This window comes from Taudactylus pleione, unplaced genomic scaffold (genome assembly GCF_031769625.1).
Source record: "Taudactylus pleione unplaced genomic scaffold, aTauple2 ptg000665l, whole genome shotgun sequence".
NCBI lineage: Eukaryota > Metazoa > Chordata > Amphibia > Anura > Myobatrachidae > Taudactylus > Taudactylus pleione.
The window spans coordinates 485,640-557,728 of NW_028285067.1; the positions used below are offsets into that span (position 1 = coordinate 485,640).

At 42.5% G+C, this 72,089-nt stretch overlaps 2 protein-coding genes across 2 annotated transcripts; both read left to right on the plus strand.

The window, feature by feature from the left end:
- Window positions 1-14,836: 14,836 nt before the first annotated feature.
- LOC148478288 (uncharacterized) lies at window positions 14,837-27,191 on the plus strand. Its single transcript, XM_088455672.1, has 4 exons — window positions 14,837-15,186; window positions 15,464-15,672; window positions 15,920-16,482; window positions 27,078-27,191. Exons 1-4 carry the CDS (start codon window positions 14,837-14,839, stop codon window positions 27,189-27,191), a joined length of 1,236 nt encoding a protein of 411 aa, XP_088311798.1.
- A 790-nt stretch (window positions 27,192-27,981) lies between these two features.
- LOC148478289 (myosin heavy chain, skeletal muscle, adult-like) lies at window positions 27,982-45,002 on the plus strand. Its single transcript, XM_088455683.1, has 40 exons — window positions 27,982-28,024; window positions 29,187-29,399; window positions 29,487-29,630; window positions 29,947-30,103; window positions 30,199-30,226; window positions 30,340-30,457; window positions 33,308-33,400; window positions 33,493-33,556; window positions 33,645-33,743; window positions 34,849-34,952; window positions 35,076-35,214; window positions 35,312-35,430; window positions 35,524-35,673; window positions 35,757-35,927; window positions 36,017-36,323; window positions 36,421-36,494; window positions 36,664-36,751; window positions 36,855-36,972; window positions 37,679-37,802; window positions 37,890-38,026; window positions 38,114-38,369; window positions 38,469-38,711; window positions 38,797-38,973; window positions 39,061-39,206; window positions 40,431-40,521; window positions 40,611-41,000; window positions 41,081-41,207; window positions 41,532-41,650; window positions 41,748-41,944; window positions 42,035-42,218; window positions 42,307-42,472; window positions 42,638-42,762; window positions 42,878-43,186; window positions 43,442-43,645; window positions 43,731-43,856; window positions 43,943-44,113; window positions 44,198-44,302; window positions 44,424-44,519; window positions 44,644-44,778; window positions 44,869-45,002. The coding sequence occupies exons 2-40, from the start codon at window positions 29,199-29,201 to the stop codon at window positions 44,884-44,886; spliced, it is 5,820 nt and encodes a 1,939-aa protein (XP_088311809.1). The 5' UTR covers window positions 27,982-28,024; window positions 29,187-29,198; the 3' UTR covers window positions 44,887-45,002.
- The last annotated feature ends 27,087 nt before the right edge of the window (window positions 45,003-72,089 follow it).

Genomic DNA, 72,089 nt, shown 5'->3' on the forward strand with positions numbered 1-72,089 from the left:
TGTACTCACAGTTCTGCATATACAGACTCTCAGCATCGGGCAGAGCTTGAGCAGCATATACAGGTCACCAGCCAGTGACTGTTTGTCGGTTGACGTGCAGTATGCAAGCGGCATAGGTGGATCCATGAAGGTAGGGGGAACATGCCCCCCGTCATTTCTGGCACTTTTTGTTGACAAAATGTAGTTGAAAAGAGAACAGCAGTGCATATCTCTTCTCTCCTGGCATCCTGGGAGCACGTATGTGCACCCCATGCAGCGGACCTTGCCGCAGCCACTAGGACTGCCTGACCAACACTTGATACCAACGCTTAAGTGCCCTAGCATCCTTATGAACACACAGTAAGTTAGCAGCCTGATGGTGCTTTCTGCTCCAGGTGCACTACAAGATCCAGCACCCCCTTACTTGGTCCAGGCTGACACTGCACCAGTACTGTATTACTGCTGATACCACTGTTGCATTAAACCCTGCATAACCATTGGTTACCTGCTATTTTACCAATAAACACTGTTACCTGGTTAATGACTCTGTGTGGACTAAGGGGTATATTTACTAAAGTGAGAGTCAGGGTCGGCTCTAGGGCTAGCCGTGCCCTAAGCCGGCTTGGTATAAAGTGCCTTTAGGCGTGGGAATTGCGAAAATGGGAGTGAGGCCTAATTACCATAAGCCATGAACCTAAGTGACGTTATTTGGGGACGTGCCCGCATCACACGACTCCCATGTAACGTCAGGCTGGGGGAGAGCCCAGCACTCCGTCACTAGCTGGGCTTCCACCAGCCCTCTCCTGGCACTGAATGGATACCACGCGCATACGCACAGCATCCATTCAGCTACTCCGGTGGGGATGCCCAACCTTCCGATTTGACCACCTGCGGGACACTTCGGCCCATAGGTAGAACAGTGTGACAGTGCTCTCCCGCTGAAATCGGGATGTTGGGAGGGGGTGCGCCCACTATGGGGTGGCGCCCCTGTTCATCCGCACTGGTCGAACACCCCAAGAGCCGGCCCTGGTGACACATTTTAGAAGTGGAGATGTTGCCCATAGCAACCAATCAAATTCTAGCTATTATCTTCTAGATCTAGAAGGTGGTAGTTAAATGTTAAGTAGAATTTGATTGGTTGCTATGGGCAACATGTCCATTTTTAAAAACTTTCACTTTAGTAAATATACCCCTAACAGTCACTTTAACATCCGCTGTGCACCCTACTGTGAACGCTATCCCAATAGGCTACAAATATTTCAACAGTAATACCATTGTTTTAACCCCTGCCATACCACTGCATTACCTGCATTACCCCTGTACCTGCTGACTGTTACCAATAAACCCTGATTAAGGATTCTGTGTGGCACTTTCACATCTGCTGTGCACCTATTGTGATCACCATCTCAATAGGCTACAAATAATTCAACTGTTCAATTGGGCCCCTCCCCCTCCCTGTGATCCTCTCCTCTGTCTGCGCACCACTGCAGAGGAGCCAGCCGGCCGTTGCTCGGAACAGCCACCGACCAGGAGACAAGACCCAAAGCATGGCAAGCAGATAAGTTTGCTTGAGGGGAGGGTCTGTGGCAAGGTAGGCAGTGAAGGGGGTATATATGGAATATATGAGGAAGGTCAGTGTGTGCTGTGGGGGAAGGGGGTCAATGTGTGAGTTGTGTGTGTGTGGGGAGGGGGTGTCAGTGCCGGGAGGGGTACAGTAGGGGGACAGTGAGTGCTGTAAGGTGGACAGTGTGGTGCGTCACTGTGTGTGCTGTGGGGGCAATGAATTGATCTGGGATCGAGGTCGGTGTGCTGGGAGGGGACCAGTGAGTGATGTGAGAGGGTATTGAGTGGGTCAGTGTGATATGCAGTGAGGGAGCAATGAGACCGCTGTGGAAGAGGGCCAGGGGCAATCAAGGAGATATACAGGGAGGGCTTGTTGACAATCAGAACAATATGTAGGAAGGGGGCAATCAGACAGCTATAGAGGGGACAGTAAAATAGATATGGGCAGTGTGAGATGCGCAAATGTCCTTAATACCGTTATCCCCCCTCCGTTTCCCTATCGTGGTCCCCTCCCTGTCATTTTCTTCTGGATCCGCCCCTGGCAAGCAGTAACAGCAGTTGTAGCAGTATGGAACCCGCGTTAATTACTTGGTCTCTCTGGTGCTAAGTGGGACACATCCAAGACCCACTGTGGCATTCTAACACAGTGGAAAGATGGCACAGCACATGTGCAGGTTAGAGATTAAAGCCTCCCTAAAGGAGCCAATATGGAGTATGCACAGTAGTGCTCTCTGTCTTCAACAAATTCATTTTTTTTTGTTGATAGGGAATATATGATTGGTCAGCTATTAAAGCTATGCGTTCTTCCTGCCACTCACAGCCTCTCCCTAGCCGCCCTCTGCCTTACTCTGTCAGCCTCTGCCTCCCCTTGTCACCCACTGCCTCCTTAGTCTCCCACTGTCACCCTCTGCCTCTTCCTCCCACCCTCTGCCTACCACTGTCATCTACTGCCTCTCCAGTCTCCCTCTGCCTCCCACTACCTTTCCATGTCACCTACTGCTTCTCACAGTCACTCACTTCCTCCCCGTCACCCACTGCCTGCCCTTGTCTCCCACTGCCACCCTCTCCCTCCTTCAGCCACCCTCTGCCTTACCTTATCATCCACTGCCTCCCCAGTCTCCCACTGCCTCTCCCTGCCTCCTACTGCCTTTCCATGTCACCTACTGCTTCTCACAGTCACTCACTGCCTCCCCATCACCCACTGCCTGCCCTTGTCTCCCACTGCCACCCTCTGCCTTACCTTGTCATCCACTGCCTCCCCAGTCTCCCACTGCCTCTCCCTGCCTCCCACTGCCTTTCCATGCCACCTACTGCTTCTCACAGTCACTCACTGCCTCCCCATCACCCACTGCCTGCCCTTGTCTCCCACTGCCACCCTCTGCCTTACCTTGTCATCCACTGCCTCCCCAGTCTCCCACTGCCTCTCCCTGCCTCCCACTGCCTTTCCATGCCACCTACTGCTTCTCACAGTCACTCACTGCCTCCCCATCACCCACTGCCTGCCCTTGTCTCCCACTGCCACCCTCTGCCTTACCTTGTCATCCACTGCCTCCCCAGTCTCCCACTGCCTCTCCCTGCCTCCCACTGCCTTTCCATGCCACCTACTGCTTCTCACAGTCACTCACTGCCTCCCCATCACCCACTGCCTGCCGTTGTCTCCCACTGCCACCCTCTGCCTTACCTTGTCATACACTGCCTCCCCAGTCTCCCACTGCCTGTCCCTGACACTCAGTACCTTTCTTCTTCTCCCGCTCACTCACTACTTTTCCCTGTCACCCACTGCCTTCCCCGTCACCCACTGTCTCCCCAGTTACCCGCTGCCTCTCCCTGCCACCCTCAAAGCCATTACGAGGGGCATAAACTTAACATATGCATGAATGAATTAAAAAATACAGGGACAGAGGCTTGAAAGGAGCTCATCCCTGTGATGTGTAAAAAGTGACACAATCACATTAGGTGTCACTTCACTTCTGTTTTGTGCCTCCGCAGTGCTACTACACATGTGTGGCGGTCATTCTGTGCTAACTTGCTGGGGTACTGTAAAACTTTTTATTGTCAGACAAGGTCCCAGAGCAAAATAGTTTGAGAACCCCTGCTCTAAACTAAAATCCCCAGAAGCATCCATAAACAGCTGCATCTCAGGACTAAGGACTGTAGGAGGTGACCGTATATTCACTGCAGAAATCCTGCAGAAAGAACAGCCATCTTGAAGCTCCTCTTACACCCGAATCCTATGACTGGGGGCTGACACACTGAGAGTGAACTGCTCAAAAATTTGGCAGAAAACCTGGCCCTCAGGGATGAGTCTACATGCAATTTTAAAATGCCCCAAAAGTGTCCGAACTTACCTCAAAATCACTTTTTCTGACACCAGGGTCAGAGAAATCTGTTCTGTCAGATGGGAAACCTTGTTGACTGACAAACAGCAACAGCCAGCCACCATATTAATTTCAATCCTAAAGAATGAAAGACAGGACATGGGCCCTCATTCAGAGCCACTCGCAAACAGCAGTACGCTCGTTGCGTTCCGATGTTGAATAACCGCGCATGCGTCGGTGTAACACTGCGCATGTGCGTACGGCAGATTGCGAGCTTTTTTGGTCTCGTTCGTCAAATAGCGTACAGGAAGTGACCTGTCAAATGTGATTGACAGAACAGGGCATTTTTGGGTGTTGACGGGGGTGGAGATGGAAAAACGCAGGCGTGGCGAGGCGTTTTTGGGGCGTACATACATTAGCAAATGCGAGCGTAAAATGTGTTCGGACCGACTCATACGTCACTGGATGATCCTCTTTCCCTTCAAAATGCTCGCACAGCTTAGGGTCTGGATTACTCGACCACATTGGCGATGGCCTTCTCCTCCGTCCCGGGACTCCTCGATGTTGTTGCGATTAATCGCGGGAGGGCTGAAAAGCAATTAGTGTTGGATTGAAAACCGGCTTGGTATGTGTTTGGAAATCAGTTTTTTGGGATAGCACAAAACCGTACGCAGGTGGAAATCAGAGCTGCTAATGTCAAGATGACACAATCAATTTGCGTACATTTGTGAGGGTTTATTTTGCCCTCAATTTGGTGGTTAGGGCCTATTGTAACAATAATGTCATCATGTTTTAATTTTCGCACCATTTTATTTTTGCCTCTTGAATTTGCCTCGTTATATGATTTTTTAAACGTTCCTTAAAGAGCCCATTTTTTTTTTTTTTTTTCCCAGTTTTTGCCTTTTGGTCCAGGATTCAATTTAACCCATTTGTACAATAATTTCACAATCCAATGTCAGATTTTTTGTTTCAATTTATTGCTCAAACAAAATTAAAAAAATTTAAAAATTTGGGATCATCTTTTTTTGCCAAAGATATGTCCCAAAATCAAACAAATTGGCCCAACATAACTGTTTACATAAACATACAAAAAAAAATTAAAAACATTTCACAAGAAAGGAGAGGGAAGTTTTGACCAGAAAGGAATATGAGCCAAGCACAGAAGGATTGTGGGAAAAGTCACCATTTCTGTCATCGTTTTTTCACCCGTTTGGATGGGGGAGGGAGGGCGCCAGACCGGGTCCGGGATGTCATCGGGCTGGCCTGTCCAGAGGCAGATGTTGTGGCCTCTGGACTAGGCACAGGGCTAGGCACATTTGGAGGATTGGCTGATGTTGTGCCAGAGGTGGAGGATCCTGATGTTCCGGCAGGAAGGGAGGTCGGCTCCACCATGTGCTGGCGAACGAGCTGCTCCAGGGCACTGGCGATGCGGATGTTGGCCCTGGTATTTTCCGCCAGGGCCTGACCAATGGTCACGTTGGCCGCAGCATTTTGCTCCAGGGCCTCAGCCACCCGTGGCAGACTGGCGTCCATCCTCTGCAGAATCTCCGTATGGAAATCCGATTTGAAATTGAGTTCTGTGAGGAGGGACACTGCCTGCGAGGGGGATTGCCCTGGACTGGCTTCTGCAGGGTCCTCAGCCGGATGTACTGGTTCCTCCCCTGCCGAGCCAGCAGAAATTCGGCGGCCAAGGCTCCCCTCTGGAACAGACTCATCCGCCTGTGTCTCTGTTAGGAAAAAAGAGAAAAGCCTCACATTAGAATCTACATATTGGCACAATAACATTTCATAGTTGATAACATCCAAAGATTTACCTGGGACAACATGAGGAGCCGCAAAGTCTGGCATGTCTGTATCCATGTTGGACACGCCAAACACCTCCACAGGCTGCACACACCCCTGTGCCAGCTCTTCTAAATCGGTCAACTCCAATGACACAGGGGTGGGACCCCCACCTGTCCCCCTTGCATGCCTAGCCCTGTCCGCGAGTTTTTGCTTTAGGCGATATTTGAAGTCGCCCCATCTGTGGGAAAAAATGGAAGCCATGATCCTTTTGTTTAAAATGGTGTTTGTTTTTAGGGGGGGCAAGTGTTTACTTACCGCCGTTTGACATCCCAGGCTAGACGGACATAATCACCCACCCTATTGACAGCAACGGCTACCTCTTCCCACATTCTCCCCTTCTGGCTTAGACTCATATTCCTGTCTGCCTGTGGCAGGATGTCCACACACTTCTGTATCAAAACCTCCATCTCCTTTCTTGTGAAATGTGGCTGCCTTTTTTTTTTGGCAGCTTTGGCCGGAATACTGGGCCCAGCAGCCTCTTCCATGTCATCCTCCTCACCTATTTGTGTAAATATTCAGATTTCTCAAAATCACAACTTGCCCAATCTTATGTTTCAAATAAATCATTGATACAAAATGCATGAAAGACTTACCGCCTGACTCTTGGGCATTGTTTCCCTGGTCTGTCGCCATGTCTGAGGTCCAATCCAGAAATACCCCAGAATTTTAATGTGTTTTCGTGACGTATTTATACATGCGTCCTTATTTTGCGGCCGCATCATTGATTGTGCATTCCTATGATCCCTCCTTAATTTGTGCGGGAAACGAAACACTATTTATGGCTTGGTGTGTCTCGAGTCGAGGTGGCGTTTTTGGATTGTTGGAGGATACCTTGGCTGGAGTTTATTGTTTGCGTATAAAGGAGTTGGCGGTTGGAGATTATTTTGTTTGGTAGATTTGCGTTTTTATTTTCCGTTCTCTTTTTTGTTTTTTATTTTTTTTACCTCGTTTCTTGATTTGGTAAGTTTTGTGAAGTCTAACTTTTGATCAATTGTTGTTTCATTGTGTTTCTTCATTTTTGTAAATTTTGGATCAATAATTTCATATATTTTAGCTTTTGATTAATTTCGGACCCAAAGACCTTTTGATTTGGACTCTTATATATTTGCTCTTGGTAAGTCCATTTTTTATCTTGTATTTGTGAACTAATTAGCGCATTTTTCACAGTTTGTATAGTGACTTGTATTTGCGAACTAATTAGCGCATTTTTACTACTTACTATTGTGACTTGTATTTGCGAACTAATTAGCGCATTTTTACTACTTACTATTGTGACTTGTATTTGCGAACTAATTAGCGCATTTTTACTACTTACTATTGTGACTTGTATTTGCGAACTAATTAGCGCATTTTTACTACTTACTATTGTGACTTGTATTTGCGAACTAATTTGCGCATTTTTAAATGCTTATTAATAATTTTTTTTTTTTTGAGGTTGCCCTTTCGCTTTTTGGGCAAACATTTCAACCCATTTTGATGTACTGTGTGCAATGTCGTTTTGCTCTTTTGCCAAATGTGTGTTTCGCATATTTTAAGTTTGGTCTATCACAAAATTTAGAAACAAAAATGCACAGAGTGAAATTTTTCAAATAATTTTTGTGATTAATTTCAGTTTGGACGTATCATGACAATACCCCGGCATGTAAGCAGCAATGGATGGTATCATCAAGCTAAGTTGTTTTGAATTTTCTTTTGGGGTGGGTCCAAAGCCTTACATTACAATCTTGCCATTTCAGGTTGATCTAGGGCGGATTGTTCTGGCCATGCTCCCGGAAGCCGACCAACCTCAATCTCGTCCCAGGCGTAGGCATCGTAGGCGTGCAAGGCCCCAGATATTTCGAACACGTGTCACCCTTTTTGGAATGCCCGATGATGAGGTTTTAAGACGCTACCGTCTTCCTCCCAAAATCATCATAGACACTCTCTCATTAATAGAGAGTGATCTGGAGCGGCATTTCTGTGCCTCAGGATCGTTTCAAACAACGGTGGGAATAGTGGCAGGCATCTCACAATCCTCCTTTTCCCGGATCCTGAGGGCAGTGATGGAGGCACTTTTCAAGCACCTCCATCATTTTATTCAAATGCCTTTGGATATGGGTGCCCTTAGTGTGGCCAAGGCCAATTTTTACCAAATAGCTGGCTTCCCACACATCATAGGGGTTGTGGATGGTACTCACATACCACTTCAGCCTCCAGCACGGCTGGAGGCCATATTTCGAAACAGGAAACACTATCACTCCCTGAATGTAATGGTGGTATGTGATGCCTCCCTCCAGATCCTGTCCCTGAATGCAAAATTACCAGGAAGTGCACATGACTCCTTCGTCATCTGGCAATCAGGGATATGGCACAAATTAAACAACCTACAAGCTGGTGATGCGTGGCTTCTGGGTAAGTGTAGACCTTTAGTACATAACAATGTTAAGCTTGATACACAGTGATCCTGATGTTGTCTATTCTTTTTCACAGGAGACAGTGGATACCCTTGCATGCCCTGGCTGCTCACTCCTTACTTGGCTCCCACACCAGGTCCACAAAGTGAGTTTAATACCGCACTTACAGCCACCAGGCAAGTGGTGGAGCGCTGTATCGGCCTCTTAAAAGGCAGATTCAGATGCCTCCACCGCTCTGGTGGCGAGCTCATGTATTTGCCGGATATGGTTTCAAAAATTGTGGTCCTGTGTGGGATCTTTCACAACATCGCCATAAGGAGTGGTGTTCCAATGCAGCCAGAGGATGCCTTACCTGAGGATGGCCCCCCCGAGGTTGGTTGGAGGTCAGTATGTGGGGGGGCCATACGCGATGATGTGGTGGCCCGATATTTTAGGTAATTATTGATCAAACAACAGTGTGTATACCCAATGTGTTACGGTTTTTTAACGTTCATCTTTTTTTATATTAATTCTTGCACCATCTTCTGTTTGTTTGCATAATCTTTGGCACTCCCACGATGACTACTTCCTGCTACCCTTCAAAAACCTTTCTGTGGAAACTTCGGGAATATATTCTGACACCAATATTGCAACGCCATATTTGTGAAATCATGTGGGCATGGACCTTCGTCAACCAGTTCTTGATTTGTTGTGTGTTTGTTTAGTGTTTTTGGTATGTGGAGTTTTTATGATTATCACTGTGTGTTTTGTTTGTGAGTGACCACTTTGTATTTTGATTTCTGTTGTGAATAAATATTTGGAGAGTTGTTTCCTTTTTGGGCACGTTAGAAGCAAGTGTAAACAAAATCCCAAACGTTAATTTTACCTAAGGGGTAACCCAGTAATGAAGCAAGTGGAGCTAAAATGTAATATGTTTTCGGGGTACTAACCAACACAACAAGGAATCGTGTACAATCAGTTGCCTTCGTAAGATTGTCCTAAGCAGTTTGGCCACCAAATAGGAACCTGAAAAATGGTGTAAACTATCATGTTGACCACCACAAAAAAGGAAAATGACATTGGTACTGGGAGGTGTTTCTTGTGCCTGTTTGCATTCAAAATACAACACACAATCTGTAGTGAGTTTCTGGGGTAAACCTTGCTTGAAGAGTCTACTTATGTCAGTGTAAAGAATCTTGGATTTACTCCAAACGCATGAGACAGAGCTTGATTTTAAACATATTTATTAAGAAACAATTTAAAAAAAAATTAAAACAAAAAATTAATTCCGAAGGAGGACCAACAGATGGTCAAGGGCCTGCATTAGCCCGGTGACCTGCTCCCGCATACGGCCCACACAATTCTCAATCTGTTCCCGACGCCTCTGTTCCTCTGTGGGTGACAAAAGTTTGGGGATTAATAAATCGATAATGAAGCAACATTGTCAAAAAACAAAAAACAAGCAAACACAAACTTACAAGCTTGTGGGCCAAAAATACATTACACGGATAAAACCCAGAAGCCCAAAATGTCGTATGCCAAAAATACAAGGGCCCTAAAAAAAGGCACACAGGTGTGATATGTGTATGGTGACATCAGCAGGAACAGGTAAAGACAACCCCCAAAAATACCCTAAGGCGAAAAAAAAAAAAAAAAAATGGGGACGACACATGATTACATACAAACAGTTTGTGGTGTCCAAAATAAACTTTAAAAACATACCGTTCTCCAAAACGAGAGAGCCAGAAGCCACTCCCTGGACCACCTCGGAGGTGGCTACATTCCCCAACCCGAGGGGCATGGTGTTTTCGCCATCTTGGGAGGGGGTATTTGGAGGAGGGACGGATGGAGGAGAGGGGGAATTGGGCTGGAGGGGAAGTAGGGCAGAAATTTCGGCCACAGGGTCTGGGGAGGAGGGGGGAATAGAGGAATTGGGGGTTGGAGAGAGGGGCCGGGACCGGCGTCTTGTGTGGCGATGCCGCCGTAGTGTTTGCTGTGCCCCTAAAAAATGACCAAAAAATTGTTGTTAGTTTCAACAGGAAACCAAAAAAAAAAATATAGGACAGACATGAAAACATGCACATGCAGATATGACTACAATGACTCAATAGGACAGACATGAAAACATGCACATGCAGATATGACTACAATGACTCAATAGGACAGACATGAAAACATGCACATGCAGATATGACTACAATGACTCAATAGGACAGACTTGAAAACATGCACATGCAGATATGACTACAATGACTCAATAGGACAGACATGAAAACACGCACATGCAGATATGACTACAATGACTCAATAGGACAGACATGAAAACATGCACACGCAGTTAGGGCCCACAAGATAAACTTGAAAACCACAGTCCAGAACACTTACTTTCCGCAATCTGCATGCGAAAGCATGCCAGCAAGCGGAGAGTCCGCCCGGTGCAGGTCCGACCACCTGCGCTCCAGCTGGCCAATATGTCGGCGTGAGCCGAAGGAGCGCAGGCGTCGACGTACCTCCGCATATGCGGAACGCTTGCGCCTGTTGGAGATGGGTGGAGGCTGACTGGTGATCCTCCTGTCCATCACCTCCGTCAGCACCAGCAGTTCGCGCCTGGTGAATGCGGCGGATCTCATGATGGCAATGGTGTTTTTTTTACAAAATATTTTTAATAAAGCACCACAAAAAAATTTGATTGGCTAATGTATTTGGGAAATTAACAGGACAAATTCTATTGGTTAGTGTATGAGTCATGTGTTCGACAGGGCCACAAATCTCTGGAGAGTTATGATTGGCTTGATGCAGTGACATGCGTAAGCAAATTTAAATAAAGAAATGAACCACAGAAAAATTGTGGGGAGACAAACAAATAGAACAATTGTTTAATTGGGGCTAACATGTCTTTGGAACAATAAAAGCGAAGGTTTCAGCCGTACGTATTCTGCGAGCAAATACAAACACGGACAAGATTAAAGTTTATTGCATTGTGTTGAAAAAAAAACAACAATTAAGCTAATTGATACATTGATTGGCATGATACGATTGAGGGAGGTAGGCCGAAAAAACGAGCAGGTAATCGGAATCTGACAGTCCCACTTCCGGTTTGTACTTGTGCGTGCGTTCCCTTCAAGCCATTTCGGGGATGTACGCTCGCTATTTGGCACGCTCGTTAGTCAGAGGAGGGGTCGCCTGAGTTTGGGGCGGATTTTTAGCTGCGTAGGAAAAAACGAGCGAGTGCTTGAATTTAAATATTTTTTTACGTACGGCGAACGTGCGTACGCCCACTTGCGAGTGGGTCTGAATCAGGGCCATGGTCCTTTGTTCTTGATGGTGGCAATGGACATCCCCTATGTATAGAATAGCACCTGAAGGGAAAATAGGATGTCCCCACAGACACCGCTCACTGATGGGTGCTCAAGCAGGAAATTATCCTAATAATGGGTAATACTCCAGTGCAACATGCCTCAACACACCACTGTAAAAAGTTACTGAGCCTCTCAAAGAAGATGCAAGAGATGCTACAGCCAATGGAAAGGCAGCAATCAACATAAAAAACACCATCCAGCCTAAAACCTATATAGGGAAAGGAATCATAGTAAAGTGGGAGCAGATGAAAAGCCTATTCAACATTAACCTTTGCCATGAACAACCACGGGCGTCGACAGAGAATTAATTACTTGGACGTGGGCTTTTTGGAGGAGCATGCTTCTGAGGAAGGACCTTGTGTGTCCGAAACATGTTAAACTGATGATGAGAGACCCTATTATGGACTGACTGCAGGAACTGTGCCCCTGTTTACCCATATGTGATCTCTGGGTTCCGGGGCCATTGTGATTTCACTTCCAACACCATCTGTCTTGGTTGGCATTGTGCACTGTGAAGCAAGCTGTTTCCATGGGGGTACCACTATGTGTGGTTATATGCTTTTATTTTCCATTGAAATGTAAGTGTTGTCACATTTGAATCCAACGGTGTTGTACTACTGCTCTTTCTCTGTTTAAATTTGGAGATCCTACATCTATGAGTAGAGTGTAGAGTTAAGGAACATTAAGCACTTAATCAGCACCATTTGGATTTAATATCGAAATAGAAAATATATAATTGGTTTATTACTCTGGAACTGAACTCACCTACCTTTGTGCGGCATTGAATAATAGAGTAAGATATTGACTTTTTCCTTCATCTGGAGATTGACTTTAAAAGTTTACCTCGTATGCATATATAAGTTTGTTTCTTCATATTCTGGTGCTGAGTGCCTTATATTTAACCAATTAGCGCTATATTGAGGCCACACATATTCCCCTGTCCGATCTAATTGGGAAGTGGTAAAATTCCCCAGGTTCTCAACAAGCTTCTTTTCGGATATCTCTGCGCAATATTGCTGTTCTTTATTTGTTGTGACAGTGAAGATGTCAGTAAGAGTAGAGCTTGTGCAGTGCACCATATTTGCCCTGGGGGAACCCCCACCACTTCTAGTGGTTGGGTCCTGCTGCATGGAAGCCCTAACATTGTGGCACCTAATATGCTATGCAAGTTCCCTAACCAACTTATTTGAATGAACATGAGACCCATAGGAATCACTAGACAATAAACTACCCCCATAGACATGAGGCACATGCTCACCTGACACCAAAGGGTCAGCTAAAACCTCTGGGACCAGCGAACAACTTGAAACCCCAGGAGATCTGGAATGGCTTCCACACCTGCCTCAAGCCCCGCAACACCAGACGGGGAGCAGCTATGAGAATGGTAGAGAATAGGGGAGTCCTGCACTGAAGTACATTCTAAAATTAAAAAGCATAAAAATAAAATAACATTAAAAAAAAGTGTTTCTCAATTGATCCAAAGTTGATGTAGTTGCAGTACAATAACTTTGGATGAGTGAGAAATGCTTTTTTATGATATATATATATATATTTCTTTTTATAATATTTTAATTGAACAAGAGTTATACACAGCATTTCTTGGTATATCAGCAACATGGCATAGGGAAAACAGGTAATCCAATAAAATACAAATATCCCACATAAGAGTTGGTATTATACAATGACATATTATGCAGTATAACATGACAAACATATAATTTCGAACCTGCATACATAATCTGGAGTATGACATAAAGTAGACCTTATTCTACTAATAGGATCCTAAATGATGCATCCTACATTTAAAACGGTGGCGATCCCTTTTCAAGTACCTGACATACTGTGGCTGGCCAGCCACTGCAGCATCAGTAGACTCTGGGCACTAGAGTGTGCCCAGAGTCTACTGTGCATGCGTAGATCGCCGGGGAAATGGAGCGGCCGCCATTTTCCCGGCAAATTCCTCACTGTGCATACGCAAAATGCCGGAAAAATGGCAGTGGCTGCCATTTTCCAGCATTTTGAGCAGCGCTGAGACACCTGACGCGGGACCTCGGAGAGGTACAATTTAGATAATATGGGTGCAGGGTGTGCGGAGCGGGCCTCCCCTGGACCCAGGGGCCTGTGTGCACTGCACACCCTGCACCCATTATAGATACGCTCCTGCTCTACTTTATACCAGGTGGTCAAACTCACCACTCTCTGCATATGTTCCTTAGTCAATGGTGGTAAAATAATAACATAAGGGAGCCATATCTCAATAAAAAATTGTGCTCTGGCTCCTACTTCAAGAGGACATTTAATCCAGTCTATCTAATACAGGTATGTTAGACGTGGTAACATAAGTGCTAAAGGGATAGGGTCTGTTTTGATCCATTGTGATAGGATCGGTTATTTAGCTACTGCTGCTATTCTTGCTAACAATAAACAAACTCCTTTAGGTGTTCTCAAGAGGGCTGAAAAAGGATAATTATTCCATAAGGCCCATGGCATCGATATCTTATGTAATGTGTTAGTAATACCCCTTTCAGACAGAGAAAACAACCCGGTAATTCCCGGCTCTAGCAGGGTCGACATGGGTTTTTTTTCTGTCTCAAAGGGTCAACACGGGACCAAATTCCCGGGACTTCAACCCAGGTATTTACCTGGGTTTTTCCCGGGTAGTACACGGGTTGACGGCTGTCTGAAATGCTCAGACCCGGGTTTTTCAACTCCGGGCATAGTAAGCAGCGCTTATTGGCTGAGATGGTGGGGCACTGGCTGATTGGCTGAGCGGCAGGGTCTCCCTGATTGGCTGAGCGGGAGGGGCAGTGGCACTGGTGTCTGATGTCACAATTGTGCTGCAGAAAAACAGAGGGCCTAATTCAGACCCGCTCGCGAGCGAAGGACGCTCGCAAGCAGGTCGATGGTGCCCTAATGCGCATGCGCACGACGGAGGGAGCTCCGTCGTGCACATGCGCGAGACCCTGGCGAGCGACGGACAATCCGTCGCTCGGGGTCTCGCACCAAAGGGGGCGTGCTGTCAATGGTGAGTGACAGCACGCCCCCTTTGGTGGGCGTGCCGGGGGCGTGTCTGCCAGATGGAGGCGTTCCCATGGGAACGCCTACCATCTGGGTCCGGCCCCACTGACATCAGTAGTGATGTCAGTGGGAGTGATTTTGGTTCTGATAGAGACAAAATCACTCCAGGGCTTGCGGCAGCGAGACCCTACCACAGGGTCTTGTCGCAAGCCCGATGGTCGCGATGGTCATCATGGACGCTCGCTATAGCTGTGGGTGGTAACCCACAGCTATGCGAGCGTCCAAGAGGTCGCTCCATTTTTAGGTAGGAGGGCCCTGATTCAGAGCGAGCGCTCTGGTCAGAGCGTCCGGCTCTGAATCAGGCCCTGAGAGAGAGAGAGGCATGGCGCACTGGAAAGAAGAGGAGATCCGCAAGCTGCTGGCAGTCAGAGGGGAGGAGGAGATCTGCAAACAGATCAGTGGCACAGTGAAGGACGCAATAGTCTACACAAACATTGCTAAGATCCTCATCTCAAGGGGCATTGTGCGGACCCAGCAGCAGGTAGTGAATAAACTGAAAGCTGTACAAAGATACTACAACAAAGTTCATGACCATAACAGGTGGAAAAGTGGTGCTGACAGAATGGATTGGGTTTACTACGATCAGTGTTATGAAGTATTTGGCAATTCTGCACTGGTTAATCCCATTGCCATATCATCGTCCAGCTGTGCATCTTCACGAAGTGTTAAGGGGCCTATCCATTAGCAGACTTGAAAGTCTGAACGTCTAGCTGAGGTGCGGTGCCCGAACTGAACGGCGTTCACTGAAGGTCATTCAGTGAAGGAGTTCGACCTCCTATCCCTGAACATGCCGAACCTTACGTCCGTCGTCAGGTTGACAGGCATGTTCTGTAGACAGTCGGGACGGCAAGGACCCAGGGTGCATGCGCATCGCTGGTCCTTGCCGGCTACCCATTACTTGACTTTGTGAACAATGCAACCAAAGCCTCCCCTTTACCACGGAGAACAGCCAATCCAGCCCACTGACGCCACCAATGCTCTTTGATGAAATCACAGAGATAAGTGACACCGATTCGATGGCTGCCATGGGGGTCCCAGACACCAATCGAGTTGAGGGTGTAGATGAGGTGAGTGGAAGCAGTGCAGGGACACTGGCAGGGACATCGAGTGGGACACCAACTTCTACACAGATTGAGACCCCGACATTGCGTAGGAACAGTAAGTTTTTTTTTATTTACTATACACCCACTTCTTTAGACATAAAATCCAATTACTGCTAATTACAACATTGGCCGGATACACAACTGTCATTATAGTATCACTATGCTGAAATCCAAACTCATAATGTATCTGTTGCAGTGTGAAGCTAAGCTACTGTGCAGAAGGGAGAAGGCCTCACGCACATATATGCTGACATCACTGCTATTTGATTGGTAAATTTATTTATTTTTTCCTCTATTTCTAGTCTTTGATGTACCTGAATGGAAGAAAAAAACATCAAAGATGGAGCTAGCAACATGCACAATGACAAGAGTCCTGGTCAATCAACTCCGAGATTCCGATGCTGAATTCCAGGCACAGGAGGATGCCCAACTCCAGCGCTTCTTTGAGAATGAGAGAGAGTTACAAAATTCCTTTGTCACTCAGCTTGTTGGTATGCACGAACAAATTTCGAGGGAAAACAGAGAGGCACAGATGTCCTTCCTTAAAGGCCTGGTGTCTAGATTACCCAATCCGCAACCTTATCTAATGTATCCTCCTCAGTACTCTGAGGGTCATGTCAGAAATTACAAACAGCATAGCAGAGGCGGACCGTTTTTGCAAACAAACCCCTCCAATCCACCTCATACTACTCCACATGGCACAGTGTATAGTTATCCAGATGGCACAGGGAATAGAACTCCACATGTCACTGTAGAGAGCAGTCCACATGCCAATACCAGTCCAGAGGGCACAGTGCATAGCACTCCACATGCCACTGTGCATAATAGTCCAGATGGCACAGGAAATACTAATCAATATGGCACTGTGCATACTTATGCAGATGGCCCGGGGATTAATACTGCACATGGCACTGTGCATACTTATGCAGATGGCACGGGGATTAATACTGCACATGGCACAGTGCATACTTATTCAGATGGCACTAACCATAACAGTCCACTTAGCACTATTGTCAGCACTGCCTACAGACAGTTGTAGACTTGTTTTCTCTTTTTCATGTTTGCAGTTTCTAAATTATTTTATTTAAATCCTGCTGTTTTACTCATTCATTATGTATCCTGCACTTAACAGGCCTGTCAAGAGCTCAGGGCTATGTGTGGCCTTTATCTGAGCTACATGTATATACTGTATGGGGGTGTACGTAATGTAAAATGTAACATTACGCATTCTATTTTTAAAATTTGTCTACAGAGCCAAAGAAGAAGTTATGTCTTGTTTCCTACTTTTGTACTAACTAATGTGTATCCTGCACTTAACAGGCCTGTCAAGATCTTAGGGCCATGTGTGCCCTCTATATAACCACATCTACATTATGATTTTGCAGTAAAAAACACATGAAAACAAAATAGATCAATTTACCTCTCTAGGAACCAACCAGCCATATTGCTTCTCCTCCGCAATCTGGAACAAGTCGGAATTGGCAAGTGCACGTGAGTCATGAGCACGACCAGGCCAGCCGATAAATACATCTGTGAAACTAAACAGTAGACATAATAGCCGCGTTTAACAGTACACATTATGGACCCAGCATATCTCTCACATTAGAACACAACATACTACTTACCGATACTTATGGTCCACTACAGCCTGCAGGATGATAGTGCCAGCCTCTACGGTTGTGGTAATCCGCTGAGTTCTGGGTATGTGGGTCCCATCTATGGCCCCACTGCAGCGGGGATATCCACATCACAGGAAACCTTTTATAGTTTCATCCAGCCAGTCACCTTGCGGTAAGCAAAATTAAGCGGTGGTAAAGGGTCTACAACAATGTCTGTGTCAGTTCCCGCACTAGCACACACACCGCTGAAATGCCAACACCGAACAAACAGGAGATGGTATGTTATTCCCCCGGCGTTGCGTACTACCACAACACAATCCCCAGTCTCCTGCATGGCTCGATGGTCTTGCAGTAGTTGGGGCGTCCCCTGGTGAGTGCTGGGGTGCGAAGTTCCAGCAGGTTGTTGAAGGTACCAATATACGAAAGTGCATCATCCACTGCTCTGGCGCAAAAGCTTCCACAGTCACCCAGAAAGCTTCTCCATGCTTGCAGTCTCTGGTCCACAATAACCGATTTGCCACGCTGGTAAACCCCAGTATGGACGTAAGGCTGCCCAAAATCAGGACTCTCCTCCTGCGCAAATACCTGTGTCGAATAGAAGCCCTCTCCACCAGAAGCTGGTCCCTTCTCCTCCTGGCATAACACTGTGTCAGGTAGCACACTGTAAGCACCTTTCATTTGCTGTGTAAAACAGAAAAAAAAAAGCAATAACTGTGGAACTCAGGGCTGCTGTGTAGTAACTCGTCAGCCATGGTTAATGCAATGCAGTGAGCAGTCACCACCCACTTTTCATGACCTCATCTCTGTGTGCCATAAAAGCAGTCCTTTTATTATGACACACAGTATATTGCAGGGCTGAACTGCGTTCTGTATGAAAGGGGTCGACCCGGGAATTTCCTGGGTCTAATGTGCTGTGTGAAAGGGGGTTAGGAGCAAATTCCCGGGTCCTTCCCGTGTTATAAGATATGGAAAAAAACACAGGTTTTAGGGATTTTTATGTCTGAAAGTGGTATAATAAAGGATTGTACCTCCATCCAAAATGTTTGAACTACATCGCAAGCCCACAAAATATTTTATTTTTACGCTTTTAACATTTTATATTTATTTTTTTTTAGAATGTTATACTACCTATGATGCTTTATGTGCAAATTTTAATCCTTTGTCTTAAGGCTCAGACTTATTTTAGTTAACAAACATTTATTTATTGTACATATAGTAGTAAATATTACCCAAATGTTGATTGTGAAGAAATAAACACAGCAATCAACATTTGCAATTTTTTAAGCATTGAATTTATATTGTGTTTGCTACATTTTTATCTACTGTGAGTGAAAAAAACACACCTGTTATTTTGTAATAACTAACAACACATTTCTCAATAAACCCATTGGTACAGTATATATACTATATTTGTTTTATCTTTTTATTTTTATGTACGCCCAGCTTCCCTTCGATCGGGATGCCGGGTGCCGGGCTCCTGGCGTAGGTAAAATGACAGGCGTCGAGATTTCGACGCCTGTCATTTAACCCTTGCCAGGATTAGACAGTCGGGTAGCCAGCGGTCGAGATTTCCTCCATCGGCTTCCCGACTGCAGTGTACAGGCGGTCGGCGGGTTGCCTATATATACAGCCAGATGCACCAGGGCCGACCTGATATGTCTGTGAACGCACTTGCGATATATCGCTCCTTGATAGAAAGAGTGATATATCGGCAAGTGTGTACCCAGAATAAGAAAGATATCATTGTTGTATATAGTTTCTTTGCTAAATTTAGAACCCAGATTTGTATTAGGGTTGGCAAGTTCAAGGTTTGTATACACCACTTTCTTAGCCGTACTTTTTTTTTTTTAAGTGAATATCCAGCCCTGGAAAAGTAACCACATTTATTCTAAAAGTTCCTTTGGAACCCATTGGGAAGTTCCATCTTTCTCCATGGCTGCAGAAGCTCACTCATTACTATTCACTATTTTATATCTAGTGATAATTACTCAACTGGCACCACTCAGACCGCTTGTATGCGTAGAGATTTGCCTTGTGAAACTGCTCTGCACATTTCCAGAAAACAGACGACATGCATATTTGTCCCTGCAGGTTTGAATATGACACTTATGCATACTTGCCGACCTTTTGCCCGCCTCCTTTGGGAGGAGGTAGCCAGGTCGGCAATGCAGGGGGTGGAGGTGGTGGAGGTGGGAGGTTCTGGGAGTGACAATGGGTGGGGCTCAGTGGAGGTGATGATCCCATCATTGCAGCCCGCCCCCCGCTATGCAATCACGAGACAACTATCATTGTGGAGCGGGGGCCGGAACCACAATGACATGATTCAACGCAAATTGCGTCATCGGTCACCGGGAGACTTGTCCACCTTTCCAGGTGGCCGGAAGTGCCTCCCGAAAGTCGGGTGGCACTCCCGGCCATTCCGGGAGGGTTGGCAAATATGTCCACTGTAGGAGAAGAAAGAGATGAGGGTCACACTAGTTGTTATAGTCAATCAATAAATCAAATATATTATGTATATAACAAATAAGGGTCTGATTCACTATGGATCGCAATACTGCGTACGCACGCAGTTCAACTGTGATAGCAAGCTGATCCACTGCGATCGCAATGCAAACTCAGCACAACATAAGGACGCCCACTTTACCTTACACACATCCGTAATGTTTACCAGAATAGCGAAACCATCGGTACAATCAAGTACCATCGCAGCCTCACCCACACATGCACAAGCCCTGACCTTACTCAGAGACTGCAAACAACCATGCATGATATGAGATCTCATAATGCGTATGGCATCGCAGTGGCTAATTTATGCATGCCCCTGCAACGGCATGCGAACGCACCGGCACGCCTGCATTTCCACGACAACCTCCTGTCACCACCCACAAGCGGTGCTTCCTGTCACAGTGGCAAACGCAGGATTTCTAGAGGGGGGTTTCCAAATGCTTGATTTTAGAGTCAGTGTAGCCAGTCCATGAAGAGGGCATAACCAGCTTTAATATGTTACATACAATGTATATTGTGTTGCATAATTCCAGCATATACAGGACCAGTAATCACAATAAGCCATTAGATGCGGCAGTAGGTCCATCCTGTCTGAGCAGAATGTTTTTTTCAGATGTGGGCATCATTCCAGAGCATTGGAGCAAGTCCAGGAGTCTGAGGGAGCAGTAGAAGAACTTAGCACTGCCCTGGACATATATGTACATATCGGTCTCCTTATGTACTGGATGGATAGTGTATTATTATACAGTATAAATAATTAACTCTATTGATGGTCTATAGCAGTGCACCTCTAACAGTGCATCTTTTCCACATCTCCTAGTTGGTGCACAGGTATATTTATTACTGGCTGACACATATGGTGCTAATTATTAGGTGGTGCTAATCATTTCATTTGTGATACTGAGAAGAGCATGCAGCACTAGTAACATTCTATTATATTACTATTTCTATTGTGGTCATGGTATGTGCTGGAGAGGGGGGTTTCCAGGCAGACGGAAACCCCCCTGCGTTTGCCTCACTCTGCGAGTGGCCTGCGTAGCCTCTGCGATCGCAGTCCCGATTGCAATAGCTAGTTCGCTCACTGCGATGCATACGCATGCGCAGAACGCAACAATCGGCCGATTGCGTGCATGTTAGCAACTGCGATCCAATCACCTGAATCAGGCCCTAACCCCCCAATAGTAGAAATACTGGTTTGTATTATATTACATTAATGTAACCTGCTGTCTAATAGACTTATTTTATAATTACAATAGTTGTTGCGTTCTCTATATATGGTAAAAACAGTGAAATAGATGTCAAGACTTTGTGCAATACCCCGTTACAACTACTGTTGAAGCCCAATCTTGAGCCTGATTCAGAGCAGTACACAAATCCGAGGTGCCGGCGCATGCGCAGGATCTGTACTGCGCATGTGCAGGTTTCCCTCTGCGAGATCACTCGCTGTTCCCCCAAGCTGTAGCATGATTGACATGCTGCGGCATTTGGTGGGCGAGCGGGGGCGGTTCTTCAAAACGGGGATACAGACTTCCTGGCTCCGGCTGAGCAGTTCCACCGGTCATTCTGAGTAAGCTGAGGCTGGCTCAGATGGCTGATGGTGACCAGATGCTGCGCCTTAGGATGCATCACTCGGATCTGCGATGCAGTCAGGGGGCATCTATTTTTCCCAGGCGCCTCCCTGAACTGTACAACTCTTGTTTATTTACGCAAACATATGAACAGAGACTTGTGAAGCAGCTGCATATTGTTCTGTTATGCCTGGAATGATACAGGGTGAGACATACGAAGCCTTGGAGAGATATAAAGGACCAACCAAGGCAGAATGGAGGACTCAAACTACTGAATGATATCACTCGCGATCTTATATTTCCCACCTTTTCGGACATACAAGCTAATTATATACCATCCCCTCCACAAAATGTTATCAATATTTACAAATTCGACATTTTCACTCCACAGTTAAATCGTGTCTAACCAGTAGACAGCTCACTGTTATTGAATCTTTGATTTTAAGAGGTGCGAACACCAAAGGTCTTATTTCCTCAATATATGTAGAACTTATATATTCTAATTCCGAAGCAAAAGACCCTCACGGGAAAGCGAGGGAGGCTGACCTGGGAGAAAATTTAGATAATGATGATTGGAGTGATATATATGCCAATGTGGCTTCTAGCCCCATATGTGTTCGTATTAAAGAGAACGCTTACAAATTGTTCTATAGATGGTATTATGTTCCATCAAGATTAAATGAAATGCAACCTGACATCTTAGAATGTCAGCTCTCATGAGCATGGACCTCTTCCCTCATATGCTTCTCTTTACATTTTCTTCTACTCTCTACTCCCCATTAGGGCACCTAACACGGGACTGCCAACTCCCGGCAGCTTATTGTGAGTGCTTTAATCACTATTTCCGCAATGTATATAAGTCGTGTCCTTGTCTTTCACTGTAATGTACTGTAAGTTACTAGTTTCTTGTTCACCTATTAGTTCTATGTACTATGTAAGGTGCTGCGGAACACTTGTGGCGCCATATAAATAAAGTATAATAATAATAATAATAATAATAATAATCTCTAATCTATGCTGGAGATTTGATGTTGGAACATTTCTACATATGTGGTGGAGTTGCCCAAAGCTTGTTCCCTTTTGGAATGAAATTAGTATTCTATAATGGACTTGAACGGTCCATTTACTTCTAAATATTTCTTATTACCATTATGTATCTCTGAAGCCACTTACCATCAACACAAATTATTTTGAGATATAATATCAGCAGCAACATGTCTACTAGCGGCTGCATGGAAAAAAATAGAAGTTCTGTCTATGGGGGAAATTATAGCCAAAATATGGCATGTCCATTCCATGGAATACATGACTAGTATTCTTAAGAATTCTTCTATAAGTTTTACTAAGATATGGGAACCCTGGACGTCTCATTTTCACATCCCCCTAACATACATACAGTGGCGGAACTCCCGGAGACAATGGAGTCATTTGCCGCCAGCCCTGAAGGGGGCACCTGGCTCCATTGTCTGCTGGCCGTCGTGGGCACTGCATGGAGAAGGAGTGCCGCTGATCGGCGCTCCACCTCCAGTTGCGAAACTATGGAGGGTGCAGGGGGTGCAGTTGCACCCCCTGCACCCTCCATTTGCCGGGGGCTTGCTGAGTGTGTTACCAGCGGGCGCTAGGCCGGAGGACGGAGCTCACTCCTGAGCTCCCTCCGGCTTCCGGGTCCCGCAGTGCACTATGGGAGTGACATCGTGACGTCACTCCCATAGTTCCGAGGAGCGGGCGCCGGGGATGGACGGACGGCCGGCAGCAGCACTGGAGCGGGGTTTAAGGTAAGTATTGTTTTTTGGGTTTTTTTACTGTGTGTGTGTGGGGGGGGGGGGCATTGCAGTGGGCACTACTGGGGACTAATTACAGGGGGCACTACTGGGGGCATTGCAGGGGGCTTACTACTTGGGGCATTACAGGGGGCTAACTACTGGGGGCATTGCAGGGGGCACTACTGGGGACTAATTACAGGGGGCACTACTGGGGGCATTGCAGGGGGCTTACTACTGGGGGCATTACAGGGGGCTAACTACTGGGGGCATTGCAGGGGACACTACTGGGGGTTTTATATTGGGGCATTACAGGGGGCTAACTGCAGGGGACACTACTGGGGGCATTACAGGGGGCTAACTACTGGGGACATTACAGGGGGCTAACTACTGGGAACTTTACAGGGGGCTTACTACTGGGGGCATTACAGCCGGCTTACTACTGGGGGCATTACAGCCGGCTTACTACTGGGGGCACTACAGGGGGCTTACTACTGGGGGCACTACAGGGGGCTTACTACTGGGGCATCAAATGGGGGCATTACAGGGGCCTTACTACTGGGGCATCATATATGGGCACTATGGGGGCATTACAGGGGCCCTTACTACTGGGGGCATCATATGGGGGCACTACAGGGGCCCTTACTACATCATATGGGGGCACTACAGGGGCCCTTACTACTGGGGGCACTACAGGGGCCTTACTATTGGGGGCACTATTGGGAGCACTACAACTGGGGGCATTGCAGGGAGCATTACTACTGGGGGCACTACAAGGGCATTACAACTGGGGGCACTGCATAGGGGGACCACTACTGGAGGTACTGCATAGTGGGACCACTACTGGAGGCACTGCAAAGGGGGACCATTACTGGGGGGCACTACATAGGCGGGCACTGCCTAGGGGGACCTCTACTGAGGGCACTGCATAGGGGGACCACTACTGTGGGCACTGTATAAAAGGAACTGCATAGGGGGGCGGTGGCAGCTGGGGCTGGCATAGGTGCTGGGGGGGTGGTAAATTTAAATTTGGGGGGTGGGAGGGGGGGGCACCAACATTTATCTTGCCTCCGGGCAGCTGGGATGAAGTTACGCCACTGCATACATATAAATGATTAAAGTATAATTCCCTCATTGTTTTACTTAAATAATAGAGGAAAGGCTCTCCTCAAGATAGGTTTATTATTTAGTAGGTGTATGGGATTGTCCAGCTGAGTCAAGTCCCTTTCTTCTCTCCTCTTCCCTTCCATTATTTGTGGGCAGCCACCCAACATTATTAAAAAAATAAAAATAAAATGTCCCACTTTCTACATTGTTACTTCTACTCTCATCTTTTGCCCTTTTCTAAATTTTCTACTAACGAAAAATTTGGATGAATATTTTCTATAGTACAACTGAGTTGCGACATCGATATTTATTTGTCTTATGTCTGCTGTTTAGTGTTGTTGTGCTATTTATTTTATACAGACCTATGTGCAGGTCTTTTGTTAATTGCTATTTATTCATTCAATAAAATTCTATTTAAAAAAAAAAGGACCAACCAATCAGCTCCTAACTGTCATGTAACAGGCTGCAGGTTTGAAAAATATCAGTTAGGAGCTGATTGGTTGGTACGTTATCACTCTTCACTTTATCCCGCTCCAAGGCTTAGTACATCTCCCCCACAGACTGCAAAATCCTGTTATACTAAGCAGACCGACAAACAGAAAGCTTAGTGTCGATTACAAGTGATTATGTCCTAATAAAGTGCATAAATAATACTCTTGCTGCAATGTGTGCCAATATTCACTCTCACTGCATAACTGAGCTCCATTTGCACAAGAATTTAAACCATCAGCATAAAATACTACCAAATGTACATGGGTAAGGGAGCATAAATGATATTACTGTAATGCAGTGATTTTCAACCTTTTCAACTTGAGGCACACTACACAAGATTTTAAAATTGTCAATGCACACTATCCGGCCCCCCCACATAAAAATATACAAACACATATTGGCCTCCACAGGAATAAAACACGGTACATTGGCCTCTTCAGGAATAAAACACACTACATTGGCCTCCACAGGAATAAAACACACTACATTTGCCTCCTCAGGAATAAAACACACTATTTTGGCCTCCACAGGAATAAAACACACTACATTTGCCTCCTCAGGAATAAAACACACTACATTGGCCTCCATCAGGCTGCGGTAAGCTTCAGCTACCGCAGCCTGGCCAAAGGGACAACAGTCGTGACCAATAGTCACGATTGTTCCGATGGTGATCCCAGGCTGCTTGATTTCAGCCTGGAATCACCATCGGAACAATCGTGACTATTCTGCCTGTCAATCAGGCAGAGGGTTGGGGGTACTCTGTGCGATATCACAGGAATGCGCAGAACAGGTCCTGCGCACGCGCAGAGTACAAAACATTGGACATGTGAGCTAGCCACAAGGTTAGCATACATCTCTGAATCAGGCCCATAATCATACTTGCTGACAAACAGTTCCCTCCTTCCGGGAGGGAGCTGATTGTCGGCTAACAGCGGGGGCGTACCCGGCCATGACATCACATTTGGGGGCGTTATTTTCGGCATTGTGAAGCAGGGGGCAGGGCCACGATGACGCTATTCAGCGCGAATCGCGTCACCGGGCCCCCCCGCTGCGTGTTTTTTTTTATTAACTCTGCTGTGGGGGGTATACAGGGATACCGGCTTCCGGGAGGCTTGCCTGCCTTTCCGGGAGTCCGGGAGCTGCACCCGAAAATCGTGAGTCTCCCTGCCAAATCAGGAGGGTAGGCAAGCCTGCCCATAATTAATAAATACATAGAAAGAGAACCAATGCACTTATCTTGCATATTAGACACTGGACATTTTAAAATGACCAAGAACCAACAGGACGAGCCAGGGAAGGGATTTCAGTGAGAGAAAGGATATTGTGTAAGCTAATTAAATTATTTTAAAAAAATGGATGCAAGTCTATGCTGAGGATTCTATTCTCAGCTTGGTCACCATGTGCGGTTCCGGGACGGCACATCATGACCAGCAGCACTGCATGCTCTTCCTCATAACCCCATAGAGGTGCGCAGGAAAACATGCTATGTGGAGCCTACTGTAATGGGCAAATGCGTGCGTGGCCGAATACTGCGTGATGTTCTGTGGCACATCGCCCCTAACTCACTCAGGGCATGATTCAGAGCCGCTCGTAAGCGGCAGCTCGTTCGCTCCGAGCGATGTTCGCACATCTGCGCATGCGTATGGGTTGTAATGCGCATGCGCCAACCGGTCAGTGCGGTCGGAAATCGTGTGCTCGCAAAATAGCGAATGCCTGCTCTTTTGAGTGACAGGATGAGGCGTTTGTGGGTGGTAACAGGGGAAGGTGCTTGAAAACGGGGAGTGGAGATCCGAACGCAGGCGTGCCAAACGGTCAAAACGGGCGTTTTAAGGGTGTGCATAATTAACAAAGTAGCGTCATTGACCACGTCAGTTGGGTGTCTTTTAGCCTGAATTGCTCGCATGATTGCGGTAGGAAAATGCTACCACAAGAATAGCGAGCAGTTCAAACGCCTTTCGATGTACTCGATTAATCTAATAAATAACGGAGATGACGTATGATGCGAGCGGCCAGGGGGCGTCTTTACAAAATAGCAAGCGTATGTTTCGTTCGCTCGTTCAGACATAGAGGCGTCAACAGACTGCAAAGAGCGAGCGCTCTATTTAAATATCCGGCCCCTTTTTCTGAACGAGCGAGCACAAATAGCGTCCGGCTCTGAATCAGGCCCTCAGTCCCTATGTGACATATGCCTGATGTAACCTCCAAGCATACATCATTGCTGCCAACCTGCACGCATTTACATTAGTTCCAAAATTTGAATGTAAACAAACTTTTACCTTTTTCACTGAACACATTTTATATCATTATATTAGAACAGTGACGTGAGGTTCCTGTAAAAACCCTTGTAATGCAGCAAGGTTGTGCTGTCAAAAGCATCGCTATACGATTCATAGTTTATACATTCAACAGGTTCCAACTGTGCTGCTGGCAGATGGCTATGAGCTTAATGATTTACAAAGGATCAGCGAAAGTAGGAAACTGGCTTTACTACGAGTCACCCACAGGTCACAACCCCCAGGCTAACTCCACTAGGGCTTCAGCTGTTAGTGCATAAACAGATGACAATAGACGTCGTTGGGGATAGGTCAGGGAGGTAGTATGTCAGATCTGGTAATATGACTGCAAGTGACTTGTTACATGATATGTACTCAAGTTAGGACAAAATCAGTTATCTGTTTATATTTAAATCTGCATACACATACAAACTACATATGATCTGTGAACCTACATACATTCCACGTGTAAACTAATCCTAATTCATTTTCCATGTTTTGGAGAGGAATAGTAGCAGGGTATACCAGGCCCCATGTTAAACTATGTGGGTTATTTTTACCTGATATGGATTAACATTACCACCCGATTTGGTCTTGTTGCTCAGTTAAGGAAATTTGAAGACCCACCCTTATGTGAGGAGAGCTGAGTAGGCGCAGGGTCCCTCCTATATAAGCTTGCCAGAACCCTTAACATGGTTACATGGTTACTGGTTTATGGTGAGTACTGAGTGCCATGTACCCGTGTGTGATGTAAAAGATAGAAAGCACGTCATATTGAATTCAAGCTTATATATATATATATATATATATATATATATATATATATATATATATAATAATGTGACCAACATCAAAGCCATTAAATTTATTGGTAATAATGTGAATATTCCTAATTTATTTTAAACATTGCTTTAGTTATTTTAACATTCAAGATTATTTTAAGAATTATTTTGATATTATGCTTTTTTTTATTTTGGAGAATAGTATATTGTAGTTATTACGCTTGAAATGTACCCATCATTTTTTAATTTATTTTACTAGTGGGAAAACCACCACATTTTTCATCACTTTGAGCAATAAAAGGTGAGTATTTATTTTGTACATGCTACCTTATTGTGTGACAGCTTAAGTCAAAGGTAGAGCAGGAGAAGCAATGACCATGTTTTGTGGCTGGTATAGCAAAATCCACGTCAGTAGAGGAAGTGATGTTAAGCATTCAGATAACATGGGCCATATAAGATACACTACTAGACAAATATAATAAGGTGCATAGGAACTTTGGTCAGAATACAATGTTATCTTGCTTTTGGTGCAGTCTCCATATATCCAGATCTGAATCCAGTTTGGCCATACAAGTGGATGGACCATACTGGACAGATTATATTAACATGTCATATATACAATGATTCTTATGGCCTGGTGATCACAGGAACACACCGAAGTGTGCACCACCGAGCCCTTCCAAAAGAAATACAATTAAATTAAATTAGCATAATCCAATATCATTTGATGTACATGCAGACACGTAATCAGTATATTGGAAAAAAAAGTGTAAAACTGTCCCATAAATTATTTTGTTTTCAAAATTTACAGTAAGTTGATAGTTTTGCTTAAGCGTGGCAGCATTTTATTGTATTCATGATACTTCAAGTGCAGTTTAACTGAATGATTAGTAAAACGGATTGATTGGGGTAAATTTACTAAGATGGGTGTTCTATTAAGAAGTGATGTTGCCTATAGCAACCAATCAGATTCCAGGTATTATCTTCTAGAAGGTTCTAGATAAATGAGAAGTAGAATCTGATTGGTTGCTATGGGCAACATCACTTCTTAAATAGAACTCCCATCTTAGTAAATTTACCCCATTGAATCAACAGCAGATAACAAATTAATGCTGACTTGTGTCATTTTGGGGGAGATATATCAAACTATACAAAAAAAAGGACCAGTTTAGGTATTGTCCTTAGCAACCGATCAGATTTTAGTTATTATTTTATAGAAACTACTACATAACTGATTGCTAGAATCTGATTTGATAATAATTAACTAACATAAGTGTATTGACCTGATTTATCAAAATATCATAGTTACAGACAGTCCCACTACCCAAATCATGCACAGGAAAAAATCTTCTTAAAGGAGAATATTCACACCAGCATGTATAAGAGATCATTGTGTGCTGTCTATGTCTTGTATGCGTTTCATATTATAAAAGCATAAAACCATACCAAATAACATATTCCAGAAACCAGCAGCCATGGGGGACGGTGAGATGGCCGTTTTTGGCGAAGCTGCCCAGTTTCTCCGTAAGTCTGATAAAGAGAGACTGGCAGCCCAAAACAAGCCCTTTGATGCCAAGAACACCTGCTTCGTGGATGACCAGAAGGAACTCTACGTGAAAGGTCTTGTCACCGCTCGGGAAGAAGGAAAACTCACCGTCAAGACGGACGATGGGAGGGTAATGATGATATTATATCTAGCAAATCAGATTGTCATTTGAAAATTGTTATTGAGTATAACTAAAACTGCACTGTTTACTTTTCAGACTGTAGACGCAAAAGAAGCTCAAGTCTACCCCCAAAATCCCCCCAAGTATGACAAGATTGAAGACATGGCCATGATGACTCACCTGAATGAGGCCTCTGTGCTGTATAACCTCAAAGAACGTTATGCAGCCTGGATGATCTACGTAAGTACCTACACTCACTCTGAGGGGTTATTTAGGCAGAAATAGTTTAAAGCCAAAGTTATTATTGTAACTCTAGAACTGAAGACCATTGTTTAAATTTGTGTTTTCTCTGCATTAAAACTAATAATTTTGAGGGCAATTAAGATGTGCAGCATGGTACTATGTGCACGGCACACCATACAGTCATTATAGATACGCCACTGGAATGGCAACAGCTCAACCTCTTGTTATTGTTTAATCGGGAGCATAGGGCATCCTTAGCTTATAAGATGTTATAGGACAGCTACTCAATCTAATGTACTTTGCAACCTTGCAGACCTACTCCGGGCTTTTCTGTGTCACTGTCAACCCCTACAAGTGGCTTCCAGTGTACGACCCTAAGGTTGTAGCCGGCTACAGAGGCAAGAAGCGTGTGGAAGCCCCACCACACATCTTCTCCATCTCTGATAACGCTTATCAGTTCATGTTAACAGGTAGGAAAAAATCTTAAACTGATGCTTGTTAGACATTAGGTTCAGGAGCCACATTTTAATTATGTGATTAATGCACATTAATGTTCTTTTGGCAGATCGTGAAAATCAGTCTGTCCTGATTACGTAAGTAAAACATCCTATATGTTGGTTAATCGTTTTTCATTATTATTTATCTATTTATTGTTACATTTATTCCTCTTTATTTATGTCTTGTTTTATCTCTCTTTGACCTCCAGTGGAGAATCTGGTGCTGGGAAAACTGTAAACACCAAGCGTGTCATCCAGTACTTTGCAACAATTGCAACCCTCGGTGATTCTGGTAAGAAGAAGGAACAAATGAGCAACAGCTTGCAGGTAACTTCTTACTTCTAGACTCAATTTGAGCATCAACATCATCATTAATAGCTAATTAAATGAATACATAATACATCACATCTAAATGGCACCAATGCTATTTGAGGAACACAAATGATGTATAATTTTTGTCTGGGTAAGATAAGACAGGTTTGCAAATAGGGCCATGAGATAAATGCCCATTGAACCAGGGGTAAGGGTAACTATCGTGGATATAGGAACTATTACATTAGAACTCATAGTTCTTCTTTAGCAAAGTCCATCCTTTTTAGCCTTCATACTAATGATCTGTAATATTAATCTTCACACTACCATAATAATCTGCTTTTGTCCTACTTACAATTACAAATGACACCTTAATTGTTCCCCATTACATATATCACTGCATTAAAACCTCATAATATACTACAGTTCTATACTCTGTTACAGCAATACAAAAATATTATCAAATCACACTGATCATTTTACATTTATTATTTGTAACTAAACAACATGAGGAAATTTACCTTATATCAGCCTCTGGGATTTCAAACATGTAGTGGGAGCATTGTACAGTTATAAAGAAAATCCCATCCTTTGCATTCTCCTGGATCATATTACATAGCGTTAGCAGCACAATTATGTAACTAGGAATTCCTGAAATTGAAATAATCAATATGATTGGTTAAACATACTGATAGATTAATTGGCTATTGACAAACATGACTGTGTGTGTGTGTGTACGTGCGCCCATGTGTGTGCTCACACGCAGTAGGGAATTTAGGCTGTAAATGCCAACGGGGAAGGGCTGATGTAAGTTATGACATTTTCTCTGTAGGGTATTGCATAATATGTTTGGCGCTGACTGTATAAATTATCCAAAAGCTGGAGGTCAGTAATTAGAGACCACTTGTTCACCGTTCCATTTACTATGGGGTCTATGTACTAATAATCGCAGTACTGGCGCGATTATTATGTATCCAATTCGCAGGAGATATTTTCATTTTAAATGAAAATATCCCTGCTATGTACAAAGGGGAACTCGCAGGGACAGCGGTTGTGGTAATCGTTGTCCCTTCGAGTTATATCCCCGGCATTTAGGAGAAGTCTTTCACAGAAGTGAGACTTCTCTCGGGGAAGCTGACACTGCGCAGAGCGTCAGCTACTGGGACTGTCCGGGGGCTGCGTGGGAGAGATCGAAAGATCTCTCTCCTGCCCCTGGAGCCTCCATAGGCTTACAGTGGTTTACACCATCTGAAGATGGTATTAACAACCGGCGCTAAACTCCAAAAAGCTTTGGTTTTTGGAGTTTAGTACATAGGGATCAGATCGTAGTACCCATTGATAATAATGGGGACTGCGATCTGCAGCGCTAATCAGCACTTTGCCGGAGATTTCTGTGAAACCTCCTGCATTGTGCTCTTAGAACATATGGAACACTACATAAAATTATGCAGAAACTGCAGTTTCTGCATAATTTTCTGTAACAAAAAGATTGATACATAGGCTCCTAAATGTGTTTTAACAATAGAAAATTAAGAAGTCATTGGAAGAACTTCTTGCAGTTACTTTATCTATCTTCCTATACATATTTACACTAAGGGGCCTATGTATCATGGCACCAACGCTATTTGAAGAACACAAATGAGGCATCATTTTTGTCTGGATAGGTTAAGGCATATATGAGAAAAGGGACATTTTAAGTATGGGAACTGAATGTATTGACCAATAGACATTTATTATACTGGACCTTACAATTATTCTGCAAGTATCAGTCTTCCTACTAAAAGAGTACAGTATAAGTCTGCAGACCACTATAGAAATCTGCAGAACACTACCCTTGTCATATGTACTAATGACAACTCACCCTACTTCTACCTTGTTCCTTATATCACTGCATTAAACTTCACATTACACTGTCATACTATATACTCTGTTACATAGGAGTATCTATAAAGGGTGCAGGGTGTGCTGTCCAGGGGGGCCCACACTGCACACCCTGCATCCATACATTATACTTCCATCTCTGGCATTGGCACCATAGATATTACCGGGAAAATGGCCCACCCGCCAATTTCCCAAAGATCTGCGCGTGGTGTGGGCGCCATGTTTCCGGAGGCCTAGGCAATCACAGTAGACTCTGGCGAATTGCTAGAACCTACTCAGTAACAACTGCTCCAGCAAGAGAGGTTGGGGGCCCACACTGAGTCTGCACACAAGCCCCCTCCTCTCTTAAGCCGATCCTGCTCTGTTATAATCAATAAACAAAAGTTAAGACATTATGTCATGTCTAGCATTATGTTAAAATTTAAGTGAATATATTATCACATCCAAATATTACCATACATTATGTTTTGTTACTGAGCAATATGAGGAAATGTATCTTATAACATCCGTGGAGAATTGCATTCTCCTGGGCCATATTACATCTACTTGAGTTAACACAGTTATGTAATTATGAAGATGCACTGAGTGCCAATGTCAAGAGCTAGATTCCTGCATAGAGATTTATGAGAGTCATTGTCCAACAATAAACATTGTTAGGTTTTTATTACAATCCCTTCTCCTACTGTGTGTTTGCAAATGCTGACATCGCTATTCCTTCAAGTATGGCCACGACCGAGTACCAATGATCGGAAGGTCGGGCATGACAAATATTTCAACTTGCCCAACAGATGTGATAATTGGTGCTTGGATATGCTCACCATTAGACAGACAGCCCGATTACCTGACAATGTATGGCAATGTCAGATAACTGGTCTGTCTGTCAGTTTGATGGGGACTTTCATCTGGCCGTGTACAGCCGCCATTACTCATAAAACATGCATTTTATTGTAATTATACTAATCAACCTTACATATTTGTCTTCAGGGAAGTCTGGAGGATCAAATTATCCAGGCTAACCCTCTGCTGGAAGCCTTCGGTAATGCCAAGACCGTGAGAAATGACAACTCCTCCCGTTTTGTACGTATAAATAAAGAGACCTGTTCTTTTCTGTTGTCATTTGTATAATTTTGTAATGTGACCCTGTTTTCTAAATTATTTGTCGTGTTTAGGGTAAATTCATTAGAATCCACTTTGGAACAACTGGAAAACTGGCTTCAGCTGATATTGAAACATGTAAGTATGAACGCATCCCTTTCAGTTCCTACTTTGTGCTTAAGATTATTACACGTACTCATGTATACAATGCATCTTAAATCTGCAGATCTGCTGGAAAAGTCCAGAGTAACCTTCCAGCTTTCAGCTGAGAGAAGCTACCACATCTTCTACCAGATCATGACAAACAAGAAACCAGAGATTGTTGGTAAGTTCACTTTTATTTACCCACAAATATGAGGAACTGTGGAACTGTTTAGACCTGCAAAATGTATGGTTATTAGTCTAACACTTAGGGGCCTATGTATTATGTTAATTATCGAGGTCCCCCAATCCCAATACTAGTGTATGGGCACAGCGGGCCAGATCGTGTCTGAAAGGTAAGCAGGAGATCTCAGGTATATCTCCTATGTTAACTTTATGATGAATAGCCCCGATACTTAATTTATACAAAAGTAGGTGAAAATGTTGATTTTCTCCTGCTTTTCTATAAATTAAGCGACTATGAAAAGAACCCTAAATACTCATACATATCCGTACTATAATAATAATATTAAACAATGCGTGTAATGTGATGTAATGCCTTAATAAACAGATATTGAAAAAAAATAATGATATTAAACAATCTTGACAATGTCAGCCGTTTTCTTGAATGGGTTTGGTATAAATGTTAGACATTCATCATGTCAACATTATCACAATGCTGACATTGAACATGTTGACGTGCTCATAATGTCGACAATTGCCATGTTGACACTCAGCAGGTCGACACCTATGTTATATCAACTTGTTAGCATGTCGATATTATGATTTTCTTCTTATTCTGCCCATAACCCTAACCTTAATGCTAACCCTAATGGAAATGTTGATATTATGACAATGTCAACACTTCCGATGTCGACATTCTGTAAAGGTCGACATCTTGCAGATGAATGACGACATTTTAAATTGTGACTGCATACCTTAAGAACAAAGGGCTCCATGTCCTAAGCCTTGGAGAGAGATAAAGTGGACGGAGATAAAGCACCAACCAATCAGCTCCTAGCTGTCACATTACAGGCTATGTTTGAAAAATTACAGTTAGGAGCTGATTGGTTGGTACTTTATCTCCGTCCACTTTACCTCTCGCCAAGGCTAAGTACATAGACCCCAAAACACCCACTGGCTCTGCCTTTGTAACTCAATAGCACCTGGATAATTAATATAATTTCAATATTGTGATCCAAAGTTCACGATCCAGTTCTTGTACTACTGACACATCTGTATAATAAATGCTAAGCCATGTTGCCTGATTGCATTATGTTTTACTTTAGAGATGCTTCTCATCACCACCAACCCCTACGACTACCCCGCTATCAGCCAGGGTGAGATTGTTGTGAAGAGTATTGATGATGTGGAGGAGTTTATGGCCACAGATGTAAGTAGTTGAGAATTTTCGAACAAAGAGCTGTTACTTTGAGTCAGTGATTGCTGCTGTATTTGTTTTCAAGGTTGGACACTCATAGTATTAAATCAATATTAATGAATTATTACCCAACAGACCGCCATTGACGTCCTGGGATTCAATGCTGATGAGAAGATCGGCATCTACAAAATGACAGGCGCCGTCATGCACCACGGCAACTTGAAGTTCAAGCAGAAGCAGAGGGAGGAGCAGGCTGAGCCAGACAGCACAGATGGTTTGTGCTTATTTTCATTGATCACCAAATACAATGATAAATATTTCTCATCCGTGATTTTGTCAGATTAATTTCATGCTGCACGTTCTATGTCTAGTTGCTGATAAGATCGCCTACTTGATGGGTCTGAACTCCGCTGATTTGCTGAAAGCTTTGTGCTACCCAAGAGTGAAGGTCGGCAATGAGTTTGTCACCAAGGGACAGACTGTGCCACAGGTACATTAAGAACTGAAAACAAAAAAAAAAGGGGTACAATGGACAAGTTTATTTCCACCAGTGTGTTAACAAATGTTGTGGTCTCCTCTTCAGGTCTACAACTCTGTAGGTGCCCTCTGCAAGTCTGTCTTTGAGAAACTCTTCTTGTGGATGGTCACTCGTATCAACCAACAGCTGGACACCAAGCAGGCCAGGCATCTCTACATTGGTGTGCTGGATATTGCTGGATTTGAAATCTTTGATGTAAGCTATTGACCTGTTCTTGCCTTGTGATTCTTTCAAGCAAGTCGCACTGCGGTCCCTCATCTCCTTTCTGTCCCTCACAGTTCAACAGCTTGGAACAGCTCTGCATCAACTTCACCAATGAGAAACTGCAGCAGTTCTTCAACCATCACATGTTCGTCCTGGAACAGGAAGAATACAAGAAGGAAGGTATTGACTGGGAGTTCATTGACTTTGGTATGGATCTGGCTGCCTGCATTGAGCTCATTGAGAAGGTGAGTTCACATAGATTAATCTAGTTAGTCCTTCAAAAAGCAATGACATGGTATTCTGAAATTCACCAACTTTATATGTATGCATGCAGCCCATGGGTATCTTCTCCATCCTTGAAGAGGAGTGCATGTTCCCCAAATCCACTGACACATCCTTCAAGAACAAGCTGTATGAGCAGCATCTTGGCAAGTGCAAGAACTTTGAGAAGCCCAAGCCTGGCAAAGGAAAGGCTGAAGCTCACTTTTCCCTGGTGCATTATGCTGGTACTGTGGATTACAACATCTCTGGCTGGCTTGAAAAGAATAAGGACCCACTGAACGAATCTGTTATCCAGCTGTACCAGAAGTCTTCAGTCAAACTGCTGGCCTTCCTCTACGCGGCCGGCAGTGCTGCTGAAGGTGAGTTGTTGTCTGTTTCTGGTTAAAGGTTTTTTCAAATATAGATAATGAATATTAATGTGATGACTGTTATTTATTTTTTTTTTTTAACAAACAGAGGCTAGCAGTGGTGGCAAAGGAGGAAAGAAGAAGAAGGGATCCTCTTTCCAGACTGTATCTTGTCTGTTCAGGGTCAGTATAATCTGCGTACAGTATAAGACCTATATGGCTGATACAAACTGATTATAGTATAATCCATTGTAGTTTGTGAATATACAGTCATAGTTCAGTGTGTATGTGATAATCATCTGCATCCTGTACAATGTTCAATATATTTTCTTTTCTTTTATGCCTGTTGTAGGAAAACTTGAACAAGCTGATGACCAACTTGAGAAGCACCCACCCTCACTTTGTACGTTGTCTGATCCCCAATGAAACCAAGACTCCAGGTACAGTCTTAATCATTTATTTTTCTCTCATAATGCAACAAACATTCAGACCTGGCAGAAATTGTGGTTCTATTTTCCAAAATAATTAATTCTGTACTGATAGGTATCATGGATAACTACCTGATCATCCACCAGTTGAGATGTAACGGTGTATTGGAAGGCATCAGAATCTGCAGAAAGGGATTCCCAAGCAGAATCCTCTACGCTGACTTTAAGCAACGGTACTTTTTCTTTTTAGAGTATTAAATCATTTCATATAAGTTTCATTTTTAATTCATTATCTTAAGTACTCTGCAGGGCAGTTGGGCGCTGTATTCCTAGGTATTACACTATATCCAACTCATTTTCTTTCTGAGATATGAAGTCATTTGGAGCTCTGTGAACAAAGGAGGAACTGGCAATAAAGACCCTTATTACTTAAGGCAAACCTTATCCAGTCATTCTATAAGCATAATACCAAAAAGGGGAATTGTTGGAGTCAGGGTACATACATCTTTGGAGTCTATTTTGGATTGGATCTACTACACATTTCCACTTTTCGTTATAATATATATTTTGTATTTTGTTATAGTTCTAAAAACAAATTGTAAACATCATCTTGGAATACAGAGCCCAACTGCTCTGCAGAATATTCGTTGTTGCCTACAAACTATAAAGTGAGCTGATTGCTTTTTCTTTACAAGGTGGTAGGAAGCAGAACCTATTTTTTTGCGCAGTGATTGTCCTTCTGAATATATTCTGCATTATCTTTAGTAATGAAAAATTAATGGAGCATCATGCCTCAAAATAAAACCCCAGAAAATATTAAATCACTAAAACATATTTAACTAAATTATTGAAATGTTAAGCAGCCATCTCATTTGCCAATTTTCTTATCAATTTCTAAAACTAGTCATTATTTTTCTCCAACTTTGTTTGGTTACACAGTTACAAGGTGCTGAATGCCAGTGCAATTCCAGATGGGCAGTTCATAGACAGCAAGAAGGCAGCTGAGAAACTCTTGGGCTCAATAGATGTAGATCACACACAATACAAATTTGGACACACCAAGGTACACAATGAATAGCTATAAGACATCTTGTGAATCCAGCCTTTGTCTTCTTTAAACTCTAAATAATAATTTTTTTTCTTACATAAGGTGTTCTTTAAAGCTGGTCTCCTGGGTACCCTGGAAGAGTTGAGAGATGAAAAGTTGGCACAACTGATCACTCGCACTCAGGCTCTTTGCAGAGCCTTCTTAATGAGAGTTGAGTTTAAGAAAATGATGGAGAGAAGGTAATAATAATTTTGTGTTGCAAAAGTATACTAGCAAGTTACCAGTTTTTCAAACAAGACCTTACATTATGTCCATTTCTCAAACAGGGAGGCACTATTTGTCATCCAGTACAATGTACGATCCTTCATGAATGTCAAACACTGGCCATGGATGAAGTTGTATTTCAAGATTAAGCCACTTCTGATGAGCGCTGAAAATGAGAAGGAGATGGCAAACATCAAAGAGGAGTTTGAGAAGACCAAAGAAGCTTTGATCAAGGCAGAAGCCAAAAAGAAGGAATTAGAGGAGAAATTAATTTCCCTGGTGCAAGAGAAAAATGAATTGCTACTACAATCCCAGTCGGTAGGAATGCATTACATACAAGATTAAATGAAAAAGATCTTTATATTGTAACTAAAAAAAAAAAAACATAGTAGGCTGAGTGCATCTTATATTCCGTAGGAATCTGAAACTCTGGCCGATGCTGAGGAAAGATGTGAAGGTCTTATCAAGAACAAGATCCAACTGGAATCAAAGATCAAGGAGATCACTGAGAGGCTTGAAGATGAGGAAGAAAGCAATGCTGAGTTGACAGCCAAGAAGAGAAAATTGGAGGATGAATGCTCTGAGCTGAAGAAAGATATTGATGACTTGGAACTTACTCTTGCTAAAGTAGAAAAGGAAAAACATGCCACAGAAAACAAGGTAGAGTCAACAATGAAGGCATCCAGGACTTCCAACATACAACATAAAAACTGTTTTAAGCTAATCTTTCTCATTTTATTTCTAGGTGAAAAACCTAACTGAAGAATTAGCAACTCTGGATGAAAATGTATCCAAAGTCACAAAGGAGAAGAAGGCTCTCCAGGAATCTCACCAACAGACACTTGATGACCTTCAAGCTGAAGAAGACAAAGTCAATTCCTTGACCAAAGCCAAGACAAAGCTGGAACAGCAAGTCGATGATGTATGTAATTGTAAAACATATTAATCATTGTAAATATTGGAGTATCTCCTTGTATACTAATGAAATTAAAAACATGCATGCGTGTAGCTGGAAGGTTCCCTGGAACAAGAGAAGAAACTTCGTCTTGACCTTGAGAGAGCCAAAAGGAAGCTTGAAGGTGACCTCAAACTGACCCAGGAGACAGTCATGGATCTTGAAAATGAGAAACAGCAGACTGATGAAAAACTTAAAAAGTGTGTATTCCGTATTTTCTTTTCTTTTGACAGAACTTTCAAAACAGCACTTGGGCACATTTTGTAATGATTATGAGTGGGGTAAGAAGGATTCCAATGATGAAAATATAAACATAGTAATGTGTACAATATGTGCGTATGTATCAATTATTGGCAAGGTGTTTAGAAGTCAGAACAGGTTGAATAAAAAGGAATTATTTATATACCAAATGGACATATAACAAACAGCAACTACAAATCAAGAACACTTCGTTACTCAGCTACTGTATGCTTTGGAACAATCAGTCATCAATTACACATAAAAATGAATCTTCATAAGATACACATATCGCATAGAAAAAAAACATCAAAATAGTAATAGAGAAAACACGCAAACGCAGGGATTCTAAAACAGTATAGATACCACATAGGTCTCTTAATCTAACTATTGATGTATCTTCTTACGCATTGTAATACTCCTCTGAACTGACATTCACCCAGAATCTTACAACATGGATAGTACAAAGGTATAGTCCCACATAACAGCTTCGTTTCATTGGATTAGTGGAATAATTCCAACCAGTAGCTAATGCATTGTTAAATTGTTATATAGAGTTAGTGTCTCTTTCTTAGTATCCCCCAGGAAAAAAAAAAAACCCCAGGGTGCGTCTCATGCACAAAATGTAAAACCAAAGTTGCTATCGTTGTATATATCGATGTCAGTTGAATCACTAAAAAGTATCAAGCCTAATGAGTGGGTCAGCATGTAATCTCATGTATAGTATGGACAGCATAACGGCTGCTCAGTACAAGTAAATGCAGTGCAATGAGTGTGTTTCTTACTGGACAGCAATTTCAAAGCTGGACTTGTCCAGTCTAGTGTGGTTGCTGGTGAGATGGCAAGTTTCAACTGGCAGGTGGAATTGGTTTAAATATATCTGGTTGAATGCTAATTGATGGTGCTGCTGTCAGGGACAGGACTTAAGTCCTCGAAATAAGTTGGATGCAATAAAAGTTCCTTTAGAGGAAAGATCAAATCTGCAAAAAGTGTGTATAATATAAGCAATCCTGATGTGCGTTACTTCACTACAAGAAAGGATTTCATGAGACACACACACACACGTTAGTCAACAGTTGTAATAACCCTTTCCTGTTTAAATATTTTTAGGATTAGTTAGTATTGCCCTCTGGCACCTTCTCAGGCATGGATACATTTTATAACCTTTATATTTTTGGCAACCATAGGAAGGACTTTGAGATTAGCCAACTCCAAGGAAAGATAGAAGATGAGCAGTCACTGGGATCACAACTGCAAAAGAAGATCAAGGAACTCCAGGTATGTGGGTTACTGAAAGAATCATGTCTTATACTTATACAGTACATTACATATTTTCTCCAATGTATTAATAAACTGCTACTTCCTAGGCCCGTATTGAAGAGCTTGAGGAGGAAATTGAAGCTGAACGGGCAGCCCGCGCTAAGGTTGAAAAACAGAGGGCCGATCTCTCCAGAGAACTTGAGGAAATTAGTGAAAGACTTGAAGAGGCTGGAGGTGCATCATCTGCCCAGATTGAGGTGAATAAGAAGCGAGAAGCTGAGTTCCAGAAAGTGAGACGTGACCTGGAAGAAGCCACCCTCCAGCATGAAGCTGTAGCCGCTGCCCTGCGCAAGAAGCATGCCGACAGTGTTGCCGAGCTTGGGGAACAGATCGACAACCTGCAGCGTGTCAAACAGAAACTGGAGAAAGAGAAGAGCGAGCTGAAGATGGAGGTTGATGACCTTGCCAGCAACCTGGAGAGCATCTCTAAGTCTAAGGTACTGCATTCTCCATTTTTTTGGGGGGTGTTATTCTATTACAACTATAAAGATAATAACATGAATATCTGTTCCTGAAGGCCAACCTGGAGAAAGTAAACCGTGTGCTTGAGGACCAACTTAGCGAAGTGAAGGCCAAGGATGATCAGCATCAACGATTGATTAATGACCTCTCTACCCAAAGGGCTCGTTTCCAGACTGAGAATGGTACATGAAATTATTGTCATTATCATTACTTTAGTAACATGCTCTGTAAGAGTATAGCAAAAAAAATTAAATAATAATATTAATAGCCTAGACAACAGATCCACAAATGTTTTGGTGTGGAATGTAAGTCACCAAGTGATGTCTTTCTCACCACAGAAGGTATATTCCGGCATTTTAGGCAATTAACTATTGCTGACTAGTGCAGAAAATAGTGTAATGGATCCCATTTTGTAATAACCAATGGATATAAATGATAAGGTCTGTGCTTTTTTTTTTTAAGATAAACCCATTGTTTTTTAAACTGTAAGATTTGTTTAATTCCAGGTGAGCTGGCTCGTCAGCTTGAAGAGAAGGAATCTCTAATTTCTCAGCTCTCCAGAGGAAAGCAGGGATTCACACAACAGGTTGAGGAGCTCAAGAGACAACTTGAGGAGGAATCAAAGGTAAGGAGTCAGAGTTGTCTAAATAAGTTTTGATACCAAATGTTTAACATGACGTCAGTCATTTTTCAACAAACCACTCTTTTTCTGTCAATTCCAGGCTAAGAATGCCCTTGCCCATGCCCTGCAATCTTCCCGCCATGACAACGACTTGCTTCGTGAGCAATATGAAGAGGAACAAGAAGCCAAGGCTGAACTCCAGCGAACCTTGTCTAAAGCTAATGGTGAAGTTGCCCAATGGAGGACCAAATACGAAACTGATGCCATTCAGCGTACAGAGGAGCTGGAAGATGCCAAGTATGTTCTTAAACAGGCAAATTTGTTTAATATATAAATTCTGAATAATTTCCTAAAAATAATGTTCAATTTTTTTGAATGCACTAACAGGAAGAAGCTGGCTCAGCGCTTGCAGGATGCTGAGGAACAAGTAGAGGCTGTGAACTCCAAATCTGCCTCCTTGGAGAAGACCAAGCAGAGGCTGCAGGCTGAGGTGGAGGACCTTATGGTCGATGTGGAGAGAGCAAACAGTGCAGCAGCTGCCCTTGATAAGAAGCAGAAGAACTTTGATAAGGTAAATAGGCAAATACACCACTGTGGTACTATTATAGCTTACATGCACACTGTGCAGAGTGTTTATTTGTTGTGATTAATCTTAACAGGTCCTAGTAGAATGGAAGCAGAAATATGAAGAGGGTCAGGCTGAACTGGAGGCTGCTCAGAAAGAGGCCAGAAGCTTGAGCACTGAGATCTTCAAGATGAAGAATGCTTATGAAGAGGCCCTGGAACAAGTAGAAACCCTGAAACGCGAAAACAAGAACTTGCAGCGTATGTTTATTTCTTACAAGACAATGTTGTTTACTTTAATCCATTTTTAGTGATAAAAGTCAAATGGCTAGGTATTTATGATCAAATTAGTTTATTTTGTGCTGAAGATTTAATAAACATAAATTTTTTGTGTATTCAGTATTTATTTGTTAATCTCTTTTCCAGAGGAGATTTCAGATCTGACTGAACAGATTGGTGAGACTGGGAAATCTATTAATGAACTGGAGAAGACCAAGAAGCAGGTTGAGCAGGAAAAGAGTGACCTACAGGCTGCCCTGGAGGAAGCTGAGGTATGTCACTAGAACTGACTTCTGTGGAGTCTTTAGATTTGCTCATTTTATCATTAGAGTATTTATTTATATTATTACAGTTGAGTAAAGTATTGTCTTAAATCTATTTCCAAAGGGATCACTGGAACATGAAGAAGCCAAGATCCTGCGTGTCCAGCTGGAACTGAACCAGATCAAGTCTGAGGTAGACAGGAAGATTGCAGAGAAGGACGAGGAGATTGATCAGCTGAAGAGAAACAGCCAGAGATCCATTGACACCATTCAGAGCACATTGGACTCTGAAATCAGGAGCAGAAATGATGCTCTGAGGCTGAAGAAGAAGATGGAAGGAGACTTGAATGAACTTGAGATCCAGCTCAGCCATGCCAACCGCCAGGCTGCAGAGGCACAGAAACAACTCAGGAACGTGCAGGGACAACTGAAGGTCTGTCTAACATAATGCAGCGTCTGGCATATAACTTAGTGTTCCCAATGTACAAGTTACTGATCAAACTATTCAACATATTTAGATTATGTATTTTAAAAATCTGCATATTTTTTAATCTACTTATACATTCTTTTTTTCTGATTAGTAATATCATCTATATATTGTCAGTTAATGCATGTACATCTCAGTGTGAGTGAAATGGTAACAAATAAGTAAAATATTAACTTAAATCTTATACTCTTTGCCCAACAGGATGCTCAGCTGCAACTGGATGATGCCCTGAGGGGACAGGAGGACCTGAAGGAACAGGTTGCTGTGATTGAACGTAGAAATAACCTACAACAGGCTGAACTTGAGGAGAACAGGGCTGCCCTGGAACAGACAGAGAGATCTCGCAAGATCGCAGAACAGGAACTTCTGGATTCCAGTGAACGTGTTCAGCTTTTGCATTCTCAGGTAAGATCTGCTGCTGATCATCACTAGAAATTTATTATTTAAAATGATCCACGTCATGTAGTAAATGATACATGTCCTCCTGCAGAACACCAGCCTCATCAACAGCAAGAAGAAGCTGGAAAGTGACATTGCTCAGCTCCAGAACGAAGTTGAGGAATCTGTCCAGGAATCTAGAAATGCTGAAGAGAAAGCCAAGAAGGCCATCACAGATGTATGTGTTCTATGTCATGCTACCACTAAACTACTATAATAATAAGGTGCTGTTGTTTGCTTCAACATTTTACTTCTTTGCTTAAGGCTGCCCTCATGGCAGAGGAGCTGAAGAAGGAGCAGGACACCAGCGCCCACTTGGAAAGAATGAAGAAGAACCTTGAACAGACAGTGAAGGACCTGCAGCATCGTCTGGATGAAGCTGAACAGTTGGCATTGAAGGGTGGCAAGAAGCAGCTCCAGAAACTGGAATCCAGAGTAAGTTCACTTTATATGGTGTTAGGGACAATGTTAGTGGTTGTACAAGTTGGTAAAGTTACACTTGTTATATGTTATCCACAGGTGCGTGAACTAGAGAATGAGCTGGAGAATGAACAGAAGCGCGGAGTTGAGGCAATTAAAGGTGTTCGTAAATATGAGAGGAGAGTAAAGGAACTGACCTACCAGGTAGGCTTTTTTAAACAAAGTGATCCGTGTCATTCAAGACACGAACATTAGAACCGTCAATCTGTGTGACCAGTCGTTTTAGGAAACAGAATGCTGAAATCTGAATATTTTCCTTTTACAGACTGAGGAAGACAGGAAGAACGGTCTGAGACTGCAGGATCTGGTTGACAAACTGCAGCTGAAAGTAAAGGCCTACAAGAGACAGGCTGAGGAATCTGTAAGTAATGCCTTTTTTTCCAAAGTTAGTTGGTCATGAGTTTATACCTTTTGAAGTTGACTTGACTCTTGAATACTGTGCAAGGTAGAATTGCACTTTCATTCTTCCCTTCTGTAATATTTAGGAGGAACAGTCCAATGCCCACCTGAGCCGCTTCAGGAAGGTACAGCATGAGCTTGAAGAGGCCGAGGAGAGAGCTGACATTGCAGAGTCCCAAGTGAACAAACTGAGGGTCAAGAGCCGTGATATTGGTGGAAAGGTAAATACGTTCAACATGTATCACCTTAAATTACTTAAATTTTTACCAGACACATAAAAATAACAAATTCATCTTCTTATTTATCTGCAGAAAGAAAGCGAAGAGTAAAGAGTAATTGACTGAAGCTTGAGGTACTCTCAAAATGGGAATGTCTGCAACTTCTCTACTCTCATTCCTCCCCAGTGTTATATTCATCTCCTAATAAATTTCATATTTGAAATTTGTGAAGTTGTGTCATGCTGCATTTATATAGTTACCATATAATATTAACAGTGTTTTTAAAAAAGACAGAAACTGTAAGCTACACAAAATGGTCTTGATGCCTTGGTGTGTCTGGTCTACGGTTGAGTATGCTTTATATACTTATAAAAATCACATAGGTTGGTACTGTCTGCACGGATCAACTGTTCAACTAACCAAAAGTTGTTGTTTTTTGGCATTATATAGGCAAGATTGGAAGTCATAAACATAATGTTGCCTCTATCTGGCATAAAAAGAAGACAGAGATGACAGATAAAATTAATTGTTAAACGGAATAGTAGTGGTTTTGTGAATAAATAAAATGAAATAGAGTAGGTACTATGTGTACAGATAAACACATGCCTAAGGCCAATCGCAGAATTGGAAGCCAATGGCATGGCGCTCTGTGCTGAGCTCCCAGACATTCTCAAAAAAAAAGCAGCGGTGGAACTTAGAGCTGATGCACCACTGGGTCCTCAAAAATGTTGCTATAGGTCCAGATGATTAAGTGTTACGCCCCTGGCTAAGGTATCATGTTGCTCTGTGCCAGCTGCCCATGTATCCATTGACAATCACATAGTCACTGAGTAGTTAAAAAGCAGAAATTGTTTTCAGTGAATTATTTATGGTTACATTCAATGTTGTCCAAGGATGTACATGAAAAGATCTACCTTTATGTTATAACTCCTTCCAACGACTTCTAAAAACATGGTGTAATTCGAAAGATGTCATCCATTGAAAGACTTGGAGGCCTGCACTGCTTTAGTTACTTTAATCCCATTTACGTGAAATGGTAACAATTTTCTAGGTGATGCTTTATATGCAAAACTCTGTATCACCTTATGGGGTCACTTCAATTAGGTGTGAGTCCCCTCGCAGTGCGAGTAAGTGCGGCAGTGTAAAACAAAAATCTGCAGATCCGGGCAGAGATCCGGCCGCGAGGGCGGAGAGCCATGGCAATTCGCGCCCTAGCACCTAATTGAATTGACCCCTATGTGCTCACACCAAAAAAAATAAAAACAATCACCATTTTGCTAACACACATCAGTAATAACAAAATCGCAAACAATGGGCTTAAGCAATATCGCTGATTAAAACCAGTAGGTAATGCAGCCTCCTGCTCTGGAATTTCTAATATTGTAGATGCAATGCAGCAGGGCACCACCACAAGGGAGAAGATAAGTCATGATCCATGACTTGGATATGACCTGGGGACGCTGTCTTGCATCAATTAATACATTCTGCAATGTGCGATTTAGGGGCCTATATTTGTCAAGTTTTTTATTTTCATAAAAATGATGTAGGAACTGCAGTTTCTGCATAATTTTATGAATTGCTGCTATGCACTAATAGCACAATGCAGGAGATTTCGCAGAAATCTCTGTCAGAGTGCTAATTAGTACTGCAGATTGCAGCCCCATTATTATCAATTATAACTACGATCTGAGTCCTATGTACCAACCTCCAAAAAGCAAAGCTTTTCAGAGTTTGGCCACGTCAGCTTACACTATCTTTAGATGGTGTAAACCATTTAAGCCTATGGAGGCTTAGAAGCAGGAGAGAGCTCTTATGATCTCTCTCCCGTCAGTGGCAGAAACTGACACTGTACACGGGCAAAATGTCATCTTCCCCCGGAGAAGTCTTTTACACATGAGACTTTTACAAAATGCCGGGGATGTAACTTACAGGGACAGTGGTGGTTATTGCAACCGCTATCCTGCGAGTTTTCCTTAGTACTGTAGAAAGTGGGGATATTTTCAGTAAAAATTTAAATATCCGTCGCAAAATGGATACTTAATAACCGCGGCAGTTCCGCGATTATTAATACATAGGCCCCTTAGTGTAGAAGGAATAGAGACATGGATTATTTATTTACGAGTGCACACAAGTCAGCAGTTTGTTATTAATGATACCTAAGTATAGAGCAGTGTTTCCCAAACTCATTCCTCAGGGAGCACTAACAGTGCATGTTTTCCAGGTCTCCTCACAGAATCACAAGTGAAATAATTAGCTCCACCTGTTGATCTTTAAAAATCTGTCAGCCAGTACTGTGCACCAACTAGGGAAAATGGAAACCATGCAATGTTATTGCTCCCCGAGGAATGAGTTTGGGAAACACTGGTATAGAGGTTTGCTCAGATTTGGTCTGCAATATAGCCCAAAATAATTATGATTACTTATTAACATATGAACAAATATGTATTATATAGATATGGAGTCTAGCCGTTCATTAGTTGAGTGGTTTGCCCCACAACAAGAGTTTTAGGGGTATATTTACTAAAGTACGGGTTTATAGAAGTGGATATGTTGCCCATAGCAACCAATCAGATTCTACCTATCAATTATGTAGCACCTTCTAGAAGATAATAGCTAGGATCTGTTTGGTTGCTATGGGCAATATCTCCACTTCTATAAACCTGCAAATTAGTAAATATATCCCTTAGTCTATAGTATGTGGGGATATAACTGTTTATAAAGAGTAAAATCTTGTAGAAATAGCTGATAATTATAATTATTTAGTCACAATTATAGTGATTACTTTACTCACAGTTATGCTAATCACCTTGCAGTATAGGATGAGAATGAAAATATAAATTCTGCACCCTGCATTAGTGGTGTGTCCCCGCGTTTTACACAACCCCAAGGTTTATGACGATGTATGATTGAAAATCCTATGTTAATACTTTCCAGTCAATATGTAAGGCACCGAAACATGATGCACCTCAAAAGGTTCACAACACCTACACATGCTGCACCATCCATGCAGTAGCAAACACAAATTCAAATAATGGTTGTTTTCATTGTTGGAATGACTTATTGGCCAATGCCCCCAGTTTCTTTTCAATTACTATAAATTGCATAAATGTACAGGTAATAGATTGATGAGCGGTTCAGTTATGGCTCGGATCTTCTTGGCAAATTCAGACCTCCGAAGGAATCATAACGTTGTCTTTCAAGGACATCTCGGCGCAGATGTCCGTGAAAGACCCCATTTTGTTTCGTTCTGAGATCCAAACATGGCGGGAAGACCGAGACAAAACCGAACAGCTCAACTCTAAATATAATAATAATAATATAAATATAAGTATCCCGTGTAAAGCTGAAGGTCTTTAAGGAGCTGATTCTTGAGTTGGGAACAAAGCAAAAAAAAAACCCAAGTAGCAATACAAGGGGGCAAATGCATTTATTATTTTCTGCATGCAGGGTAAATACTGGCTGCTTTTACATGCACTGTAGCCCACAAATGCAGGACAGCTTTATTATTGAGTTTATATCTAAATCTCTTTAAACATTTTAAATCTGCCCCACCTGCCGTGCTGCATGGCGTTTCTAAGGTGTATGGTTACTGCCTCTTTTTTTTGCCTTTGCTCTTAAGTTAACTAAGAATCAGACTCTGAATCTCCGGCCCAGGATTTGCCTATGGCACATGGACGCAAACACTCTATATAATTGTCATCCTGACATTGAGTATTACATCTCACCTTGTAATCCTTGCGTGGATAATGCTGTGTCAGAAATCATTGGAAACGCTATGATACAGGTATAATAATGGTCGCAAGGTATAGCCACAAAAAAACAAACAAGAAAAAACTTTGAATGGCAGTGGTGTATTATGATGATCTAGAGCCCAGGGTTATATGTACACCATAGGCCTTGACTCAACATGAGATTCTCTACTACATGTTAAGCACACATTATGTGCCCATGCTTAATGTACATTTCATATGAAGTTGAAACTTGCTTGGTCCTGGCCTGGGTCAAATTAGGTCTCCCCATCTTCCCTTATCACACCTAGGACCTACGCAGATGTGTCCAATCATACTGAGATGCCCACTAGCAGTGGCGCTAATCCATTTTGGTGCATCTTTAGCTGCACCATTGGTGAACCATCGATCGCTGATGATGTCATAGGTGCTATGCACAGACTGCCCATGTCATTAAGCGGCAGTGTGAGCATTAGTGTTGGGTAAACTTTGCCTCCCCCATTCATGAGCAGAACAGAATGAAGCGAGACATGCCACCCAGCTGTGCCCCCTTTAAAGACAAAGTCATCGCTGCAGGGACAGAAATGGAGACTGTTTAACCAGAAGCAGGCCAGTTTCCAGCCTACGATAATCTCTCCTATATGTGACTACCAGCTGACGCTGTTTTATGCTATGTTGCTGCTTGGCTGGATATTGGAATGTTGGACCCTTCTTTGGAAAAGGACTTTGTACGATTCACCTCCTTGAAAGCCAAGCTCCAACCATCCCTAACGTCAAATCAATAACACACCCACTGTGTAGGGCTCAAAAGAGTTGTGAGGCAGACTGTCTATCTCCTGTGCTGTTTTTGCCAATACATTACTTCCATCAAGAATGTCCCAACTTAAGTCCTCAATGTACGGGACAGATCCCCAAAAAATTATAACTGCCCAGCCAGTATCAGAGCAGGTGGTAGACTGAGCTACATTCTCCTACCTGTTTTTGCATCTTTGACTATCTGCGGCTATTATTTGTATTTAAGCTCTTTAGCTGCTTATCTGGATCCTGGAATGTTGTGACACTGTTTAGAAAAAAAGATTTGTTATATTCACCTCTTGTAAAGCCATAATATGTGTTTTTGTCCAAGCAATATATAAGTAGCCTCCAGTAACTGCATATTACATTAATAGCTCTGATATTTAATAGAGTGCCAGTATTGAGTGAAATTAGAAGAATAGCTTCCACTTGCTAACACGTTACATGAATAACCCTGCCATTGAATAAGTAGCCCCAATAGCAGCTACATTACATTAATACCCTTACTATATTACAAGCCTTTCATTAGTACCCCACTACACTTACCAGATCTGCAGAGTTTGTTGTGGGAGAATATGCTTTGACACTTGCAAAGTGGTCACATATACTGGACAGAAGGGGACATGATGTATGTGGGAGTGAACTAGGAATGGAAGGTAGGGAGCAGAGGGCAGAAAGGGAGGGTGGCAGTCAATAGATTGACAAGGAAAAGGTTAGTGTCTAGGTAGACACCAAATGGTCGACAGGCAATAGGTCAACAAGTACAAAAGGTCAACGCACAACAGGTTGACATGGATGATGATTGACAGGTGCTAACTGTCAACATTGGAATGGTCTGCACAAAAATGGTTGACACAATTTTTTATTTAGGGTTAGGCATTTACTGGAGGGTTAGGCACTTACCCCAACAGTTAGATTAGGCACTAGGAGGGATGGTTACGGTTAGGCACTTACCCTGATGGTTAGGGTTAGGCACCAGGAGGAGGGTTAGGATAACGATTAGGGTTAGAAAACAAAAAAACATGTCGACCATTCCAATGTCGACCTTTTGTACATGCTGATCTTCATCCATGTTGTCCTTTTGTGTGTCAACCCTTTGTACTTGTCGACCTGTTGCCTGTTGCCACTTCAGTGTCGATTTTTGACTGTTTATCTGAATATTGTAGATGTTTAGTCCCTTCCTTCACCCAAAATTACAGCATCACAGATGCTCCCAGGGGTGTGCTCCAGGGTACTGGTTGGCACATGCACAGTGGCTGTACCACTAGGTCCATGCACAGAACACTGTGGGCCCTGTATCTGTTCAGTATTGTGTAGGTACTTGTGCCTGCACAATGTGGTCATGGTTTCATGGTCGTTTCACTAGTCATAGTGCCCAGTGCTGATGATTAATTCCCTTGGTGGTGCGGCCACCAGACACTACTACATGCAGTCCACTTTAAGCGCATGAAGGCTTATACAGGGGTGAACATCTAAGATGAATGCCTAGGTACCTGTCCACAGTAACTCACAATAACAAATCCTATGATCAAAAGCAGACTGCTCTTTAGACATTAGGGGTGTGTGCAGATCCATTAGGATAACTTGTAGCTCCCAAATGTCTTATAACCCTTTACTTGCATTGCATACCTCATGGTTTTGGTACTGGTTTGCTATAGCGATTTTATTATCTGCTCAAACAAAACAATAATAATACAATGTGCTATTTATCAATAGTAAGTCTGTAACACTAAGGCCTGTATTCAATTTGAGGCAAAAAGTCCGTTGCCGGCGAAAAAGTATCGCGCATATCCCCGTATTCAATTTGAAATTGGTGAAAACGGGACCTGGCGAAACTGAAATCAGCGAAAAGTTCTGTCAATTTTGGGGAAATCAGCCTGACACCCCCCAAAAGATGCTCTGACATGGGGGATCACTCCGGATACCCCCGAATTGCCCTGCTGAAGGTATTTGGGGTTTTTAAATGGTCTCAATCGGAGCTATATAGCGTTTTTAAGAAGTTGGTGAATAGCAGTCCCATGAAATAGCTAGCATATTTTAAAGTTGCTAATATGAAGTTTTAAAAAACGTGAAAAATCCACCTGCCGCAACTACTTGCAATAAAAAAAACACCTGGGGCATACTTGGGGACCTCCCTGGAGTCTATTTTGCTAGTTCTTAAGTTTGTCCCCCAACTTTGGTGTTTTTCGCCCCCCAAACTAAAGTACTTTTTTGGGGTGTCCTGAAGTCTTTTTTTTTTTATTTGATGCAGTTATCGTTAGGGGGGCTTTCCTATGGGTGTGGCTGTTTTCTTTTTCCACTTGTACCCCAAAACACCAATTCTGCACTTTTTCTCGCCACCTATTCCTAGGTGATACTTTTTCACCGGGTCTGGTGCATTGACTTTTCGCACCGGAGAAAAGTCGGCCAAATTGAATATGGGGAAAAGTGGAATCGGCGAAAATGACGTCATCAGCGTAAAAGTTTTGCCGAGGACGGCTTTTCGCTCCAAAGTGAATACGGCCCTAAAGCCGGGCACACACGGAACGATGTGCCGCATCAACGATATCGCTGAACGATTTCCCTTGAACTTTCTGTAGTGCAGGACAAACGATATTGGGTGTACACACTGAAAGAGATCTATGATAGATATCTTTCAGTGGAGTCATCCTGTCACATCTCTGAACTGGCAATTCTTGAAGAGATCGTCCAAACTGGCCTGCATGTACGGACGACCAAAGATATCGTTATCGTCCAGCGGGAGCGCGCATCGTTGGGCGTTCATTGCATACACACGGAACGATATGGATGATATATCGTTGAACAATATCGTTATCATTCATATCGTTCAAAGATATCGTCTCGTGTGTATGCCCCTTTAGGTATCAACATTTCCCTACTTTGAAGGTCCATTTTTCATAATACAAAATGTCACCTTTTTTCAGTATGTAATGATTATTGTTATTTTTTCTTTAGCAGTTGGATAGAGTAAGCCTCCATCTGCTATATCTGATGCCGCCACTGTAGTAAAGAAACAACAGAAAGGGTTTGTAAGTAGATTTGGTAAACCTTATGTCATCAAGGACCACGTTCTGTAATTAAAAAGATTTGCAAAACCATTTTTTTAACAGCAATGTCACATGCCCTTCCACCCTCAGTAAAGTGGAAGTAGAACAAGTGAATGCTACATTAAAGAACATTAAAGGCTGTGACTATGCTAACGTGGATGGATGCTTTACCTTTAGCCCTGACGACCATGAGGTGCACACCCTCTAGGACAGGCAATAAGCGGCCCTCCAGCGGCTGGTGAACTACACATCCCATTATGCACTGCCACAGTTTTGCTATCAGGTCATGCTGGGTTCTGTAGTTCAACAGCAGCTGGTGGGCAGCTTACTGCCTATCCCTGCTCTAGAGTTACAGGACTGATGCTCATGACTTTTAGTCCAAACAGGTGAGGTCTCCTGAGCCACGAGGCCCATAAAAAATTGTGCCACAAGTTGCATCCTGGATATGGCATCCTCGTCAATAAACACCAGAGAAAGAGCTTGCTGGGGCTCAGATTGTCCAAACCGGGTATTGCAGACCACTGATTCTTCAGTAACCTCAAGGGAAGTCTACGAGGATGCTCACCTCCCACTGCAAGTGAATGGAACGACAAGCCTCTGCAAACTCATCGTCTCAGAATTCAGATGCTTCGGTTTTGCAAGAACAGGAGACACTAAGCTTCCTCATGTGCCGTGGCTCAGTGAGTACAAGTGATACAATCTTGTTATAACCTTTATAGGTAAAGAGGCATTTTTGATTGTTGCTGCTATATTTGTTATAAAAGGAATTTGTTTGATTTATGGTACAAACCAAGTGCCTGATCCAGGGTTGTACGCAAACCATTGGGTTTGCGTACAACTTCGATGGTGAGTTGACTGTCCACATGTAAGGCGATGCAGCTGCGGCTCTGGAGAAGCCATAGCCTGAATGACAGTCTGCGGTCGTTTGTAGACGGGGCAGAGACGGCCTGCGTCCCAGAAAACAGGGGGCTGTCGGCCTCATTTTCTGGGGGTACTGAGGCCAGACAGGCAGAGGAGTTCCTAAGTAAGCTACTCAGATGGCTGATGATGATGCGAAGAAGCAGCGGATCACAGAAGTCGGCAGGAGGTGTGTCTATTTACACAAGACGCCTCCTGCAGCATTTGCTGTAGCGACTGCAACAACCATCGCAGCTGCTACTGCCTTAGCGTACAACTCTGAATCAGGCCCTAAGGTAGGTTTCTCGACTGACTACTGGCAATGAAATGGTTGAGATTTAATATTCAGCTGTTCTCTGTCACATCTGACTATGCTTAGTCCTCCAGGGAGGGTAGTGAAATGTATAATGCACCAGCTTGTTATAAAGAGCCCATACCCTCCATTTCCTCATCTATCTCTTCCCTGTGGTTCATGTAAAGTATAAAGAGGTTTCTTTCTCCCTTCATTCATGCCGATCATTGTGTAGCAGGAGGTTTGCCTGCAATGTCATTCATCTTTCAGCTCCCTGCTATAATTTTCTCCCCAATCTTATTACTACAGTGTCCGACATATATTAATACATTGCTTATTTGGCAGGTTCCCAATTTAGAGCTATTAACATACTTTGTGACTGTACTGAGGCTCACAACAGGATCAAGGGCTCAGCTGAAAAGATCAGTCATATCAGAGTATTGTTCCACAGCATGTAAGAATGTTTCGGATGTATTGTGTTTACAGTAATTAATATTTGTCTGCCCACTGGAAGCAATGCAGATACAACTGTCCCACATAGTCTAAATGTCCCTTGGGTCTGTGCTAATCTTTGCTACCAACTCTGAGAATTTTGCTTTGACACATACTTTCTCCATTTCACCTCTAGCCATCTTCATCTGTAACATGGTCTGTGTAGGCCCATAATTATAACATTGTAAAATCAATATTACAAGCTCTTCCTAGCAAATTATGAGCTTCAGACTTAATTTGGATAGCCCTCTTACAATCTCGGAAATATTATTAGCAGTCCAAGGAACGTTGACCATATGGGGGGTAATCTCTCACTACTATAGTCATAGAGGAAATAATTTACAATAAGGGTCCCCTTTACCTACTGTTCTACTTTTTCGTTTTGCTGTTGTTGCTGTCTGACTGTATCTTTTCAGGGACTCATCCTGGAATTATGCACATTCTTGGTCATGTCCACCCAGTGTCCCATTACATAGGCAAACGCAGGGGGGGGGGGGGTTTCCGGTTGCCTGGAAACCCCCCTCCCCAGCCCATAACCACAATAGAAATTGTAATATAATAGAATTTTACTGAATGTTCTTCTCAGAATGACAAATTAAATAAATAGCACCCCTTATTGATCTTTTAATATGTGTCAGCCAGTATTAAATACACCTGTGCACCAACTAGGAGATGTGGAAAACATGCACTGTTAGGGGTGCAATGCTACAGACCATCAATAGGGTAAATTATTAATACAGTATAATACACTATTCAGTGCATAAGAAGACCAATATGTACATATATGTCCAGGGCAGTGCTAGGTTCTTCTGCTGCACCCCCAGACTCCCGGACTTGATCCAATGCTCTGGAATGGAGTCCACATTTGAAATAAAAACATTTAGCTCAGGCAAGATGGCCCTACTGCCAAATTTAATGGTTTACTGTGATTGCTGGTCTTGGATATGCTGGAATTATGACATCACTTTGTATGATGCATATTAAAGCTGGATAATTCTACCCTCTTCATGGACTGGCCACACTCACTCTAAAATCAAGCATTTGGAAACCCCCTTCTAAAAATCCTGCGTTTGCCACGGCATTATTGGTTTTACCTAAAGAATATGCCACTTTCTATGTAAAGTTTGCATTGAAACCTTAATGCATATCTGTTCCAGTAAGAAATTGTCCTCTGTACTACTGCCTTTGCTTTTTATCCCCCACATAGCAAATTACATTCTGCCTTACATATTTCTGTGAAGGCTCCCTAAAATGGTAACAGTGGAGGGAGGGCTGGATTAAGGACCACATGAGCCTGGGGCTGGAAATAATCAAGGGCCTATTGTGAGAAGCGGAGATGTATCCAGTGCCATGTGGGATTTTACACTATCAGTCCCAGGGGGAGATGTATCAAGCCTTGGAGAGAGAAAAAGTACCAACAAATCAGTTTCTAACAGTCATTTTTCCAGCACATCCTGTCAGATGCTGATTAGTTCTATATATGGTATATGTATATATTGCCAGTTAGTCTAGAAAGAGTTTGTCCATTCTTGGTGCTCACAGACCTGCAACTCGCTCTCCACTCTCCTTCTCAGGGTCTGGCTCACTGTGCAACGGCAAAATCCCTTTCTTTAGCCAGCTTGTCCCTTTTTGGAGCTCTGATGCTCCACCTAGTGGCAGCCTCCTACACTACAGTGTCCAATGGTTCTTATTAGAGTATCACAAATATGCCTGTGTTTATGCATTGCAGTTAGTCTAGAAAATGCATGTTTGCAATGATTGAGGGTAGTGGTGGCTGCAAGCCAACATCCTGCCTAGGACCCATAATGTCTTAATCGGACTCTAGAGGTCTGCCTGTTTTAGAGGCAGGTAGCAAACATATTAGATTTATGCCCAAAAAAGTTGGGGAGCAAAGAGCACCCCATTGCGGATTTATAGAATGCAATGCTATTCTGACAGTAGTCTAAGGGAGGAGCAAAATGAAGAGCCAGTGGTTAAAATGCTTCCCCAGTCCTGAGGCGAGCAACAGAGTCCACTACCTCCCACCCAGAAGTGTGGGGGAGGAAAAAGTCTATTAGTGCATACACATGGGACGATCGTCAACGATAACGTTGAATGATGTTCCGGGTGTGCTAGATGATCGTTATCGATCATCCAGCACACCACCAATGACGGGCAACGACCCGCAATCAACGATCGCGGGTCCCTATAGTAACCTGGTCAAATATCGACCAGGTTGGCCTACATGCACAGTCGATGGACGATACTGTTATCGTCCATGCGTGCCCGCACACCGCAGGTCGTTGGTGGGTTGGAGGCACCGAACAATGCACGATATGAACGATAACGATATGATCAATATCGTTCATATCGTGCATTTTAATCATACTGTGTGTACGCACCATATGATTATAACATTTAAATGATTCTCTATAGAACGTAGACTCTGGAAGATTCATATTGCCTGCATTTTATTTTATCTAATAGTTTTCTTTATTTTATTCACACCCAGAAACTTTTCCTACTGCGCATGCGCAAAATGCTGAGAAATACGGCCGTGGCGGCCATTTTCCAGGCGATTTGTACGTCGGCTACTGCCAATGCAGGTTTCAGGAGAGGTAAGAATTGTTTAAATGGGTGCAGGGTATGCGGTGTGGACCCCCTCTGGACCCAAGGGCCCGTGTGCACCACATGCCCTGCACCCATTATAAATACGCCCCATCTCTCAAAATGCAGGTGCATCTGCCCGTTTGGACGCCGTTGCCGGTGTGCATAACTTAGCCAGTGTGGTTACATACGTACCTTGAGTACTTACTGTGTGCAACGAGGATAGCAATTTCTAAGTATGGTCAAGGCTGATGTAATTCTGCGTGAGGTGCTGATGGTACTCAACGTTACTGATGTTTGTGGAGGTTTACAAAGGTATTCCGAATGTGAGATAGCGGTAGTGGGAGGCAGTGGGTGTCTCTATGCTGGCAGTGCGATAGCATTCATTAGCATATTTTTGCAGCAGATCTGCGTGCAATTATGGAGCTGCGATCGCAATAGCAACCCTCAATTAATCAGGCCCTAAGTCCCCATACCCATAAAGCACATTTTAATAATTCACAATTAACGCACATCTTCTTTTGGCAGATTGTGAAAATCAGTATGTCCTAATTACGTTAGTAAAACTTCCTGTATGTTACATTTATTATGTATTATTATTTATATACTGTCGCTTTTATTCCACTTTATTTATGGTGTGCTTTATCTCTCTTTTACCTCCAGTGGAGAATCCGGGGCTGGAAAGACCGTAAACACCAAGTGTATCATCCAGTACTTTGCAATAATTGCAGCCTTTGAAGATGCTGGAAAGAAAAGGGAACAACTCAGCAACAGCTTGCAGGTAACTTCTCACTTCTAGGCTGACTGAGCATGGAAAGGGTAGTTAAACAAATATACAGAACATCACATGTAGATGAAGCCAACACATTCTAAAGAGCACAAATGAAGTGCAGTGTTTGTTAAATAGCATCAGGTGGGTTGGGTACGGGATGCCGGCGCTCTGGATTCCAGCGGTTAGAATCCCAACAGGGTTGGGATACCGACACCTGACGGCAAGTATCCTAACCAATCCCCTAACCCGCCCTTCCAGCACCCTAAAACTAACCCCCCTTATACGTAAACCTAACCCATCCCCCATAATGCCTAACCATCACCATAGTGCCTAACCCTAACCCTTCACTTAATCCCACTCGTTACCGTTGGAGTGCCAGCGCTAAGATGCCAACTGGTGTTGGAATTCCAGCACAGGCATTGTGAGCGTCTGCATCCCGGCTGTCGGGATTCAACTAACTCCCCATTAGGTAAATTTAAGAACAGGGTTATGAGAGAAATGCCCATTATACTAAGGCTAAAGGTATATATTCTGGTTATGAGATGTGAATGTATTGACATACGTATCTTATCTCCTCTTGGCAAGTTGCACACTGTTAACATTTCCAGCTAATGGTCTTTACAGTGCGGTATAAAGCAGCATACACACGTAAAGATTTTCTGTCCAACCATCCAACTAGTTGATTGGTTGGAATTAAAATCTGGTAAGGTATGAAAGCAAATGACAATCAACAATTTTCTCCCAAACGCAGGAAAATGGACAAAAACTGTTGTTTGAACAAATTGTTTAGATCAAATATTTAACAAACTTGTCTGACGGTATACGTTTAGGATGCCGGCGGCCGCAATACCGACCGTCGGCTTCCCGACTCCTCAATCCCAGCTACAGTTAAATGACAGGCGTCTAAAATCTAGACACCTGTCATTACCCCTACGCCGGGAGACCGGCACCCCGACCGAAGGGATGCCGGGCGCCACGAGCGGACAGCCGTGGGGGGGAGGGTTAGGTTTAGGGCTCCCGGGGGGGGACTTAGGCTTAGGCACCCCCCCTGGAGGGTTAGGCTAGGGGAAGGGGGGGTTAGGCACCCCCGGGGGGAGGTTAGGATTAGGCACCCCCCCGGGGGACTTGGGTTTAGGCAGCGGGGAAGGGTGGTTAGGTTTAGGCACTAAGAGGGGGGATTAGGGTTAGGCACTTGGGGGGAGGTTAGGGTTAGGCACCCCTAAGGGAGGGTTAGGGGGGTAGGTTAGTTAGTACTTACCTGGGGACGATCAGGATTTCCAGCGCTGTCGGGATCTCTTCCTCTGTCGGCCTGACGCAGCCGGGACTCGAACTGCCGGCCTTGCGGCCGGCGGTATTACATACCGATTCCTGTCTGACGCCCATTTTCATCTGTTTTCTGGCATTTAGGAGCAAATTGCTCATCACCAGTTACTCCCATACGTTACCAGATTTTCATTCCAACCAATCAACTAGTTGGATGGTTGGACAGAAAATCTTTACGTGTGTATGCAGCTTTAGACTACTAACCAGCACATTGTCCTTGTCGATATAACCAGTGATATACTGTATAACTGTACTAATTCCACAGAATTTATATCACTGCATTAAAAACTTTAGAACATGTCTATTTTGCCAGATTACATTTATGTGAATATATTATTCCATCCAAATTATCATCCTACATTTATTATTTGTAACTCATTAACACTACAGCTGTTGCAGTGTTAACAAGTTACAAATAACAGTTATGTCATCAGAGAGAGACACACTTAGGGCAGCACAGTTGGTGCACTGGTTAGCATTACTGTCTCACATTCCTGACTGATGGCATGATTTGTGTGGAGTTTGTATGTTTTCTCCGAGTTTGCATGGCTTTCCTCCTGCTGCTCTGGTTTAGGCCTACGTTCAAACATACAGATGTGTCTTTTGCTCGTCTAGCCTCAATACGCCATGTAGTGCGATATGCCTGGGTGAGCGTACCACCAGGTCCCGTGCAGCTCTTCTAGCGTTGAGCATCTGATACCACTTTTATACCTAAATTCCGGGTCTGACCCAGAGGTTGGAAAAGGGTTCCAAAGCGGATCAGACCCAGAATTTAGCCAGCGCCGGCCCAGGATATTCTCGAGTCGGCGCTGTTCATGCCGGAGCGGGGTCTGCAGTGACCCAGCTCTTCCGGCATGGAAGTGGACGCTTGGAGATGACGTCATCTCCAGGTGCCACTGAAGCCGGCATGCGGCGCGCTCCAGGTCATCGTGACCCATATCGCGCCATTTACACTGCAGGGTTTCACGGGTCATTCCCGTGTTAAACCCTGCAAGTTACCTGGGTTGAATTGCTGGGTCACTCGACCCAGGAATCCAACCCTGTCCCCTTTTACCCCAAGGAGCTACCCGAGGTAACCCTGCAATAACCTGGGTTTTAGCTCTGGTGTAAAAGGGGTATAAGTTGCAATGCGATGCAACTAGGACACACCAGGAGACTGTGCTGATTAATTTAATATGTGACACTTGTATATCTGTGTGCGATTGAGTCTGTAATTGGAACTTGGCGTGCAAAAATGCTGTGGCTGCTGCATCGTAGCACTTTGCACGCTGATTCAGAGACTCAGTCACACACAGATATACAAGTGTCGCATATTAATTTAATCAGCACAGTCTGCTGGTGCGTCCTAGTCGCATTTTCAGCAAAACAGACGCCCGACGGTAGCAGAGTCTGACGGTACCAGGCACGCCGAGAGGAGCTGTTTGGAGCGACTGCAACAAAAACGAGTGAGGACACATCTGTACTGGTGGGTTAACTGACTTATGGCAGAAAATGAACCCTAACGTGTATGTGGGTTCATGTGATAGGGAATATAGGGGGACGTGTATCAAACCGTCTAAAGAGTAGGGAAGTGGACAAGTTGAGAAATTGCTCAAAGTAACCAATGAACATTCTCTGTAAATTACCGCGTAATACAGTATGTGTGTGCTAATTAAATAAATGTCTTAAGATAGATTACAGCATAGAGATTTATAAGTGTCCAATAATAAATAATGTTAGAACTTGACTACGATCCTTTCCTCTGTCTGAAAAATGTGATATGATACCATAACTATTCTTTCAACTGTAAATGAAACAATTAATAAAATAGGACAGTTCTTAACATATGGGAAGTCATTAGCCACTAGCAAAGGGTTAGAGTATCACGGTGAGCTATGCTAGAGTCATGAAATTCCTGGCCTTCTCTAGCCCATTGGCCATCGTAGTTAAAAAGTTTCTGACCACTTGATTAATTAAAAAATAAATTATTGCACTTCCTTATCTGTCTTCCCATACATATGTACTCAAACAGCTTGTTTGTACAGCAATTCATATTTCTCAGAACCAAAAAGATTTGTGTCAACTTTTATAAGAAAAGTAATCCTTAAACATTAATTTGATTGTACATATACTAATTAACCTTATATATTTTTGACTTTAGGGTTCTCTGGAGGATCATATTATCCAGGCTAACCCTCTGCTGGAAGCTTTCGGTAATGCCAAGACTTTGAGAAATGACAACGCCCTCCCGATTTGTAGGTATTCTTTGTAAATACAAACCTGATGTTGTTAAACGGACGACTGTCTGTTTGCAGAGGATATCTTACATGATTACTCATTGCACATGCTCTGAAACCAAGAATACGCAGATATGGGCGGCACAGGTTCATACGCATTTCAAGTAGATCTGTAGTCGCTAACCCACGGCTCTTGCATCTGGCTAGCAGGTCGCCTGGAACGGCACCCTGCAGCGAGGATCGGTGCTGCGGTGCCACCTGGAGTGTCCTTTAGGTGCTTCAGACAGGCACCATGCATTCTGGACAGCTGATCAGAGCCTTCTCAGTGCTGCACTTATCACTGCTAGCGGACCCACCCCCTCTACGCAGCGTATTATCACGCTCTGATGGGGTGGGGTTGGCACACGGAGCAGTTGAGCCCTGTTACAGCACTGGAGCTACCGTTATGTTATAAACTCCTATAATTTCTAAAAAAAAAAGTATGGTATGAAAGATGCTTTAGTTAATCAAATCCAATTTATGTGAAACGTTAAGTTATTTCTAGGTGATACTTTATATATAAAACTCAGTATCACTTTATGCGCTTATATAAAAAAAAAACAAGAGTAAAACAAACAACTTTATTACAATTTAACTAATACACATAAATAATAACAAAACCACAAACATTTGGATTAACCAATATTGCTGATTAAAACCATTAGGTAATGCAGTCTCCTGTTCTGGAGACTCTAATTGTGTTGTAGATACAATGCAGCAGGGCATCACCACAAGGGAGAAGATATACGTCATGAGCCTTGACTTGGAAATGCTGTGGAGAAGCTGGGTTGCCTCAATTAATTTTGCAATGTGTGACTTTTGCTGGGCGTACACTATACAATTATGTGTCAGATATCTGTCCAATCTGGCTGGTTGGAATGAAAATCTGGTAATGTATGGAAGCAAATGACAACCGAACATTTGTTCACAAACACTGGAAAACAGACAAAAATGGACGTTCAGTCAAATTGGTTAAATAAAACAAATGTAACCAATTTGCACAATCGTTTTTGTCTGTTTTCCAGTGTTTAAAACCATATAATCGACTGTCGTTTGCTCCCATACATTACCAGGTGTCCATTCCAACCAGCCAGATTGGATAGATATCTGACAGATAATTGTATAGTGGATGCCCAACATAAGTGTAGAAGGAATGACTACCTGGAATATTTATCAATGAGTCCACACAAGTTAGCAGTTTGTTATTGATGAGCAATAATCAGTTTGGACAGATTTGGTTTGCAATTAGGCCAGAAAACAACAATCATTGTTTATCTATATATACTGTATACAAGATATTTATTATATATACAGGGACAGCTTTGTGTAGTTTGTACTAGATGACATATGGATTATAGCTGTTCATCAGTTGAGCGTTTTGCTTAAAAAATGTCTTGTAGAAAGAGCTGATTTTTAAAATTATTTGTTCATAGTTATGTCAACTACTTTACTCTCAGTTAAGCTGGGCATCCACTATACAATTTGCTGTCAGATATCTGTCCAATCTGGCTGGTTGGAAAGAAAACCTGGTAATGTATGGGCGCAAATGGCAGTTGATCATATGGTTTTAAACAATGAAAAAAAGGACAAAAAAAAAATGTTCAAATTGGTTAAATTTGTGTGTTTTAACCAATTTGTCTGAACAACCATTGTTGGCTTTTTTCCAGTGTTTGTGAGCAAATGGATGATTACCAGGTTTTCATTCCAATCAGTCAGATTGGACAGATCCAGTATCTGACAGAAAATTGTATAGTGGATGGCCAGCTTTACACTGACCACCTTTCAGTATAGGATGGCAATGACAACCTGAATCCTGTACCCTAGATTACTAGTGTGTGCACCTTTTGCACAAATCCAACTATATGAACGAGATTTATGACCATGTATAACTGAATGTCCTACATTAACACCAACTAGGGATGGCTATCAACGGGTAAAAAAAACATTGATAGTTGACCACCAATGGTTTTGCTATCAATGACAGAGACCCACAGGTTCACCGCCATCGATGACTCAGGGCCAAGCGATATTTTTTTTCTTAGCTCCGCCCCCTGACATGACCTACGAAGCCCCGCCCCCACTCTCTCATTGGTCCACTGCTCACCCAATATTAAAACAGAGATGACCATCAGTGAATGAAACTATCAATGGTTTACAGCTGATGACTTCGTACCGTCGATGTCAACCACCACTGGTACCATTGATGGCAACCATTGATGGTTAATCTACCGATGGCCATCTTTAGTTAATACCATCTAGTCCAGTTGGAAGATGCAGGAACATGATGCATCTGAAAGGCTTTTTGGGAGTAATATTAGAGGTCTGTATACATTAATAATAATCATGAAAAACATTTTAATGCTAATGGTGACAATGAGTAAAATAATATCTATGACAAATGATTAACATAATGGCTGTTTTTTTTGTTATTGTTGGGCTCATTTGTCTATGCTCCAAAAGGTGTGTGTTTTTATGTTGTTTTATTTATTTTTCCAGTTATTTATATAGCAGACTCATATTCTGCAGTGCTTGATAGAGAATATTTGGCCTTTCACATCAGTCCCTGCCCCAGTGGAGCTTACAATCTATGTTCCCTACCACATGTACACACACATTAACGTATTAGTATATTTTTGGAATGTGGGAGGACACCGGAGTACTTGGAGGAAACCTGCGCAAGCATGGGAAGAACATACAAACTCCACACAGTTAGGGCCATGGTGGGTGTCAAACTCAAGATCTCAGTGCTGTGAGGCAGTAATGCTAACCATTACAAGAACCGTGCTGACCAAATTGGCTAAATCTTTCATTTCAACCCCAAAAACCCCACTAACATGATGTAAATATAAGTCACCTGTGCACCACTGATTTTCAATAAATCTCCATCCCTTGACCTGGCTATAGCACACGGGATGCAAACACTATATACAGTTGTTATACTGGTATAAAAGATTACAATTTACCACTAATCCTTAATAGCAGTGCCATGTTAGAGTTAGTTGTATATACTCTTGAATAGGTATAAAAATGAATACATAGTACCAGCCACAATGAAACACTTGAATACAGGACATTGGGTAAAGGTGAACTGGAGCCCTGGACTATATGTATTTGTAGAGGTGTATGGCCAGGCTGAGGAAGTCTCTGGTCTTCTTTATAGCACATCACCAAGCAGCAGTATGAATATCGCATATGTACATGGCTTTTCCCTTCACAAGCAGTGCAGCCTGAAGCAGCACACACCTCCCAGATGTCCATTTGTCCTGACTGCCGGACTTTACTGCAGGGACAGAAATTGAGACTGTCCAACTAGAATTAGGACATTTTGCAGACTGTGCTGCTCTCTTCTTGTATCTCGCACTTCTTACTGCAGCACTTTTAAGATTATTTGCTGAATCCCAGAATGATGACCCATTGCTTTGAGAAGGGATAGGTACAATTTAAATACATACTGTAAGTCCCCATCAAAATCAGGACAGGTGGCTGCTCTCTATGTTCTTGCAGCTTTGATGACAACTACTATTACTATTATTACTACTACTAATATTACTACCACTACTATTACTATTATTACTACTACTAATATTACTACCACTACTATTACTATTATTACTACTACTAATATTACTACCACTACTATTACTATTACTATTATTACTACTACTAATATTACTACCACTACTATTACTATTACTACTACTAATATTACTACTACTACTATTACTATTACTATTATTACTACTACTAATATTACTACCACTACTATTACTATTACTACTACTATTATTACTACCACTACTATTACTATTATTACTACTACTAATATTACTACCACTACTATTACTACTACTATTATTACTACTACTAATATTACTACCACTACTATTACTACTACTATTATTACTACTACTACTAATATTACTACCACTACTATTACTATTACTACTACTATTATTACTACTACTAATATTACTACCACTACTATTACTATTATTACTACTACTAATATTACTACCACTACTATTACTATTACTACTACTATTATTACTACTACTAATATTACTACCACTACTATTACTACTACTATTATTACTACTACTACTAATATTACTACCACTACTATTACTATTACTACTACTATTATTACTACTACTAATATTACTACCACTACTATTACTATTACTACTACTATTATTACTACTACTAATATTACTACCACTACTATTACTATTACTACTACTATTATTACTACTACTAATATTACTACCACTACTATTACTATTACTACTACTATTATTACTACTACTAATATTACTACCACTACTATTACTACTACTATTACTACTACTATTACTACTACTATTACTACTACTATTACTATTACTACTACTAATATTACTACCACTACTATTACTACTACTATTACTATTATTACTACTACTAATATTACTACCACTACTATTACTATTACTATTATTACTACTACTAATATTACTACCACTACTATTACTATTATTACTACTACTAATATTACTACCACTACTATTACTATTACTACTACTATTATTACTACTACTAATATTACTACCACTACTATTACTATTACTACTACTATTATTACTACTACTAATATTACTACCACTACTATTATTATTACTACTACTATTATTACTACCACTACTATTACTACTACTATTATTACTACTACTAATATTACTACCACTACTATTACTATTACTACTACTATTATTACTACTACTAATATTACTACCACTACTATTACTATTACTACTACTACTATTATTACTACTACTATTATTACTACCACTACTATTACTACTACTATTATTACTACTACTAATATTACTACCACTACTATTACTACTACTATTACTATTACTACTACTACTATTACTACTACTAATATTACTACCACTACTATTACTATTACTACTACTAATATTACTACCACTACTATTACTATTACTACTACTATTATTACTACTACTAATATTACTACCACTACTAAAACCAGATCTTGGAATTTTGTGGACCTGTTGATAAAATAGATAGGTATCTGTAATGGGATGTCTTTCTTCTTTTTCCTTCCTTTTTGTGCTTCTTCTGCTTTGTTTGTACACACAGGCAATTACCAGCTTAAACCCAATATATCTGAAGCAAATATTCTATTATTCATTAAATAACTAACATCAGGTTATACGTAATATATATATATATGAACTCGCAACGTGTTTAACCAGAATTATATACCCTTTAAATCATTTGGATAATAAAATTGCACACAAGATGTGATAAAGTAAAGTGTTTTTATATTCATGAAATCAATCCTCATAAAACAGTATTAATTTTTAACAATACTAGTCAAAATACAGTCAGCGATGAGAGAGAGAGGAGAGAGAATAGGAGAGAGCGTGAGGAGAAATGTAAAATGGCTGCTGAGAAAGCATGGTGAGAGTGTGTGTGGGGGTTGGAATGGCCCATGGCCTATTGTCCAAACCGCATGGTGCCTAGACAAACTCCATTTTGAAAACTCACATAGAAGACTCCCATAATGCCATGTTCTGTAATACCAATATAATGCATCCAGTAAATCACATATCTGTCCACACATCTCCTCAATACTATCTCATAAATATGCAAACTGGATATTGTCTGCAGATTGTTATATTTTTACACACCACAACTGTGTGATATCTTCGGACCAAACCAGTACATTATATTGTATTCCAGTGTCTAATATAGCCATCTTATTCAAAGGGGAAAAGGGGAGGGTATTATCACATCTAATGCCATTATCTAACCCACATGCTGGCAGCCATATTTAACAAAACTGCAGACTCCATCTTGGAATGTGGGGTCACCCTTATCCCATTCAAAACTGTTATTAATTCAACTTCCATGATATAACACTGATACCAGCCTATGATTACATCCATGATACTATACAAACTTATGCAGATACTATAACATTTTATAATACATATGAGCTGATTTCTCTGTCCTCTATAATGTCCAACTATTCTATTTCCATCAAATCTCTCTAGTGAGCACCATATAATAGCTAAAATACCAGTATACAACTCATAGTACACAATCATAATACTGAAATAACACCAAAACTATGATAGTATTATAACTATGATCACAACACTAGTAACTGAATGAAACACCTGGTACAAGGCCCATATCACAAAAGGAACAACACATGGAACCGAATCTATTGTTTAAATCACATGGTGGCTGCTACTTTAACAACCTACAGCATACAGTATGTATGTATAACCCAGCCAGACCTCATCCATCTAATAGACAAAGACTCCAATATGAACATTACTCTCCTTAACAAAACAGACTAGATCACACTACAGCATATTGCATGTTACATCACAGACTTACCCATATTGCTTACTAGACTACTGTTACAAATCCCTTCATTATTAAATGTTAACACAGCCTTTACCAAACTACAAACTTGTTACAAATACACTACTTGAACAGACTTACACCTATTTAACTAAAGCTTTACAGCTTGATAACCTTGCTGTTAACAAAGATTCCACTATGAATCACAATATTAATCAAACCATCACCATGTTACTAACTACAGTAGACATTATTACCCAATATCATTATGCCATTAATCCATTAATTTATTTCTATCTAGTCAGATACATAGCCTCCAGATAGATAAGAGGCCAGCTTCTCCATTGAGAAGGATTGGGTTTTCATCCTCCTAGTCTGGTTGCCACAGTCTCAATGACCATGTCCTTCAGTTAGTATAATTGAGCTCTGGGGTCTCTTTGTGAACCCAACCCCTCCCTCTACACACCTGATAGGTGTGTTCAAAAGGGAATATCCTATTGGTCAATTGAAACCCCTTTCTCAGTTGAAATGAGTTATTGTTTAAAGCCTTCCTGTGTTGAGGCTGGCTATATGTAAACAAATGTTAATTAGATTGTATTTTGAGTTGGCCATGTCTATTCATATGCTGGTGTGGACCCTGATAAACTTGTCCTGGGACCTAACTCTGGGATAAGGGATGACTGATATTAATATATTCTACATTATGGTGATATTTTAATATACTCACTGTAACAGTATCCACCTCCTGGAAATCCATTATATGCATTATTATCTCCTACAATAGACATATAGCCCCATCAACTATATATTACATTATTATTTATTTATTAACACTCCCACAATGCAGAAAGCCCCCATTTGTTAATACATTAAATACATAGCTCTTACATTACTTTTAGCAGCCACACTACATTAATACCCCCATTATATCACGTTATATTAATAGCCTCACTATAAAACCCTAATAGCGCTTACCAGCAAGTATTACAAAACATTAATACTCCTACACACACAAACATTAAATGAATAACGCCACATACTTTACATTAATACCCCCCCACACACACACATATATATATATATATATATATATATATATATACACATACACACACTTTACCTGATCTGCAGATGTGGGAGACAATGCCTTCCTCTTGCAAGGTTGAAGGTCTGGCCATGCTAGAGAGCAGAGGGGTGGTAGGATGAAGACAGGGTGAGGAACAGAGGGCAAGAAGGGCTAAGAGAAATAAATTGAGAAACTGGAGGGGATGTTGAGGGGCAGATGTGAATGAGCGGAATTGTTCCTATACCCTTCTTCCTCCACCTGCGGGGTGACCGATCACAGTATAGGTCAGTAGCTCAGAGAAGATCTGAGGATGGTCTAGTGCCAATGTGTGTCAGGCATGAGACCTGAGAAGAGTTCTAAGAGAGTGTGATAGACAGCAGAGAGGCTGCTAAGCAGATAGATGTACATATGTTAGTGAGGGTGAAAGAAGCAAGTCACTTTGTATGTATTCCTTATGGGGGCTAGCATTATTATTTTTAGTGGTTGTCTACTCTTGTTGCAACTTTACTATTAAAAAGTTTATTGGCTACATGATTGGCACTCACACATTGCACCACTGACTAAGAATGCTACCAGAGATAATTCCCTGGTCAATACAATGAATAGAACCTAGTATACAAATACACACATACATTAATAAAACTAAGAATTCATAGTAAAGGAAACTGGATAATGTTTCCTATAATCTATGCTAAACTGTTTTATATTATACAGTACATGTAGTATTGTTAGTGCAGATTGTTGATGAAAATACAGTATAACACGTTAAATGAAGCTGTCTATGCGTGTAATCTTTCCTTATATAAGCTTCTTTGTCCTTGTGATGTATTGTGTGCATCTTAGTATGAATTTCTATTCCTATTGTATAATTATTGTGATCTATTTGTTCTGTATTGCATTATTATTATTGTTATCTGTTTGCATTGTGTCAATGATAAAAATCATATATACCATGAGTATGACTGTAAGCCAGACATCTAGGATATCTGCAATAATGTGAATAGTATAAAGTAATACATGCATCTAACACCATATAATTAAATTCAGAACAGAATACTAACTATTTCTGAGCAAACTGGAAGCTGCCTTTGCATAACCCCCAATCGTACTGTACATACCGCTTATAAAGGGGATTCTTCCTCCCTTCATTGTGATCATTTTATAGCTGGACATATCACGTCTGCAATGTCATTCATCTTTCATCACCCTGCTCTTGTGTCTTTTATCCCCTTGATGTTATAACTACAGTGCCTGGCATATTTTAATACACTATCTTGTCAGATGCACAATATAGAGCTATTAACGTGACTTGTAACTTTATTGAGGGCAAAAAGCCTATCACAAACGTTGCCACAACAGATTGAGGGGCTCAGATTAAAAAATCAGTAGTGCCAGAGTATTGTTCTATAAGTAAGAGCTTTTGGCAATAGCTGTATTCAGATACAGACCTATTTTGCTTACATTAATTAATCTTTGTTCAAACCACTCTAGGAAATGCAGTGACTAAGAGATCTCTGTACTAATAATCTCGGGGATATTTTCATTCCGAATGAAAATATGTACAAAGGGGAACTCGCAGGAACAGCGGTTTCGGTAAACGCTCTCCCTGCGAGTTATATCCCTGCGGAAAATTTGTAGACGTCTTTCATGCGCACAGTGACAGCTTCCGGAGCCGGCCAGGGGGCTGCAAGAGAGAGATCGAAAGATCTCTCCTGCTCCGAAAACCTCAATAGGCACCAGTTTACACCATCTGAAGATGGTGTAAGCTACCAGGGCCAAACTCTATAAAGCTTTGCTTTTTGGAGTTTGGTACATAGGGGTCAGCTTGTAGTCCCCACTGATAATAATGGGGACTGCAATCTGCGGTGCTAATTAGCACTCTGTTGGAGATTTCTGTGAAATCTCCTGCATTGTGCCATTAGTACATAGCTACAATACATAAAATGATGCAGAAACTGCATTGATTATGCAAAAAAAAGAAAAAAAACAAGCTTGATATATAGGCCCTTAAAACTCTGCATAGTCTAATTGTCCTTGAGTCTCTCTGGGTCAAACCTTGCTGGAATTCCTGCCAATCTTTGGAATTTTGTAATGTTAAGATGTTAGTGATCTGTAGCAGCAATAAATAACTTTGCAAGTGTTTGCATTGCATAGGTGCATAATTAGAACAATGGGCCTGATTCAGACCCACTCGCGAGCGGCTGTCCGCTCGCAAGTGGGTCGATGTTATGCACTGAGCATGCGCACGACGGAGGGAGCTCCGTCGTGCGCATGCGCCAGACGCGACGAGCGAAGGAAAGTCCTTCGCTCGTTGTGTCCGATCAAAGGGGGCGTGCTGTCAATGTTGATTGACAGCACGCCCCCTTTGGTGGGCGTGCCGGGGGCGTGCCTCCCTGACGGGGGCGTTCCCACGGGAACGCCTCCCGCCAGAAGCCGGCCCACTGACATCACTAGTGATGTCAGTGGGAGTGATTTTGGCTCTGATAGAGCCAAAATCACTCCGGAGCTTGCAGTTGAAAACCTCAACGCAGGCTCCGGCTCGCAATTTCGATGGTCGCGATGGTCTCGACCATCGCGGCCATCACAAAGCACGCTCGTATAGCCTGTGGGTGGTGACCCACAGCTATACGAGCGTCCAGGAGGACGCTCCATGAAAATGGAGCCCGGCCCTCATTCAGAGCGTGCGCTCTGCTCAGAGCGTACGGCTCTGAATGAGGGCCAATGTGTTTACATTGCAAGTACTGGACTCCTCCTTTCATTCAGGGAGTCATTTTGCTTAAAAGATTAGCAGTCTAAGGAACTGTACCACCTGGGATCTATTACTACAATAGTACAGATCACAATTAGGGGCTGCTTTACCTGCTTCCCCTCTTTGCTGTCTGGTTGCTAGCGGACTGTGGGCCTGATTCAGAGCCGGACGCTCTTTGAGAGCGCTCGCTCTGAAACAGGGCGTCCCTTTTTTTTTTTCAAAGACGGCCTCCTGGCCACTCGCATAGCTGTGGGTGTCCACCCACAGATAATGCGAGCGGCCAGGTGATGGTCGAGATGGTCAAGACAATCGCGACCATTGGGCTTGCGACGAGACCCTTGTGGTAGGGTTTCGTGGCCGCAAGCCCCAGTGGACTTCCTGCTCTAATAGAGCAGGAAGTCCACCTACTGACATCACGAGTGATGTCAGTAGGGCCGCCCACAAACGGCAGGAGTTCCTGCAGGAACGCCTCCGTTTGCCCAGCCACCCCCCCTCCCCGCCTTCCAAACGGGGCGAGCTATCGATCAACATCGACAGCCGCCCCTTTTGGATGCGAGCGCCGGAGCGAGTGCTTTTTGCGCTCGCTCCGGGGTTCGCGCGTGCGCACTGGACCACCATAGATCCGCTTGCGAGTGGGTCTGAATCAGGCCCTGTATATTTCCAGTGGATCACCTTGAAATTCTGCACATCCTTTGTCACTTCCACCCTCTGCCCTCATTATTGCTTTTACCTATGCCACTTTCTATATAGAGCTTACTTGTAGACATTAATGGGTCTTGTTCCATTAAGTAAATGTCCTCTGTACCTCCTTTGGTTTTGATTAACCACATTCCAAACGGTTTCCTGCCCTTCAGTTTTCTGTGAAGGCTCCCTGTGGCTTAACAGTGGAGGATGGAAGATAAAGATAAAATAGCAAAACAGGTGCCCA

What these genes read in the sequence shown, in the direction of transcription:
- LOC148478289 (XM_088455683.1), top strand. Translation starts at nt 29,199, where the DNA reads ATGGGGGACGGTGAGATGGCCGTTTTTGGCGAAGCTGCCCAGTTTCTC. An exon ending in AGGGACAGACTGTGCCACAG is followed by an intron (nt 35,431 to 35,523) that starts GTACATTAAGAA and finishes TCTCCTCTTCAG; the next exon opens with GTCTACAACTCTGTAGGTGC. An exon ending in TGGAACAGCAAGTCGATGAT is followed by an intron (nt 38,974 to 39,060) that starts GTATGTAATTGT and finishes GCATGCGTGTAG; the next exon opens with CTGGAAGGTTCCCTGGAACA.
- LOC148478288 (XM_088455672.1), top strand. Translation starts at nt 14,837, where the DNA reads ATGGCGCACTGGAAAGAAGAGGAGATCCGCAAGCTGCTGGCAGTCAGA. An exon ending in TCTTCACGAAGTGTTAAGGG is followed by an intron (nt 15,187 to 15,463) that starts GCCTATCCATTA and finishes CACGGAGAACAG; the next exon opens with CCAATCCAGCCCACTGACGC. An exon ending in CCCGACATTGCGTAGGAACA is followed by an intron (nt 15,673 to 15,919) that starts GTAAGTTTTTTT and finishes CTCTATTTCTAG; the next exon opens with TCTTTGATGTACCTGAATGG.